At 51.0% G+C, this 71,206-nt stretch overlaps 2 protein-coding genes across 2 annotated transcripts; both read right to left on the bottom strand.

The window, feature by feature from the left end:
* Positions 1-25,777: 25,777 nt before the first annotated feature.
* Positions 25,778-27,739, bottom strand: LOC137467449 (serine/threonine-protein kinase pim-1-like; the record flags this gene model as incomplete). Its single annotated transcript, XM_068178948.1, has 5 exons — positions 25,778-25,839; positions 26,081-26,257; positions 26,872-27,238; positions 27,443-27,493; positions 27,668-27,739. Coding segments are annotated over 5 exons (729 nt in total), but the record flags the coding sequence as incomplete, so codon positions are not given.
* Positions 27,740-39,239: 11,500 nt separating this feature from the next.
* LOC137467452 (serine/threonine-protein kinase pim-1-like) lies at positions 39,240-53,838 on the bottom strand (the record flags this gene model as incomplete). The annotated part of the gene is made up of 7 exons (XM_068178951.1): positions 53,465-53,838; positions 52,601-52,815; positions 41,130-41,201; positions 40,905-40,955; positions 40,334-40,700; positions 39,543-39,719; positions 39,240-39,301 (listed from the first exon to the last, which is right to left on the bottom strand). Coding segments are annotated over exons 1-7 (1,200 nt in total), but the record flags the coding sequence as incomplete, so codon positions are not given.
* Positions 53,839-71,206: the final 17,368 nt, after the last annotated feature.

Here is a 71,206-nt window from a genome sequence, read left to right as displayed (position 1 = left end):
TGATATCAACAACAAAAATATGGTTTAATTATGATAAGCCATACTGGTATCATTTACAATACGTAAGTGTGAAAAAACTGCAATGAATTTTTTCTTGATCCATGTGGAAAAATACACACCTTCCACCCCCCCAAGAAAAGTAAGATAAGGCATAATAAATTCTCGTAATTCTCTTTCTTCTGGCTTTTCAGTTCCATCACAGCTCTCCAAATTAAGATTTATGTGCTATTTTGCATCTGTATCTGTTGTTGATTTGCCCCCCTACAGGGATATAGGTGGATAAGTTTGGACAGGAAACAGTATCCCTCAAGCCAAACTGAAAGGTTTATAAAGTTGCTAATAAAAGTTTGGGTCAGGGCCTAAATATCAATCATCTGCTCATTGTCTTTTTAAACGAGCTCAGGCATTTTCCCAACCACTCCCAGCAGGTCTCTGCCACTATTCTAAACTAAGATTTCAGACATTTCTTTTTTTCCTGTGTTGACCTCAACAATTTTTTTTCTCCCCCTCTCTACCTGCCAAATGCATCCATCAGGATTTTGCCAAAGGCTATCTGCTTTTGAAGTTGAGAGGAATTCACTAATCGTGAGTGTCAAATCCACAATAAATGCCATTGCCATATGGTATGTGCTGCTTTTGGGAATTATCTCAAAAGGCCTAGCTGTGAGAAGGCTGGCTGTATGTTAGGAGGGTTTTACTGCTAACTTTCATAACGCATGTCAGGTTTTCAGTTTCTGTATTCATTGGCTTCAGTGAGTGCAACTGTTTCCGGAATTTATAAAAATGTTGTCAAGATCCCTTGATCTTGCTTCCTCCGTCTCTCTCACACAAACACATCCAAACACATCTCTACACAGTGGAATAGCATGCACAGTGGCATGCAAATCTAGCAAAAGAGAAGCTTGTAAATAAATAGCATGTCATTCTGCTTACTCAATAAATTCCTCTGGGTGTTAAACTCATGATAAACGTATCATAAGCCCCGATGAAGGGTTTACAGCCTGTCCCATCACACCATCCTGAGTGCAATTCTGCCATGCATAGGAAGACATAAGTTTGAAAAACAGAGCAGAAATAGCTCCCGTAAGGGCAGGGTGCTGACATAGATGAAACATAACTAACTGGAGAGCGTTTGTTATAGCTAAAGAAGACAGCATAAGTGTCACATCTCTGTGCCTGTGGAGGTGTAATCTACATTCAAAGCAACAAGAAATCTATCTCATTTAAAAATTTGTCCATTAATACATAAATGTGTCTGGGTTGAAACTCCTCAGATACCATTCCCAACAAGAACTACACACAAGACTAAGAAATTGAACAGAGAAACACGGTTTTGTGATTCAAAGAGGCAAGGAGAAAGAAAACCACATATGTGGAGTTTAACATACCAACGTAGTGATAGAAAAAGAATTACAAAAATAAATGTCAGGCCCCTTGAAACACTTGAGGCAGCTCTCTCAACTTTCTCTGATGCTCTAGGAAGACGTGAATGTCCTCCATGTCTCACATCATCCCCACCAGCCACATGGAAATATCTCCAATGCAGCTCGGAGTGTTTCAAGTATAAATCCCCTCTAATTTATGTAGTCTGCTAACATCCTCTTGGAGCAAACAGAAATAATAGTTTAAAAAGACAGCTGTATTTCAGAAACATGTGCCTCTACATGACAAAAAAACCCCCAGAATTTAATACCGTCCCTAGGCAGAATTCATCCATCTTTAAGGCTTCTATTTTATATATCTGATTTGTTTTCCTGGTAAGTAATACAAATGAACTGCTGGCAACATCACATCAAAACAAAAGCAGCAGAATCAGAAAAAAACACTGAAAAGTTTACCTTTCTAGGAAAGCTTCAGTCTTGGGATATTTTGTTTTGACATTCCAGTGACTGGAAGGAACAGCATCACTAAAGACAGCAGGCTGCAGGCATGTGGCACTTGCAAAGTTCTCATTCTGCTCTCTTCTTCTGCATCTTCTTTTGCACTATCTCCCCACTTTTCAAACAACCCAAGTTTTATCTGGAAGAAAAAAAGGAAAACATCTGTAGACCTGCATTACTGCATAAATAATAATTCTGTAAGCAAGCCAGACCTACCTTTAAAGAGCAGCTCATTTAATTTCTTTGCTACAAAAGTATTTTTTTTCTCCAGTACAAGTAAAAATGTTTTGTTTCTTTAATACTAAATTTACATATTTTGACATTGGAAAAATATGTAAACTTTTCAACACCAGTGTCTAGCATAGCTAAAGTTCAAGCACAAATTAAATTAATACAGTATCCACACAAAGAATATTTGCCATTCAAAAGTGACTACGCAACTTGTTAGTTCATACCAGTCGACTGGATATCTTAATGTTTTATAACTTTTTATCTCAGTACAAAAGCTATTTTATGTTTATGCTATGACTAGAATGAACTGTAAGGTCTCAGATGCCATGGGGGTACAAGCAGCGTTAACAATGAGTACATACCCATCAAAACTTTCATAAATAAACTAAGAAAATTGGGTAGAACAAGCAGTTTTGTTTAGTTTTAATAGAAAAAAAGTCAGTGCAGATGATGGATTTAAAAGTGCTTTCAGTATGATATTTCCAGCAGAATAACTGCAACTCATCCACCAAAACGTCCTATAAACTTTAATGAGTATTTCAGGCTGGGGTCAATGGGCTGATATGAGATTTTGTTAGCACAGTGTGCAACTAAGCCAGCTTTGCAGCACTTTTCACTTAATAAGTGTCATTCATAGTCCATAAATCTTGAAGTGTTTTACAAATGAAAGCAATTATCACTGTCCTTATTTTCCCTATGCCAAAACAGAACCATAAAGCTGCAGTGAACCTATTTCCTCAAGGTCACACAGCACAGTAGTTGAAAAGAAAACAGCAACAGCAATCCTGGTGTCCTTTGTACCCAGCTATCAAGGATCTCTTTTGCCCAATAACTCCACTTTTGCACAAGAAATTATTTTAAATGGTGTCTTGAGTTCTGAAGGCAAAACTTGATGGTTAATAAATCACAGAGATCAGAGTATGAAAATACTTGTAAGACCAGATCCTTCCTCCTGCAAGTGCATGATGCTAGAGGTCAAGGGAGACAGCTGGTGAAATTAAAAATATCAGTGTTTGAGTAATGCTGTAAAACCAAGGAGTAAAGAAATGTTATGCTTAGTCAGGAGATTAATGGCTCATGACTTGCCATGAAAATTATTTTCTGAAAGGTACTGGAACTGCCTGATTAAAAGAGCAATCCTAGCGCCCACGTCAGCCAGCGCTTGCACAGACATCAAAGGAGAGGCTCCTTACAAGCCCATGAGGGATGCAGCACAGCTCGTGGCCCCTGGTCTAGCATTCGAGCTCCTGCAGCCCTGGGTCAGGCAACTCTGAGCTACAGCAGCACCCAGAACCATGGCGTGAAAGCATGGAAACAGTTTTCTCCAACAGAGGAAATCTCTCTCAGATGAAACTTGGGCTTTCTGAGCCTCCAGAACTTCTGTTAATAGTAAAAGACAAAGAAGTGTGCAAGAAGAGCACGATGGTGAAAGAGAAAGAGGGAAATAATTTGTAAAATGCCCAAAGCGTAGCTCCTATTGCGGAACACTGAGCTTCATTCTTCTCAGTCCCCTCTTCAACACTGACATTCAGTGTCTGAATGTACTACTCTTGGCCAAGGGGAGTGCATGTTCATGAGATGACATGGCGAGAAAACAGACAAACATGAAATGCCTGTTTCATCTTTCCCTTCCCTTTATTACAGAATGAGATCTCAAGAGAAGGCCCTTACTTCTTCTGTGCCAACACATCTATTTGAAGGTGCACAGCAAAAGACTGATGTGGATTGGACTCTCGTAGGGTTAAATTGTCTTTAAAAAATCTATTTAGGGGGAAGAAGGGGAACAGAGGGGGAGGGGAGGAGGGGGAAGAATATATGAAGGTGAGACACCAGCCCTGTCCATCTTCAGCAGGATGATAGTGACAAACCATACTTCAAAAAGAAGCAATTAAGTGGGAGCCAGTCTCACTGCAAGCATGTTGAGACGTCATGGCCTGAAGGTCTGGGCCTCAGACAACAGGGAATTCACCAAAGGATTTGGGGTTCATTTTCTTGAGGCAAATTACTGTGAAGAATCAAGACTAAATTTGACTAAAAAACCAGTTTTGTCAATGCACTGTCATTTGCTGAATTGATTGAGAATCAGCACCAAACTCAGGCCTTTGGCCATAGCTCACAACCTCACTTTTTCATTTAGGCATTTTTTTCTAATGGGAACCTTCAGGTTTTTTTGGTTGGTTTTTTTTTTTTTTTTTCCCTCTTTTTCCTTTTATTTGAATAATGTCTCTGAAAAACCATTTGCCTTCACAAGGCGGTTGGTTAGTTTACGCTGGAGGCAGCTGCTCTGTGGGCTCGAGCCAACCCTGTCTTTAGATTCATTGCAATCTGGCCAGATTGTCACATATATTTTTAGTTTATGATGATCCTCTAATACAATTCCAGCTTCCACACAGAGTCCTTCCAACAGTTTAGCTCAGGTTAATGAACTTCAGGCCAACTAACTTGCCATTAATCTTCAGGAAATATCCTTCCTCTCTGTAACATAAGCAATGTCAATCAGCGTCCTGTGCTGAAAAGACCCACAGTCACACTGATCAGAAGCAAACAGTCCCATGAGCAGAAATAAAACATAAATCCTAAAAGCAAATTCTACTACCCCGTTCCTTCCTCCCCTCAAAAGTAAGAAGAATTTGGTCAGAGAAGGAAAAATTACTGGTTTGTTCAGTTCTTTGATACTTGAGCTAAGGACCAACACCTTCTAAAACTTCCTCACCATGAACAGATCCAAAATAAATGAGGAAAAAGAGTCTGAAAAGAAAAATGCTGAGGCTAAAGCTGCTTCCCCACCTTGGCTTCAGCTAGGAAATAGCACTGCACTGTGTTAATTATCACCTGCAAGATCGACCAGGGAAGGAAGCCATGCACACACCTCGCTGAAAAGGGGGCATTTCCAGCGGAATAAAGGAGCTTTTATTTGCCCCATGTAGGGGCGGGAGGCACAAGGCTGAGAGGGGCTGAGCAGCCTGGCTCCATCCTGCTTGGACCTCCCAGCGGGGCCCAAAAATTCGGACCAGGCCTTGGGTAACGCTGCCAGAAGACAGAAAGTGGAGCTGCGGGGGGGTTGCCATCCTGACAGAGAGAGGGGCCAGACCTGACTGGCACATGTGCCATGGCACGTCCCGAAACGAGGTGTCACCTCCCCGCAATTGGTCACATCTAGTGGAGCCTATAAAAGAGATTGCTCCGAAGCTACTGTCTGAAACAAGAAAACCTGGGGCCAATTTACTAAACATAATTTATTCCAGGCCCTTTGTGGCAATAAACAGAGCTCTTCAGCCTTCTCAAACACACAGACAGTAAGGAGCTCTGTGCTTATGGGAGCTTTTTCAGATCGTTCAGCCCAAACCTATCTAAATGCAAAATCTTGCATTCACAAATACTGTGTAGTTTCCGACTTCTCCTGGCATCAAGACGTCCGGAGCTGAAACGACTGTGACCCATCTGCAAACACACACTTTTTAAACTGTATTCAGGAAACTCTCGGTTAATTCTGTGAAAAAAGCCTTTATGGAATTGGAGGATAATTTAAAACTGTTTCCAGCACTATTTTTCCAAGGTAATTTTAAAATTCAGAATTTTATTTTCCAATAAAGAGTTGTGGCTCAGTTTTAGTGAATCTAATAGCAATGCTGCAAAATGTGACAACTGAAAATCTAGAGCTACAAGCTCTAGATAAAATCTAGTCACTCCAAGCTTATAAATCTAGCCACTATAGCTTATAAAATCTAGTCACTATAAGCTTATAAGTTAATTATAAACCTAATAAGTAAGTTGCCTAAGCCACGTAGCTTCAATACGTAATTTTCTATCACTGATGCAAGAGTTTTTCTTTCTTCTCCTCATCTATCCTTGTTTGACATCTTGTGGTTTTATTTTATTTTGGTCAATGGAGTCAGAAGAGAGCAAAAAATGTCCCTTCCAGAGATCAACAAAATGGCATGAGTGGCCTTTCAGACAAATATATTGCTTTAAAAGGGTTAAAACTAACCAGCTACAATATAAACAAAAATTACCCCACCTACGATTCATATTTATTGAAAGGTACATTATCTCTTTATCATCTCTTTTTTAAGAGATCAATATCTGTTTATTTAGATAGAATATTTTCTACTATTGCAAGTAGAAAATCTATATGCACACAAATTTAAAGCACGTTATTTTAACTACAAGTATACAGATATGTGTGTCCAATGCATTATGCAGATATCTCACCTTGAAATTATCATACAAATTCCAAAAGAAAAATTACTGTGGTTGTCTACTGTGTGGTTCAAAACTGTACTATAATCATGAACTGGATATTGAATTGCCTTTGTTAGTAAGAGGGAAAACTGTAAGCATACATGGCTTAGATTAGTAACTTAGAAAGTCAAATAGACTAAAAATAAAATTACACCTTCAGACTTACTTAACAATCTTAACTTAGTTCTGCAATAACAAAGATGACATTGATCCAGAGCATAATGAAACTATGTTCTTGCAGCCCTTAGATAGATGGTCTGTTTATTATTTGGCAGAAGATGCTTTTCTCTTCATTGTGAAATCTCAGTTAAAGCTAACTCCATCCAAGAACTGGTAAGCAGTATTATTCATCACTATTCTCCTACTTATTAAGTAGGTTTTGTGCTGTTTATAGTCCAGAAAGTGTTCCCTTTCAGGATTCAGAAAAATACTGCTTTTTACACAAACCCCAGATCAGCATTACCTCACTTCCTAACACCAGGAGAAATTGATGAATAAAAATACAATGGTACAATCAAAAAGCATTATGTGAGCCTGCAGTAAGTGATTTTTTTTTTTTTTTTTTTCATTTTATGTTGCATAAATCACTGGGTTTAGTCTACCTGGTTTAGATGAGGTTTTGCCATGCAGCAGTCTTCGCTATTGTTAAATACCCAAACAATTAGCAGAGACTCCTAAGAAGCATAACTCAGCTTACACTGAGTTTTGCAAAACTATAAAGGCTTTAACTTTTACTTACCTCCTCACAGGATTTACACACCATCCATTCAACACCAATAACTTGGCAAGAAAAATCACCGCTGTGATTCTCACTTGAGAAAAACCAAATCGAGCAAAGAAAAATGAAGGGTCTGAGAGACAATGAGGACACAATTGAGGGAACAGAGTCAGCAAAAAAATCTTCTTGCAGAGAACCATCTGATAATAAATAAAGCTCTCCAATAGAGAGAGAAAATACATTTGAGGATTACACTGGATTTTTTGTTGAGATGAACTCAAGCTCAAGTAAAAAATGGTGACTAAGGAAGTGAAATGAGAGAAGAAGGAGGGAGGAACTCCCTTACTTTGTTTACTTTTTCATACTTTTCAGCATCTTTCTGAAGGGAATCTGCTGGTGGAAGCCTTTCTAACAGGCATGTCGTCTGTTTGGAGATAAACACTGGTTGAAATGGTAGAAACCTTACAGAATGGTCTGTGTCACATTGCTCTGAAGAGCTCATCTGACCATGAAATTTACTGTTGGGCACCTAAAATTACACACATAGGAAATGAGCACTACATCCTCAAAAGATATCAGGATCTTTTTCAGGTCAATGTCAGTGAGGTCAGGATTGCACTCAAAAATTTCACACAGACACAGAAGTAATCTTTTCAGAAAGTGACAGATAGACAGCCATGCACACAGACATGTTATGTATCATTACAAACGATGATTCTGAGAAATTTTTTCTGTGGCATTCTATATTTTGGACATGTAACACATAAATCCAAGACTGATGATAAAGCAAATGCTATTCTCTAACCCTAATTATTTGTATATTGTGTCTCCTAAAAAAAAAAAAAAAAAAAACAAAAAAAACCCACCCAAAAAAAAACCCCAAAAAACAACCAGACTCACTGCTTTCTACATTCTATAGGCTGTTTCTCAAACACAGTATCTATTGTTCAAGAAAAAGGATAGGATGGAAAGCAATTTGTCATCTGAAAATTGTATTTCCAAGAGGAGGTAGGGACATAAATAAAATGTCCCACCAGTCAGATGTGAAGCTGGGATCTTTGCACAGAAATATCAACATGCCTTTCACTCTATAGTTAGATGCATATGTATCTCTTATGGATTCTTTTTCCTCATTTCCTCTTGTTTCCTTTGGGGAAGGAACTATGACTTCAGGTATTACGTCCATCATAACAGCTTTCTATAGGCTCTTTATTTAGAAAGACATGAGAATGCCCTACGAGTCTGATCATTAAAAAAAAAAAAAAAAAAAACCACCAAAAAAAACCCAAACAACAAAACCCAAACACAAGCCAAAGAAGAAAGCAGTGTAAAGCACGATTTAGCAACACATAAGAATCAAAAGGAGCCCTAAGCCAAACCTCAGTGTTACATTTTTTTAAGTACAGCATGTTTCCCCAGCAGACCAAAAAAACCACTAATGCTATGAAAAGTGATTCTAAGATGAGTTTTGTAATTCTGGTATCCAAGAAAAGAAAAAAGCAGTAGCATGAAAATTCCTAGAGACATTAATGAAAAGGTAGACTAGATGGAAAACCACTTTCTGCCAAGTACTGTGACGTCTGAAGGGTTTCGAAGAGAGACAGAGAATTTTCCTCTGAAATGTCTGTCACCACCTGCAGCACTTGGGGTGGTTTGGCTCAGCTCTGAGTGAAGGAGACAACACTTGCAGGAAGCTCTGCCTGTGGAACAGCCTTGGCCTGCTCTTGAGAAAATACTGGAAAGCCAGAAAAATGTCACAATGGCCATCAGAGAAAACAAATGCTCATTTGGGGGAGATCTGCCTGAGCATTTAAACTCTAGCAGATGGCATTTGTCCTGCTGCAGCCTGAATTACCCTCAGGCAGCACTGTCAAGCCACCTAAACCACTGACCCTGCAACCACCATTCTTCTGCTGGAAGAAACATAAACCTACATTGGCCAACACAAAGGAAGGATTACAGTCTCATTTTCGCCTCCAGGAGTTCTTGCCAGTGCTTTGCTGTGGAAAAACTGTTCTCTGCTATTTCCTTTCATAGGAGACCTTCCAAAATATGCAGGAGTGAAGCATCAGTCCTCTAGCAGGGACCAGAAGTCTGAACTGGCTGATATTTTTGGGCATAACCAGTAACTAGTGGCAATGGGGTATTCTACAGATTAGTTACTTGAACTTGCCCTATCATGACTTTTGTACATTTGTGAAAAACCCAGCTTGAAGGGACAGTAGTGCAGCACTATGGTGAAATCTGTGATATATCAAATCCAGACTTACAGCTCTGCAGGATACAGCAGCAAGGTGGATAGCAGTGCATACTCTGAAAGAGAACAGCCTGTGAGTTTCTGCATGGATACATCTACAGATGCAAGTAGGTGGGGCTCTCCTGTCCTTGATCCAAGCAATCCAGACCTCAGCCAGATCCTAGTGCTGTATGGCTCCATTAATTGCACACTACACAGCAATAGTTTACACATTTCAGCCATACACACATCTGAGGCACCACCAGACAGCCAACTCTGTGTGCAGGCACAACCTGCAGATCATGCACACAGTCACAACTCAGCAGACTCTACTGAATCAAAAACTCAACCAAAACAACCCTAAAACAAACCCTCCCCAAAGCAGAAGGAAATAAAGGAACAAAGATTTACATTTATATAAATATTTAAAAGGTAAATTTCATTTCACAGCTAATGCTTTATTGTACTAAAATTTGTAGCTATATTATCTCATGTAAGCATTAATGTATTGCCCAACATTTTATAATTTTGTGTAAATGCTTGCAGGCACTCACAGCTGTATCTAAAGTCTGTGAGACTCTCCGATAAAAACAAAATGTTACAAATGTTAAGTAGAGGCAACTGCATGTTGTAGTTGGCATCTTAATATAATAAAATATTTTTTTTATTTTTTCTATTTTACAAATCCTGAAAGCATGTTTCCTTAACTGCCAGTACTATTTAGTTTATTGTCAGCTGTGTAGAAGTCAAATCATAACTTTCAAAATAATTCAGGCTAATGCAGTTTAGTAATGGTTAAAAAAAAGTGTACTTCATACGGCAGCTGGGCTTTGATCAAATCTGTTTGCTGTATATCCAATGGCATATTTTACTAAAATTCCTTTCATCAACGTATGGCCTCATTATTTGATGCACTGTCAGTGAACTCTGTGCAGCACAGTCTGCAGGGTTTCCTATAAAAACTACACTATAGGGAAAGACATGCCGGAAGGATTTTAATTTCCACTTTCAACAAATTGATTTAAAAATTCATTACTATATTCTTGAAGTCTACTGGAGAAGGGTTTTTTTTAATGCATTGTCCCCCTAATTTTGGATCAACATTTTGTGCAGCTAAAATGTAAACTGATACACATATGAACGTGTACACTGCACAGCAGTGATCATCTGTTGGCCCAATAACCCAGTTATTTTATTGTTAGACTGAACACATTTGCTTTCTTCCTGTTTTTTTTAAACACTTGATTTCATTTAAATTTGGAGTATATGTGACAGAGAATCAGCAGAGTCTCTATAAAAAATCCCACTTGTGAGCTTACACAAGTCATTGACTCAATGGGGACCTGCTCCTCTTGATGGGTTTCCCTCAGGTACTCATCATCACAGCATCTGAGCACTTTAAAAGCTTTAATGTCTCCATTCTCTACCCTCTATCCTTGTTAGAGGTAGCTGGATTTCTTTTAATGCTGCCATAGGAGATGACATCCCTTGGATAACATCACACTAGCCGTCAGGACCAGTACCCACATCCCCCTAGTCACACAGCCAACCTTCTCCACAGGGACAACAGACTTGGAACTCCTGCAGGGAGATCCATGACTCACATACCACTTTTTACAGTGTTTTATTTGTGATTTAAGTGCTTGTGCAAACTGCAGAAAATTACAAGCAATCACAGTTTCATTTTCTATAAAGAACTTCACAGAGCTGTGTAAGGAAAAACACACTGCCAGTATGGGTTCAGACAGCAGGTCATCAAAGCTTTAACAGCCCTGTGTCCTCTGATCATCAATTTTACCATTTTCAAGGGTTACAACATGCTGCTATCTATTCAGAGCTTCAAAAACCTTTCTGTTTGTGACACAGCAGGAATCACTTTATATTTGGTGCAACAGTTGTTTTGCTATTTTTAAGCTGCTTTATGAGGGGTGCTATCATGACAGTTCCTGGAATCTGAAACAGCCATACTGAAAAAGAAACCAAGAATTCATGCATCACCTCCTCCATTCAACACAGAAATACTTCCACTTTAGTTTAAAATCACAATAACTTTCCTGTGTCTTGTGAGGACACAGTGTGCAAGGATGAATCAGTATTTCACTGAAAAAAAGGAAAAATTTAGATGGTTAACCAGTTAGTTTCCATAACCAGAAGACCAATATTAAAAAGGCAGGATGTAAAACACTTCTCATTTCCTTTTCCCCTAAGTCATTTGTCCCCTAAGATGATGAGGCAATCTCAATCTTGAGGGACTTCTGAGGTTTCATTCCTCAAGGAATGAAAGGATTGTCAACACTGGAACAGGAGCTCAGAGAAATTGTGGATTCTCCATCTTTGCAGACATTTGAAGCTTGACTGGACATAGCTCTAAGCAATCTAATCCAAAGCTGAAGTTATCCATCCTTTGAAATACAAATAAAATCATATGACTTCCTCATGTCTCCTTCAATCCTAATTTTTCTGCTATTTCCTTTAGCAGTTAATGGACAAAATAATAACTGAACTGAATCACACACTGAAGGTCTTGCTCAACATCCAACACCCTTCCACTTAAACTTGGATGTCTGACAGCCATCAAATGACTTTTTCTACTCTCTAGTGACCTTATCTTCCCAAGGACTCTTCTGATAAGGGCAATGTCTACCTGAGCTGCTTACGAATTAACTACTTCACTATTAAAATCTGACTGAAAACAGGATCACTTTTCTTTTATAGAACTGTCCAAAAGCTGAAGCAATTCAAGAACTGATCCATAGGCAGATAATCAACCCCTGTACCAAGAATAGCAATGTGTGCATAGGACAAGTGGAGTACACACAGCATAGGTACAGGCACTGCATTAGCTGTATCACTTAATTCAGTATCTCACAGCTTCCACGTACAGTTCACCCACATGGTCCTGGTTTGCCCATCCCGTGAAAACTAAGCCCACAGCTGAGTGTCAAAGTTATTAACATGGTATGTGAAATAAGGCTTTTGCCTGCACGGAGACAAGAGGGGGATTTATTCCAAGATTTCCCCACTGGAGTCTGAAGAAGTTGGGTGAAAAATGCCACTGGATGAATTATTGACACCCAAACCACGCCAATGACTTCTGCTCGCCCAGCACACAAGACCATCTGTGTGTTCCCTCCTGACCTCTCTTTTCTATCCAGATCAGCAGCTCTTTCCTGCCAGTCTGTTATGTCCCAGTGACACCAGGAAGTGGAAGCCATTGTAGTTACCACATTAAATATTTCTCAACATTGCAGGGGAAAAAAAACTACTAGAAAGGAATTGGGCTGCATGCTGGCTTAGCTAGAAAAAGAAATGTGGTGGAGAAGATTAAGCTGTGTTTCTATAGCCACAGCTGAGCAGGTGGCAAAGACCCATCACTGGTGCTTGTTCCATAGAGGATTCCACTCCCTGGCAAAACAGCTACTCCTCAAAGAAACCAGGGCTTGAAGATATCCAGGACTCTGCCTGTCAGATGAGCCTTGTGTAAGTTTATGAAGACTTGGGGTCACTATGATTAACTACCTTCCTTAAGCTGTTCCCCACCAGGCTTTAGTGCTTTTAAACCACTGACCCCTTGAATTAAAGAGGGAGATTTCTCTTTTCACAGTTGTGACTCAACACAGGAAGGAATTCAGAGACATCTGAAAACAAAGCCAGGCAGAATTTGAAACAAAATCCTTTAATGACAGATCTAGCAAGTGATGGGCACAGCTGGAGCTTACAAATACAACTAAGCAAATGAGCATGCATTATACAACAACCTTACATAGACAGATCCTATGAAGGGCAATTTCCTCACAAGGAATTGCAAAAACCTAACTGCTATGAATAAATCATCAGAAAAACTAGATATTGGCTGTTCAAAAGGAATCTGAGTCTTCGGATCCTTTACCAAACTAAATGGTAACCACCCATAAATGAGATATGTGACAACCAATTAAGAAACTAAAGCCTTCATTTTTAGTTATTGTCTATTTAAATGACAATACAAAATCAAAATTCCTGTGCCTAGAGAAGAATAAAACACTATTAAGGTAGTTTTCAAAACTTATATAATACCTTTCGTACATTCAACTTAAAATATAACAGTAACTAGTACATACATCATGGAGTCATTGTAAAGAAAATGTGTGCCTACTATTTCTGCTGGGGAAACTGATGCTAAATGTACTCACTAGATATTCTAGGAGGAATTGAAGTGAAAAAAAGAAGTGGAATTAGATAGTAACAGCTAATTATCAGTGTCACTATCTTAAACATGACATGCTTCTTTCTACCCAGTCAAATGGGCTACATGACACAGCAGACTACTTTTAAGAAGCAAGCACAAGTTTGCCGATGAACTTTATAAAGTGCAACAAATATCTTGAAGATAATCACGCATGAGGAGTTGACCACCTCCACACAGTACTGCAAAGCAAAACAACAATGACTACTGAAAATTCTATTTCCCTTATCTGCCTAGCTGGGGTATGTGACTTGCATTAATGGCACGGGGAATAATGTACTTGCACTCAGACCCTGGACTGACTGATGTCAAATGAAGTTCAACCATTCATATTAATGGGGATCAGCATTTGTCCGAGGGAATGGAAGCCTCTCGGACCTCAGGGTCATGAATTTACAAGCTATTGAACATTTTCTCTGTAGTGCTGACCATCCTCCATCCCCACTGAGCTCAGCTGTCTGGACTCTTAGTCCCGCTCCAGCTGCTTTGTGCTCCTCCTGAGGCACAGAAAGAGCTCATTACAGATTCTTTCTGTGTAATGTGCAATGAGGGCTGAGGTCTCACAACTCCCTTTCTAGGAAATGCAGAATAGTCACATTTCTCCGGACCCCAAGAAAAACAGAGACATACATGCAAACTGTGAGTTTTGTTATTCTGGAGATCTGTAATTGACTAAGCCAGATGGTGACAGAAGTGCCATTAATGCCAAAAAAAAAAAAAAAAAAAAAAAAAACCAAACCCAAACCACTGAAAATATCTCCTCAAAAGAACAAAGATGACTAATAACTTGTACCAAGAAAATGACTGTATAATTGCTATTGTCTCACACCACTAATACACTGGCAGGATGCAAAAAGCAATTTTTCTTACAGATAGATTTTCTGGAAAAATACTTTCTCGCAGAACTTATTCTTGAATGGTTTCAGGATATCTATAAACTCATGGGTTGTAGTCATGATAATGATCAGCAAGCAGTAACTTCAGATAGCTGATAAAAGTCTGTAGCTGGTATTACCCATTAAAACATTAAAACAGGCAAAAGAAACCACTGCAGCAGAGTTTTGGCCTTCTTAATATCAAGTAGAGAAATTCTGGGAGTAAGGACAGTTATAATTTTCACCATCATCATTAATCCTAACAAAATTAAGAAGGGCAATAGTAACAATGATAACCGTAACTTTTTTCCTAAACTTTTTTGGCAACAAAAAGTCTGCCAGATGCAAATTTAAATTTTATGGATGATAAGAAAGTCAGCTGTTTCTAGTGACTTTTACAAGTTATAACCCAGCTCTGGTAGTCAGGACATGCAGAGTGAGTGAATTCAAAAAGCCCACTCAAGCCCTGGCATCTCTGTTTCTTTAGAGGCACCTCAACCACACTCTTGTTTTTCAGAGGAGTTTGTGCAGACATTAAAAACCATAAAGCAATAAAAAGAAAAGAATTCAGCATGCAAGGCCAACCCCAATGAAGGATGAGACAAATGAAAAAAAACAAGATTAAAGTAAGTGCATAAAAAATTTCAGTATCATGAGACACTAAACTGACCCATGAACTATAACTTGACCATGTCTCCTTTAATTGTTCCACATAAGGATCTGCTTTCTGAAAAAGAAGAATATCTTTAGCAGACATAGTGCTACAGCCGTTTTTTCCTTTATCAATAGTATATGTGTACTGTAGTGCAAGTTACGGAACTTAAGTTCTACCACAGAAAGAAGCATGTAGGATGTAGGAGACAGACAGCTAGACCAGAAAATGCCTTCTATATGTACCTGGTGAACTACCAGTAGAAGTCACCACAAAACAATGAAGATCTATTCCTGACGGTAATATAAGGTGAAATATAAAAGCTAAAAAGGCAAGACTGCAAACTTAGGCAGTCAGTAACTGAGAAAGTATTCACATTTGATATTCTTTCAGCATTAAAGTGGTCTCTCATTTTTCTTTCCTTAGCAATATGGATCACAAAACATATTACTAATTTTCTACATTTAAGCAGTTCTGGGTTTTCTCCACCTTCAACATTAATTTCCTGTTCCAGAAAAATCCTCTCACACAACAACTTGTTACTTAAATAAGAATACAAAAATGTTTGTAATGGCAAAACTGAAGGCTCATCCAGTCTAGTGGTCTCTTTTCAACAGCAAGAAGAAAAAATATAGAACATTTATATACGATATTTCCCTACCCTTAGTGCCCCCCCTCCTCTCCATCTATTTTCAGCTCAGGAGATTTCCTGAGCCTATTGTGGCCTGTCTATTTTGCAACCCCCAAGTAGATATCACTTTCAAGTACTTGTCCAGCATCCCTCTGAGCCCTTGTAAAATTCTTGCATCTCAACACCATCTGGCAAACAAGTTTATATGTCTGCTACCCAGTGTGTGAAGAACCACTTCCAATACCAATAGTGCAATGTGATAATGTATTAATTTCCCCTCATACACCACCACCTTCATAACATTAGCCAGAAAGTAGCTCCCATTGGGCAATAAAAAAAGGAAAATTCGGATTTAGTTTGATGCTCATCCAACTGTTTCAACATTAGCTGCATGACACATGCTACCTCATTATTTATTTTGTATAATTGTCTCACGGAGTGAGTGGGAAATTAAGTGAAAATTGGTCAAGAGAAAGTTAAGAAGGTGATAGTAGTCATCAGTTCTAATGAGTGTTTGCTGCCAAAGAGAAATATCTTGCTATGGTCACTGTACAAGACGAGATATTTCACAACTAAATCTTTGGTGAGAATCCAGGATCAGCTTTGAACAAACTAAGTTCAATTCAACAGAGTAAGCATTTGCCAAGGCTGGCAAACATGGGGCAAAATCAGAGCTGAGATCAGTGAAAGACAAACCCTTCAGTTTCACAGCCATCAGTGGCTCAGGATTGGTAGCAGAAGGGTTCCCACACATGAACTGGTGAGTACCTGCAGGCAGGTAGGATGGAAAAGGCATCCCAGCACCCAGCAGCTGGGGAGATCTGTCACATCTCTCCTTGACAAGGCCCTTTGCCTCTCTCACGCTGCAGTAAAATTCACTTTTAGTTTACTGAAATGACCAGGATTTCTCATATTCACAACTTTTACTCTAATAAAGGCAGCATGGAGGTGAAGCGTTTTACTTTTGCACCAGTTGATAATGTATCTTCAAAATCTGCTTTCAAAATTACTGAATAATTTAAGAAATGTGCTTTAAGATTTATGTTATAAACTGACTATGAGGAAGTAAGAGTTATAAGCTCTCTTAATCTTCAGGTTTCAAGGTGTGAGTGATGTAAGAAACATCATCTTGCAATACAGAACAGTAAAATTGTGAAGATTTATGCCTTCCGTTGAAACATCTGGTCTTACCCGCCCTTGGTGCCAGAATGGCAGACTGGATGAGCTGCTTGTTTATTCCAGCCAGGCATTTCCCTGACTCCTGGACTTTATGTTAAGGCATGATGAACATCTTACTCCCACTGGAGAATTTTTACTCTCATGAAGTCAATAGGTCAGAACTTTTGAAATGTACAGCTCGTGAAAGGGATTCCTCCTTTGAGTTTGTTAGATTCTAGTGCATCAGTAGACAAATATAAATACTTAAAACAATTGTACTTTATGTACTCCATACTTGTGCTTCATACAGGCATAGGCATTAATTTAAAGGCCTGTCAGAATACAGCTTCATTAGCAACAGAGTGAATCATGAGGGGTAGGAAATATCCAAAAGGATTACATCTCACAGAACTACAACAGTAAGCCCTATCAAAAAGTTCCTTTTGTTTTACAACCACAATAAACTTTTCAATTCAGTATTATAAACTGTAATTATCCTGGAGGATCAAACTAGTTGTATTTACTTACTTAGAATTCAGAATAATTTCATTCTTTTTACTACATCTATCAAAAGTCAAATTTTGAGTTAGCAGTGGATCACGATAATGTAATGGCATTTCTGTTACTGCCTAATGAGTTTCAGAATTGTTTCAAAAAATACACACATTCAAAAGTTCCATAACTTCATCAAAAACTCACATTGAAGCAATGATGAAATACTTTCCATTTTCCAAAAAAAAGTCTCCACTAGGTTTTAAAACAGAAAAGTTATACTGCCTTTTTCAATTACAGCTACTTGTAAGATTTTCCAGAGGTAGCTACAGTTTGGCTTTGACCCTACTATTGCAAAGTGCCAGAAATACCAAATTATAGCAGGGAAAATGTTGTGTCTGCACACATGTATGTGTTTGTCTACAGTCTGCATGAGCAACTGAAAAACATCCAACACACACACACAGCAAATCGCATAATTAAAACTTACTGTTATGCAGAAGAAAATGATCATTTAAGTAGAAAATAATGGAAGGACAGCAGAGATTTCTCAGTACTAAACCATAATGCTTCATTTAATGAGTAATCCCTGGAGCATATCGATGTTTACCTCGCTCTGGGCAAGCTCAAGTGCACAGACAGACAATTACAATGCTTCAGCTGATGTATGATACCTTGTTAGGCTGCTGTAATGCAGTGACATTCTTTCATGGCCTTACAGAGTGCATTTCTGTATTTGCTTCCATGCCAATACAACCTTTGTCTTTGCAAGATTAAATGGCTGCATGTTCGAAGTTAGAATGCCTGAATCTGAATACACAAAGCCCTGGAAACTTAAAAGCTGGAAACCCTGTCTGCAATCTCTCTGACTTTGGCAGGTACATTGTCTGCATCCACTCTGCCTTCAGAAAAATAAAATATTAGTAAATTTTTTAAAAAGGACAAGATTTTGCAATAGGAAAATCACAATACAATTTGGTTGAATTGCATCTTACATGAATAATTGCTGGACAGCAGACTTATTTACATGATCCATTGAATACAATTTTTAAAAAATTAATATGTAGATACAGGCTGGAGATAAAGAGTAAATGCTGGCCAATGGCTTCAGAAAGACTCCAGGTTTTGCCTTGGGAGAATGGCAAAAGGAGAAAATATATTGCTAAAGCCTCTCTTCCCACCTCTTTTATACTGCTGCCTCTTGTCAGAATGTAGGGTGCAAAGTTCTGAGACTGGTATTTGGCAAAAGCACAGCTTAAATTATTAAAAAAAAAAAAAAAAAGAGGGAAAAGAAAATCTAATGAAACTGCTTTGGTCAATCACACAGAGCTATTGAACACCTCCTTAATGTTGTTAGTCTTCACTTCTCCATGAATTTTGTGAAAGCTGAAGGCAGTACTTCAAACTATTAATCTTCTATGCTTTTAGACTCTATATACAAATCTTATTTTTCTAGTCCATATTACCGGACAAGGAAAGTTAAAATACAGAGATTATAAACTCTACTGCTTGGTCATATGGGGAACTCTAGAACCTCAGAAATGCCCACACTTCTGTATTTCTTTCTATGTATTTGATCCAAAATTCTGGCTATCAATGTGAAAGGAATTTTAAAGTTCTTCTATTAATAACAATCTAAAGATAGAAAAGATTCACGATTCACAAAAAAGTAACCCACGCACACTCAGATACACACACAGTATAGATGGCTGTGCTTTGTTCCACAAGAAACTCTTGTGATTCACAGCACCTGAGTATGAGTTTCCAGGTTTCCATGAACTTACTTCTTAAATATTAAAAACATAATGCATTTAAGAAGATTTCTTCCTTTTTTTTTTTTTTTTTAATGAAGCCAAATGTAGCAATCAATGGTCATCTATGTTCTGGTTGGCATATTTCACACAAGAGACCCTTGATAATAAACCATGGCTGAAATATCAAAATTCCTTCAAATACTTACCTCTGTTAATGGTAAAAACAGCTGCACTCAAAATCTGCTGCCCTTGATATCACTTACATTCCCACAGGAATATAAATCTCCATGTTTCAAAAAAGGTATTCATCTCAGGGCTCTGGAGAAACACACAGCTTTTTTGTTTGATGCTGCCTGATAGTATTATTGTGTTAACATGATGAAATAGACTCTTTTTTTTTCCATGAAGCTTATCTAGTCTCACATTATTAATCTGAAAACAGGCCAAAAGAAAAAACAGGAAGAGAGATACAACAAATTCAGAGCTCAAATATGGTCATTTGGGCCACTGCAGATCTTCAATAGAAGCAATTTAGGATGAGACATGGGAATACAGAAAAAGAAACACAATGAAGAGAGACTACTGAAGGCTGTTTCCTATCTGTTAGAAATCAAAGAGGATCAGAGCAAAAATGAAATTGTCTTGTAGCTGAGGTAATAATGTACCTAATGATCTTGAAATGAAATGTTTAAAAAGCTATATTTCTACCTTTCATTTTAAAAGATGTGCATTTTAATCCCATGAGTAATCCAACAATGATAATTGCAAAACTGTAACATATAATTAAATTCAAACCCAAGATCTATTCCACCCTTGAATCGAAATTATTCCTTTCATCATAGTAAAGCCCTGTAGTTTTTAAAACCTAGTGTCTATATTTATTTCATTTAATTCATAAGCCCCTAGTTATTACTGTAATTTTACTCATACGCCGGTTATCTAATGTGTAATGCTATAGCTGTTTGAAGTGTATTTTCCAAAACCAGAACAGAACTAAGACCCAGAGACACATCACTACCTCTTGCAGAAATGTCACTCATGCTATGAATAAAGCATAAGCTGAGAAAAACATCATTACCCACCAAACAAATAGCATTTACTCAACCAAACCCATGTGTCTGGAGCTGCGCTCCCGAGCTAATTGGAGGCAGATTCTTGTGCCATGCCACAGGACGCCACAGCTGAGAAACCTCTCGAGCTGGTCATGGAGAGCTCAGCACGCTGTGCAAGGGGAATTGCCAAACTCTGGGACAGGAGGCAGGGCCAGAAATCCCAGAAAGCAGGGTGTGGATATTCTCAGTTCAGTCAGAGAGAAAAAGAGAAGGTTTTCTAACCAGGCGAGAGCCTGGGAGACAGTTGGGAAAGAATGTAAATAATTCTCTAATCTATCTTGTTGTTCACATTGTTTATAGATAGGTTCTGCCACTGTGCGTCATTCACTGCACACCAGTGGTGTGAGATGTTTTTACTCTAAGACCAATGAAATCAGTCTGCACTATGTTCTCTATAAATGGAGCGGTGCATTTGAAATAGATCGGAGTTCATTCTCTTTGCCTTTGATTTGGAGTCATTTTCGTTCCCGTCCTGCTCTACAGTGACAAGTGAGCAGATACAAAGATAACCTTTGGTTGGAAGGTTCATCCAGAGGCCACCTTTGGCTCAGGGCCTCACTCAGGGCTGTTGTCCAGGCCTTGGCACTTCAGGGACGTGGTTTAGTGCTGGGCTCGACACTGCTGGGTGACCGGCTGGACTGGATGAGCTCAGAGGTCTTTTCCAACAGAAAGGATTCTGTGATTCCATGATTCCATCTGCTGCATTCAGCCAGGTCCATGTTAGCAGCATTCATTTGCTCACAAAGTCTCCTCAGGCCCAGCTCTTGAGGCCTGAGGCTTCAGCTCCTTCAGCTCCTGGCGCTCAGCCGCTCGTGCTGAACGAGACACTCGCAGAGAAGAGCACAGTCCATCCAATTCCTTCTGGGACACGGAGAGGGGAGGCTGTGGAAACAGGAGCAGTGTTTGGTGTGGCCTCCTCTCTGCCCTGCACGCCTTTCAGCGCTTTGAAGCAGCCAAGAGCTTTCTCCAAGAGTGCAATGGAGCAGCTGTTCCTGCTGCCGGGTCTGGCTCTCTCCAGTCTCTGACCTTGCCTGCTTTTGTCCCTCTTGCTGTGCCCTCTGCTCCCCCAGGGCTCGGTGGCTGCTGCCCAGGACTGTGGGACTGGCACAGATCCCGTGGTGGAGACCCTCCTTTCTGTGCCCTTGGAGCTGCCTGGGCACAGCAGCCTTTTCCATCTGGAAGCTCCCCATGGACAAGGAGTCCCCAGCTCCGCTCCTTGCACAAGCTCCAGGAGCCCAGGGCTGCCATCTCAAGTCCCTGCTGGCCCTGGGGGCTCCCAGGTGGGCACAAGTGGGGCAGCACAGCCAGCAGGGAGCCTGTGAGTCTCTTCCAGTCCTGTCTGCTCTGAGTTTGGGCCTTGGAGCCTCAGGTGGCCAAAGGCAGCTGCTGCTGGTCCCTGTGTGTGCCCGTGTTCAGCGGTGCTGCTCCATCAGTCTGTGCCCAGCAACGGGGAAAAGCCTCAGCCCTGCAGGGCCAGGAGCTGCCGGGCTCTGCCTGAGCAGCTCAGCCAGAGGGAAGGGAGCTGCTCCCCACGGGAACCAGGAGCAAAGGGCTGGAGCACCTCACTCTGGGGCAGAGCCCAACTTCTGTGAGGGAGTAACAGAGTTATTCACGTGCACTGGTGTGTCAGCACTGCAGGTGCTGTGCCTGCAAACACATTCGGGATGTGCAAAAGAATTCTGCAACTCTTGGCTGGATCAGGATGTCAGCAGTGCTGAACTCCAGCTTAGTCCAAAGCAAACACTTGACACCTCTTCTCATATCTGCTAGATTTTTTACCGCGGGGTATCCAGAGAAAATTAAACAGAGGAGTAAATATTTTCATTGTTTATCAGAAATGTATCTTATTTTGCTGTAAATCTTATTTTTGCTGAAAAATCTGATTTTTGCTGAAAAATCTTACCTATTTTACATGATGTGTTATCTACTTAAAAAGAAATAGAAAAAAATTTTAAAAATGAGAAAAATATGAAAGAGAAAACAAAAAGAAACAAATGTGTAATGAAATCTTCTGTAACTTTGTATTTAAGAGGTAACTGATCTTTTTAAAAGGAGAACTCATTTACTTTGTGCCTGTTCTGATGGCCTGGATCCATCTTACTGACTGACCCCAGTATTCTCTTTTTAAAGACACTGGGTTTTGTTTCCAATATTAAGATTTATTTTTTTAAATTGGTGTTGAAGCAATAGGAGGATGAGAGATGGATTGTGCACGACTGTGTCTTGAGAACAAAAACATTGCAGTTTGAAACTTGGACCTAAAGTAATTAAAATGAAACTTAGAAATCCCAGTGCATTGTGTGACAGCAGCTTTTCCTATAGGATGTGCAGCATCACAAAGACTTCATCAGTGGGGTTGGGAGTGCTTGGAGCTTTGTCCTGTGCCACTCTGGGATGCCATGAACCAGGACTTCACCTGCCACCAGCCCAGGTCACCCTCTGCCACCGCAGCTCCTTGGACCTTGTGTCCCCAAAGCAGACACAAAGTGTTTCTGCTGCTCCCCCTTTGCACAAACCCACAGAGAGCTGGGATTTTTCCAAGTCTCGTCTCTCCATTGGGCCATATTCCCAAAGAACCAGCAGCACATCCTGATGAATACGGCAAGTTACGTGGATGGTTGTCAGCTCCACTTCCTGCCTAGAAATCCTGAAACTGCTTCTAAATGCTGCTCCTTCAGCTCCTGGACACCTTCTCACACAGAGCTGGGAAAAAAAAATCCCCTGGCCACCAGGTAAAAGGTGAGTTATGCCAAAGTTGGAGTACTGTGGGAAATCTCTGTCCCTCCCTGTCCTTTTAATGTATCTGTACATGGGGGTGTGCCTGGATGTGTCTTGTGCACAAAGGAAGGAGCGTGCAAGCAACGGGACTGACACTTTCAGTGTCCATGCTATTCCATACCCATGGGTACAGAGACATTATGGAAACCCTGGCACAGACAGGGCCTTCTGTCCATGGATACAGAGACATCCAAGAGCCCCTGGCACACACAGAGCCTTCTGTCCATGGGTACAGAGACATCCAAGAGCCCCTGGCACACACAGAGCCTTCTGTCCATGGGTACAGAGACATCCAAGAGCCCCTGGCACACACAGGCCTGGCACACACAAGCCTGGCAGCACAGGCTGCTTTCCCCACAGGCTGCAGGAGATGAGAACACAACATTTGCCAACACTGACTGAAAGCCACAGCTCCGGGTGCTCCCCGTGAACCCCAGCTCTGGGACCACTGTCTGCCCCAAGCTTCAGGGGCTGCAGTGGGAGCCCGGCTGGGCTCTGCCCTGGGGCCATCCTGCAGGGACAGCTGCAAACAGGGAGCATTCCCTTGCCACAAAGAGCCAAGCCATGGCTGCAGGGCAGCTGCTCCAGCCTGGAGTGCACTGCTGAGTGCTGTGCTCTGGGGCTGGGGCTCCCCGCACAGGGGACTGGACTGGTGTGCCACAGGAGACAGAGACGCTGCAGCTTCAGCCTTACTGAGGTGGGTGCGTGGGCTGGGCAGAGTGGGGAGGCTCAAGGGGATTCACAGAGCTCATCCTGCTGCAAGGACGAGGAAAAGGGAGTGGGAACTCAGCAGTGAGGACAGCTGAGGGCAGAAGAGAAGCTCTGAATGACACTAAAATCCCACTGGAGCTCTGAGACATTGCTGCTCCTCAGCCAGTGACAGGATGAGTCCCTAAGCCTGGGGCTCGGCCTTCCTCATGGTGAGGGGCACCAAGGAAGGCAACAGTGTGATGGAGACTGCCATGGGCTGGGAACTCACTGGGGGACAAGAGGGAGCAGTTGGGAAGTAAAAGGCAGGTGGGGGAGAGAACAGTTCAGAGAAGGGCTGAGCTACAGCTTGAGCAAGCTGTAAAATGTCATTTGGGGTCATCCCAGATTGATTTCATTTCAGAAGCTATTGAACAAGTTTAATTTTTGGGTGGTGTCATGTTTGCCCTTGGAGGTGTACACTCTGCAAACTTGAGCTGTGTTGCTGAAATGCTCCAGCAGGTCTGTGCTGCAGGTCACCCCATTTCTTCTTTGGCTGATTGCGGCCCGGTGCTGAGCTCCAGCAGAGCCCTGGCACAGCCCAGAGCAGCCTCAGCACCTGCAGAGCCCGGCTGCAAGGAGAGAAACCAGAAAGCGCCCGTCAGCTGAAGGCTCCTGTCCCCTTGTCCCAGCCGCCCGCAGTGCCCAGGCTATGCTGGCCGTGCCCAGAGCTGTGCCCAGAGCTGCCCATCCCTGCTGCCTTTGGGAGCAGAGCAGGAGGGCAGGACATGTGCCCAGCCTGCAGCCAGCCACGGCACATCCAGCCCTCAGCAGCTGCCCAGAGCAGGATGCTCCTGTGCTCGCTGCCATCTCCCCAAAGCTCTGATCCCACCATGCCAAGCAGACAGGACCCACCTCACGCCATCCCTCGCTGGAAGAAAAGCTGGTCCCAAACGATGTCCTCATCCTTCTCCAAGGGCACGGCCCATCCACGCCACAGCTGCTCCCAAGCACTTCCCCATCCAGACTGGACCCCACCTGGAACGCTTCCTCTAGAAAAACACACAACAAATTATTGAAAATAGATTACAGACAAAAAGGGGAACAAGAAAAAAGGTCAAAAATCTTATCTCTGTCAGGGGCTAAGGAAGGCCCAACCCCTGCAGGCCAGGGAAAAACCCACCCACAGGTGAGGGAAGCCCAGGCTGTCTCCCTTCCCCCCTGCACTGCCCTCCAAAATAACGGTGATCCCAAAGCAAACAGGGGCAGTGGAGCAGCCCAAGCCCTTCCTTGCCTGCAAAGCAAAGCAGCCCCTGCACAGGTTCTGGAGTCCCACCTCTGCTCCCACCATGGGGGTTTCTTTGTGTCGGGCTGGCTGCCCCAGCCCCAGCCCCAGCCCGGGGCACGGTGGGTGCTGGGGCTGTTGGCAGGGCCAGGAGCCCACTCCCATTTCATCAGCACCCCAGCCCATCCCCCCAGCCCTGCCAAAAGCAGCCTGGCAGCCGACTGAAGGATCAGCTGCATCTGCCCCAGCAATGGGGGAACCTTTGGTTCCCGGCCAGGCTGTGCAATGCCCAAATCTGGGAGCATCCCCCTGCGTGTGGACTCACCTTCAAATTCCCTGTGGAGCCTGGCTTTGGAGAAGGTGTCAGAATCAAGGTCCATCATCCTCAGCTGCCGGTGACCAGGTGGAGGAAGAGGTTGTCATCCTTGATGTCATCCTCCGTGTCCCCAGCAGCAGCAGCCCCACCTGGTACAGCTTCTCCAGGGGCTCCTTCTCCTTCCCTGGGGTGAGCCCAGGCTGTCTGGGTTCTGCCCAGGGCCCCAGCTGTCAGGGAACCAGGACAAGCAAAACCAGCTCAGATGGTGGCCACCAGTGCTGGGCAGAGCAGCTCAGCTCCAGCACAAGGGCTGCGTGTTCCCATCTGATGACCCCTGGGCAGTGACACAGGCAGGACAAAACCAGTCTGGTTGGCTTTGCCACTGATTGCCAGGACATGTGTGGAGCTGTTACCTGCCAGGCCCCTGGATCCAACTGTGCACGTGGAGCTCTCCCATCTTCTAGGGCAGAAGACCACCCTGCACCCATGCATCACGGAAAAGCTCTTCTAAGGATGGCCTGTCCAAGGGCTGCATGGACAAACACCTCTTAATGAGATCCTGGCACTCTGGGGAAACAAACCAGAAATCACCAGTCAGTTGGAGAAGTTGCCCCCCTGTTCCCATGCCCAGGCCATGCTGGGTGTGCCCAGAGCTGGGCCTAAACTTCCCCATGGATTCTGTGTTTGGAGGAGAGCAGGAGAGCAGGACATGTGCCACCTCCTCAGCAGCTGCCAGAGCAGGATGCTCATGAGCTGCTGCTGTCTCCCAGCACTGGTATTGCCCCCGTGGCCAGAGATGAGGACCCACCTTGAGAGAGCTGTCGTGGGAACAAGATCCGCCCCCAGATGATCTCCTGGCCCCTCCTGAACGGGTGCTTCCCCATGACCAGGTGGTACAGCAGGAGGCCCAGGGACCAGATCGTCGCTGCCTCACCGTGGTAGCGTTGGTGGTGGATCCACTCTGGTGGGCTGTAGGACAGGGTTCCTGTGGAACACAGACAGAGTTCATCAGGGGGACGCTGAGGCTCCCAGAGCCTGGCCCCAGCACCCCATGGCATGTGGGGGCTGCCCCAGTGGCACACAGGGTGACTGCTGCCCTCTCACCAGCACCTGGGAATTGTGTACAGACTTGGGGCTGGAAAAGAAGCCACTGGTGTTGGAAGAGGGCAGCAGAAATCCTGGGAAGGCCCAACCGTGACACACAAAAGCAAAACTCATCCAGTGGTGGAGAAAGCCCGCTCTACTCCCCGCCTGCACGGCCCCCCAAAAATGTTAACCAGTCAAGGCAAACAGTGGGAGCAGAGCAGTCCAAGCCCTTCTCGCCTGCACACCAAACCATCCAGGGCACAGGGTCAGACGCCCCTCTCTGCTACCCCCACTGGGGTTTTTGTCAGGCTGGCTGCCTCAGCTCCAGCCTTAGCCCAGGCCACAGTGGGTGCTGAAGGCTGTCGGCAGGGCTGGAGCTGGCCCCCCTCGCACCCCCACCCAAATCAGCTTGGCTCCAGCATTAATCCCATCCTGGCTGCAATAGGGGGAGCCCTGGGGCTGCACCCCAGCTGGGCCATGAGATGCCCAGGAGCATCCCCAGGCAGAGCTCACCTGCAAACTGGGTGTAGGCTGTGTCTTGGAGGAAGGCGCCACAGCCAAAGTCAATCAGTTTCAGCTGCCCGGTGGCCAGGTCGAGCAGGATGTTCTCAGGCTTGATGTCCCTGTGCAGGACCCCGCAGCTGGTGCAGTGCCGCACGGCCTCCAGCACCTGGCGGAACAGCCCCCGCGCCTCCTCCTCCGGCAGGAACCTCCGCTCCGCCAGGAAACCCGACAGCTCCTGGCACCGCTCCGGACGCTCCAGCACCAGCACGACGCTGTCAGGGAGCTCAAGCCACTCCAGGAGCTGAATGACACCAGTGCAGCCAGAGGACACCTTGTCCAGCAGCACGACCTCCAGGGGTGCGCTGGTGCCGTCGGCCTGCGGGAGGAGCGCGATGCCGTCAGTGGGGCTGAGGCCGTGCCAGGGCTGGGGAACCCCTCAGCCAGCCCGGGATGCTCTGCATGCCCCGCTCAGCCCATGCCCGCTCTCCCTGCAGGGCTCCCGGCGGCTCCCACCCTGCCGGGCCCCGGCTCCTCGCCACCCGGCACGGCCCGGCTTCTGCCGCTGGCCCCGCTCACTCACCAGCTCGCCCCAGTGCCGGACGCGGTTCCGTGGCACCCTTTTGATGGCCACCTGCGAGCAAGGGAGAGCAGTGGGTTGAGCGCACCGCCCGCCCCGCCGGGCCCCATCCTCCTCCTCCTCCGCCCCCTCCACCTCCTCCTCCTCCTCCTTCCCCCTCCTCCTCCTGCTAATCCTCCTCCTCCTCCGCCCCCTTCTCCTGCGCCCGCCGCCGGCCCCGCCGCTCACCGGGGCGCCGTCCGAGAGCCGCGTGGCTGCGAAGACGCTGCCGAAGCCGCCGCTGCCCAGCAGCGAACCCAGCCGGTACCGCTCCTGCAGGGCCTCCTCCTGCGCCTTCCCTGCGGGCGGGACGGGGCTGTCAGCGCTCGGCCCGGGGCCAGGAGCGGCCCCCGAGCGCCCCCCGAGCGCCCCGGGCTGGCCCTCCCCAGGCGTTCTGTCCCTGGAACGGGACAGCGGCGGCTCGGGGCCGACGGCCGCGCTGCCGAGCGGCGGAGCTCGGGCCGGGGAAGCCGCAGCGGGGGCGGCGGGAGCGGCCGCGCCGCGTGTGTCCTCCGCGGGGCCCGGGAGGAGCCGGGGCCGGGGCCGGGACTGGAGCCCACGTCGGGGCCGGGGCCAGGCTCGGGCCAGGCGGAGCCAGAGGGCGGCGGTGCCGCCCCAGCCCCAGGCACTGATGCCCGCCCAGCAGCGCCACCGCCAGCACGGCCAGAGTCGGGCGGAGGCGAAACCCCGGCGGGACGGCCGGGGACGGGGACGGGGCCGGGGCCGGGAACCGGGACGGGGCCGGGGCAGACCCGCCTGGGGCTGGGGGCGGGCTGGGGACATGGCCCGGCCGGGAATGGGGAGAGAGAGATTGGGAGAGGAGGGGACAGCGGGAAAGGGAGAGGAGAATCAAGAGGAATGCGACAAAATCACTGCTTTGTCTGCTTTCGCTGCTGCAGCCGCTGCCGCTGCCGCTGCTGCTGCTGCTGCCGCTGCAACTGAAGCTCCGGGGCCGTTTGTCCCCGTGTCCGTTTTTTCCGTTGCCCGCTCGCCCCCGCGCCCAGCCCCCCGCTCCCCAGGGGCAGCCCCTGAGCCTGTCCAAACACGGGAACTTTGCCCTGTTCAGCCCAGACTCAGAGTCTGGACTCCTGCACAGGGGAACAGGAATCCCCTTGAGCGCTGCTGTGCATTGTCCCCGCTGAGGATCAAACCCTAGGGGAGCACATTCCCCGAATGCTGAATTTGTACCTGACCCAAGGGCTGCACTTAGTCTCCATCACTGCTTTCCAAGTAAAGCAGGGGAAGGCAAAAACTGTGTGTAGCTCATGGTATTTTACAGTGTCTAAAACTTGCCATGTCATGGATCTTAGAGCTGAGATCTATTTGGATTAAGGGGATGGAGAAGCAGTGCAACATGGAAAAGGGGAGCATAAAAATAAACAGAGAAAAACATCTTGGATTGTTTCTTTCCATTTTCATTTCATTTCCTAAAAGCTGTTTCAGTTTTCCCAGAATCTTCTCCACACTCCTGTTTGCTATTTCCAAGAACCTTTCCTGGAGAACGAGGTGCAGCTTCTGTCACAAGATGTGCCACCAGCTGCAGCTTCTCTAGGCTTTCCACACCTTGTGTGCAGCTCAACTCTTGCAGCACAGCAGGAGAAATGTTTGAAGAACTTGACAGCTTGTTCTTTCTTTTCCTTGTGGGCTGGGCAGTTGTGCCATTGGTAAGGTTTTCATTGTTACTGTTCTGCCCTAAGAAACCATGACGGGCTACCAGGAATTGTCAGGGAATCCAAGCCTGACTGAATGCAGAGAAAGAATCTGCAGAGCCTGCATCCAGAAATGGAGAGCTGTGTGATAATCATTGCAACATCCCCATGGGCATCTTGAAAGTGATCTAGAAGATGAAAATGCTCTGACAGAGGGAGTTTGTTTCTGAGTTCAGTGTAGAGGATTCCACATCTAGTGCATTGGTTCATAAATCAAGAGTTCAATCAGTTCATGGAAAGCACCAGAACAAGCTGGACCTCTCAGCCTTAAACACTTCAGTTGTTCAGGGACCCAAAAATGTTCCATAGAAAGAGCATTAGAAGGAGAGGAAAGAGACAGAGAGACAGAGAGACAGAAGCTCCACAGAAAGACACACATGTGGCTCCCAGCTCCTGGGGTTCCAGTGTGGGTGAGACACAAACCCTAGAAGAAGGCAGAGTCCATAGCAGGGGCTGACCTTGTGCTCCTTGGTTTTAAGCCCCTGGGCCTTTGTGGGCCTCCCCCCAGCTGGGACTTGTGATTGCTCGGGCGTTCAGAGCCGGGTTAGCGCTGTCCCAGCTGTGGGACTGATTGACAGCTCAACCCAAGGTGTCTCGGGACACTGATCTCATCCAGCCTCTGACAGTGACCATGGTGACACTGGGGAACCTCATGGAACCGTGGGTCAGTGTGACAATGCAGGTCCAAGGACACCATGGTGATATCCAGGTTTGCTCAGCACCAGAGACACCTTTGCCTTGTTTGCCCCCAGCTGTCATCACTGCCTCCAGTGTTCTGCTCTAACTGGAACCCGGGGACACTTTCACATGAGTTGTGTCCCTCAGTGGGACCCATTAAAAGTTAAAGAAAGTCTGGACTTTGAATCTGACTTTGAGTTCTTGAGAAGTTCTTTGAGCACACTCTGAGGTCTGGGTCCGATGCAAAGAGCACCAAAGCCCCAGAGGGTCATTAACGTCCTGGTGCTGTGTCTGTGCTGCTGAGCTGGGCCGGGCTCCTGGCCCAGAGGCAGCTCCTGGCAAGGGCAGCGCTGCAGAGAGACAGCTGTGGCCAGGAGCAGCTCCTGTGCACAGCCCAGCAGGGCTGGGGCACTGCCAGGGCATCGCAGGGACACGAGCAGGGCGCAGACAGAGCTCACAGGGGCTCAGCACTGGCAGGGGCTGTGGGGTGTCCCAGAGGGGGCTGTGTCACAGCAGCACCTCTGTGGCTGTGTCACGGAGGCACAGAGCAGCTGTGATGTCAGAGAGGGGCTGTGTGACAGCACAGCGTGGGTTGTGTGAGGTCACAGACTGGGCTATGACATCACAGAGCGTGTTGTGTGAGGTCATCAAGCAGCTCTGGCATGATAGAGGGGACAGTGTGACATCAGAGAGCAGGCTGTGACATCATGGCATGGCTGTATGACATCATAGAGCGGGCAGTGAGGTCAAAGTGTGTGCTGTGACATTACAGAGTGGCAGTATGACATCACAGGGAGGGTTTTGTGACATCACTGAGGGGCTTGTGACATAGCACAGCAGGGTGTGACATCATAGTGTGAGGCCATAGGGCAGACTCTGCCATCATGTAGAGAGTGGCTCTGGGACATCAGAGTGTGGGTTGTGACATCACCGAGTTGGCTGTGTGACATCATAGAGCAGGCTATGACATCATGGAACAGACTGTGATGTCACAGGATGACTTTGTGTCGTCATAGTACAGGGTGAATTTCTGACATCACAGAATCTTCTGTAACAGCACAGCTTTGTGACATCACAGAGTGACATCGCAGAGTTGGACCTATGACATCACAAGGGAGCTATGCGGCATCCAGGAGTGGGTTGTGACACCGCAGGGGCTGTGTGACATCACAGGGGCTGTGTGAGGTCACTGGGGAGGTGACTCTGCCCCAGCCCCCCCTCCCAGTTCCCCCAGAGAAGTCCAACGCTGCTCGTGCACAGCGGGGTCCCCTGTCCCCCCGGGTCCCCCCCGCCCCCGGCGCCGCAGCCTCCCCCAGAGGATGTTCCACGAGATCGAGCCCAGAGCCTGACACAGGGCCATGGGGGGCGGGACAGGGGACAGGGACCCCCCGGCAGCGTCCCCGTGTCCCCCAGGGCCAGAGCCTGGCCCAGGGCTCCTTCACCCTGTTGCCAATGAGGGTGCTTGAGAGCGCTGAAAAAATCCCCAGCAAGGGAGCAGCAAAAACCAGATTTAATATTGAGCAACAGCACCACAAAGTTCCTTGGCAAGAGTCACTCTGCTCCTGACTGGACACTTCAGGCACAAAAAAGGAAACAAAGCAACAACAAAACCAAATAAATTCCAGGCAATTAAATCAGAAATAAACCGAGAACTGGGGCTTTCATTCCTCTGGAAAAGAGCTGTCCTTCTTCCTGCAGGTGCCCATGGCCACAGCTGGGATTTCACCTCCCACACTGCCTGTTGTGACAGACTGGAGGAGATTGTGGGCTGGAAACATTTTGTGTGTGGGGGAGGAAGGGGCAGGTCCAGCCTTGCCCTGCCCTGGAACCCCATGCCACACAGCCCCTGTGGTGTCATACAACCTCCTGTGATGTCACACAGCCCCTCTGATGTCACACAGCCCCTGTGATGTCACACAGCTGCCCTGTAATGTCACACAGCCCACTCGGAGATGTAACAGGCCACCTGTGATTTCATACAGGTGCCCTGTGATGTCACAGCCTGCTCTTTGAGGTCCCAGTGTGCTCTGTGATGTCACAACATCTGCCCTGTGATGTCACAGCCCAGGCTGTGATGTCACAGCCACCCTGTGATGTCACAGCCAGCTCTATGATGTCACAGCTACCTTTGTGATGTTATGCAGCCTCGCTGTGATGTCACAGCCTGCTCTGTGATTTCACAGTCAGCTCTGTGATGTCACAACCCACTCTCTATTGTCTCAGCCTTCTCTGTGGCATCACACCGCTGCTCTGTGATGTCACAGAGCCCTTTTCTATGATGGCAGAGTCTTCTCTGTGGCCTCACAGCCCATTCTGTGATGTCACACAGCCAGCCTGTAATGTCACAGCCAACTTTTTGACATCACAACCTCCTCTGTGATGTCACAGCCTGCTCTGTGATGTCACAGCCTTCTCTGTGATGGCAGAACTCACTTAACATGTCACACAGCACCTCTGTGGTCACACAGACCCACTGTGTGATGTCACAACACCTTCAGTGATGGAACACAGCCACTCTATAATGTCACAGCACACTCTTTGACCTCACAGCTTGCTCTGCTCTGTGATGTCATACAGGCATGCTCTGATGTCACAGCCTGCTCTGTGATGTCGCATAATAAACCAGAGATGTCACAGCCAACTATATGATGCCACAACCTGGTCTGAGATGTCACACAATGACAGAGTCACAGAATTGCTGGGTTGGAAGAGACCTTTAAGGTCATCAAGTCCAACCCATACCCTAACACCACCTCAGCTAAATCATGGCACCGAGTGCCACATCCAGTCTTTTTTTAAACACATCCCATGATGGTGACTCCACCACCTCCCTGGACAGACAAGTCCAGTAATTTATCACCCTTTCCATAAAAAACTTTTTTCCTAATATCTGACCTAAATTTCCCTTGGTGCAGCTTAAGACTGTGTCCTCTTGTTCAGTCAGTTGCTGTGAGGAGAAAGAGACCGACCCCCACCCGACTGCAACCACCTTTCAGAGAGTGTAGAGAGTGATAAGGTCACCTCTGAGTCTTCTCCAAGCTAAACAACCCCAGCTCCCTCAGTCATTCCTCACAGGACTTGTGTTCCAGACCCCTCACCAGCCTTGTTGTCCTTCTTTGGACACGCTCCAGCCCCTCCATGTCCTTCCCAAACTGGGGAGCCCAGAACTGGACACGGCACTCGAGGTAGGGTGCCAGTACAGGGGAGGAATGCCAAGCACAGCAGTGCCAAGTACAGGGGAAGAATGACCTCTCTGCTCCTGCTGGCCACACCATTCCTGATCCAGGCCAGGAGCCATTGGCCTTCTTGGCCACCAGGGCACACTGCTGGCTCATGTTCAGCCTGCTGTCGACCAGTGGCCCCAGGTCCCTTTCTGCCTGGGCACTGTCCAGCCACGCCGACCCCAGCCTAGAGCAGTGCAGGGGGTTATTGTGGCTAAAATGCACGACTGGGCACTTGGATTTATTAAACTTCATCCTATTGGATTCTACCCATCCATCCAACTGTTCCAGGTGTCCCTGCAGAGCCCTCCTGCCTTCCAACAGATGGACACGTGCTCCCAGCTTAGTGTCATCTGCAGATTTACCAATGAAAGCCTCAATGCCCTCATCCATGTGGTCAATAAAAATATTGAACAGAGCTGGCCCAGCACAGAGCCCTGAGGGACAGCACTGGTGACTGTCCCCAGCTGGATGCAGCACCGCTCACCACCACTCTCTGGGCCGGCCATCCAGCCAGTTCTGAACCCAGCACAGAGTGCTCCTGGCCCAGCCGTGGGCTGCAGCTTTTCCAGGAGTGTGCTGTGGGGGACAGTGCCAAAGGCCTTGCTGGAGTCCAAACAGACACATCCACAGCCTGTCCTGCATCCACCAGGACGGTCACCTGGTCATGAAAGGAGACCAGGTTGGTCAAACACGTCCTAGCCCTCCTAAACCCCTGCTGGCTGGGTCTGACACTCGGGCCATCTGTCACGATCTGCTTGTGCGGGGTGTCGTGATGGTTCTTTTCACCAATCCCAAAAGTGCAAAATGGCAAACAGCAAGAGACTATCAGTTAATCACAACAAATGCACCTTTATTAAGGGCCAAAACAGTAAATGCAATAGTGGGGATCAGAAAGGAGATAAAAGGATAGAGAGAGAGAGAGAGAAAAGAGGGGGATGGGAATAGCTACCAACACAGGCGAGATCCTCACAGTTATAGTCCACAGAGGAAAGAGGGGGGAACATGCAGGACAATGAGAGTCTATTGTGATTGCTGTGGGGGAACAGGTGAGTCCACTGAAACCACCAAGGCAGGACGGACACAATGAAGAATAAGTCCATTGGAATTACTGAAGAAGAACAGGTCGTGTCATTAGTGGTTTCCCCTCTCCCTATGGGAGGGGTCTCAGTCTCAGTCCTTGGGAGGAGGGTTTTCCATCTCCGTCCGTCTGTCACAGTGGTCACGGGGCAGATGAGAGGTCTTCAGTGAGAGATGATTAGGGTCACCCTAAAAGTTCATTCAGATTCAGGAGGAGAGTGGGCAAATATGCAGTAGGCCGTTCCTTGGTGGCTTCATGCCAAGTCCTTGCCAATTCCTTGCCAACTCCTTGCCAGGCCTTGTTCGGAACAGCTAACGTAACGGTACAGCAACTGCACCTGCACTGCCGCTCTCTCCAAGCCCTTACTGTAATGGGGGAAGGGGTTTCTGCTTGTGGCAATCGGTAGGCAAATGTGGGGGCTTCAGACGGCCTCTTACACCTTCCCCGAGCTGTCTGCAGAGCAATCCACATCAGCCCAGGCCGGGCTGGTCAGTGGCCGGTCAGTTCCATTGACTGGACGCGGCTCTGGACGCTTCCCTTGGAGCGACTCCAGGGAGGGAACGCTGGGGCTGTCACCACTGGGGTGCCACAGACAGGGGAACGCTGGGGCTGTCACCGCTGGGGTGCCACAGACAGGGGAAAGCTGGGGCTGTCACCGCTGGGGTGTCACAGACAGGGGAACGCTGGGGTTGTCACCACTGGAATGTCACAGACAGGGGAACGCTGGGGTTGTCACCACTGGAATGTCACAGACAGGGGAACGCTGGGGCTGTCACCACTGGAATGTCACAGACAGGGGAACGCTGGGGTTGTCACCGCTGGGGTGTCACAGGCAGGGGAACGCTGGGGCTGTCACCCTGGGGTGTCACAGACAGGGGAGCGCTGGGGCTCTCACTTCTGGGTGTCACAGACAGGGGAACTCTGGGGCTGTCCCCGCTGGGGTGTCACAGACAGGGGAGCGCTGGGGCTCTCACTTCTGGGTGTCACAGACAGGGGAACACTGGGGCTGTCCCCGCTGGGGTGTCACAGACAGGGGAGCGCTGGGGCTCTCACTTCTGGGTGTCACAGACAGGGGAACTCTGGGGCTGCCCCGCTCCTGCCCTGTCCCCAGCAGCTCTGCCAGCGCCTCGAGGGGACACAAAGGCTGATCCAAAGGGTGAGAATTGCAGAAGGGGCTGAGCTGGGAGGGACCCATTGGGATCATCAAGTCCAGCCCCCAGCCCTGCACAGACACCCCAACAATCGCAGCCCGTGCAGCCCCGGCAGCGGGGTCCAAAGGCTTCTGGAGCTCCAACAGCCTCTGGGCTATGCCCATTCCTTGGGGAGCCTGGGCAGTGCCTGAGCCCCCTCTGGGGGAAGAAGCTTTTGCTGATCTCCAGCCCAGCCCTGCCCTGGCCCAGCTCCAGCCGTTCCCTTGGGTCTTGTCCCTGCTCACCTGGGCAGAGATCAGAACTTGCCCACAGAAGCTGTGGCTGCCCCTGGATCCCTGGCAGTGTCCAAGGCCAGGTTGGACAGGGCTTTGACCAGCCTGGGATAGTGGAAGGGGGCATGGAAGGAGATGAACTTGAAGGTCTTTTCCAAGCCAAGCCCTTCTGTGATTCTGTGATTTTGGGGGAGATGCTGAAGCTCTGTCTCGGCTTTATCTCACCCAGAGTCTGGACCCAGCAGCAGCCATGGGTGGGATCATCTCCTCCTCCCTCTCCCTGTGGCTGGAACTCACCCAATGGCAGCAACTGAATAATGTCCCTCACGGGGCAGTGAGTGCCAGAAAGGAGCATTGCTCCTCGGGGAAACACAATGTCCTTGGACTTCAGCAGAGCGTTGAAATGGGCCCCCTCGAGCACCTCAGCCCCACTGACATCTCCTCTTAGTGGACTCAGCCCCAGAGATCTCCCAGTGCAGCTGCAGAGGAGTCGCTGTCAGGAGGAGGGACAATTATCAAAAGCTGATGTAGATCAAAACAAGCTCTGGCACCATTCCACATTTTTGTTTGCCACTGGGAAATAAATACAGATGTCCCCATGCCACAATCTCAGTCCCCCCAGGGTTCCTGGGTTTGGTTTTATCCCCTGGTATGGAGACACGGGAGCTCTCCCAGCTGGACAGGGTGTCAGGAATCCCTTCCTGAGCTTGACACCCTTGGAGAGGGTGGACAAGGAGGTTCCTTGCTGAGGGAGACTGTGCGGGTTTTGGAAACAGGCCAGACCTAGAGAAGGCTCCTTCTACAGCTCCTCAGCACCTGGTAATCCCATGTCTTTATTTGTGTGACTGTCTTGTCAGGGCAGGGAGAGGAAGAGAGGAGCCTCCTTGGGGCAGGGAGAGGAGGCAGAGACACCAAAAGCAGGAGTCCCAAAGGGATCTGGGCAGCTCATGATCCAATGGCTGCAGTAGGTGTGCCATTCCTAAATCCAGTTTGGGAGAGTCACGGCCGTGTTACTGTGTAAGCTCTGAGGTATCTGCTGGTGGGAGATGCTCAGGTTCATCCTGTTTGCATCCCCAGTTCCTGCTGAGCCGGTTTTAAACAGCGCCAGGGGATGCTCCTGGCGCTGACCCTGGCATGGCTCAGGGTGCTCCCAGGTGCCTCAGGCTGCTGTGACACCGCTGCACACGGGAGGCAAGAGTGGCAGGGGCTGTGCTGAAAGTCAGCTCCATGTGCTGCTGCTGCTGCTGGGTGTCATTTGTCCAGCCCTGCCCCAGAGTCAGGGATCAGACCCAGGCCCTGCTGCTGCTCCCTCGGGATCAGCCCCACTTTGGGTGCTGCTGTCAGGACCAGCAGAAGCGGTGGCTGGAGCAGCGGGTGCTGACGGTGCCCCAAGCCCCGGGGCCGGAGGAGTCCCTGGGCTGGGGCTGGGAGGGAGCTGCTCCAGCCCGGAGTGCACTGCTGAGTGCTGTGCTCTGGGGCTGGGGCTCCCCGCACAGGGGACTGGACTGGTGTGCCACAGGAGACAGAGAAGCTGCAGCTTCAGCCTTACTGAGGTGGGTGCGTGGGCTGGGAAGAGTGGAGAGGCTCAAGGGGATTCACAGAGCTCATCCTGCTGCAAGGACAAGGAAAAGGGAGTGGGAACTCAGCAGTGAGGACAGCTGAGGGCTGGAAAGCAGCTCTGAATGACACTAAAATCCCACTGGACCTCTAAGACATTGCTGCTCCTCAGCCAGTGACAGGATGAGTCCCCAAGCCTGGGGCTCGGCCTTCCTCATGGTGAGGGGCACCAAGGAAGGCAACAGTGTGATGGAGACTGCCATGGGCTGGGAACTCACTGGGGGACAAGAGGGAGCAGTTGGGAAGTAAAAGGCAGGTGGGGGAGAGAACAGTTCAGAGAAGGGCTGAGCTACAGCTTGAGCAAGTTGCAAAATATCATTTGGGGTCATCCCAGATTGATTTCATTTCAGAAGCTATTGAACAAGTTTAATTTTTGGGTGGTTTCATGTTTGCCCTTGGAGGTGTACACTCTGCAAACTTTAGTTGTGATGCTGAAATGCTCAAGCAGGTCTGTGCTGCAGGTCACCCCATTTCTTCTTTGGCTGATTGCAGCCCGGTGCTGAGCTCCAGCAGAGCCCTGGCACAGCCCAGAGCAGCCTCAGCACCCGCAGAGCCCGGCTGCAAGGAGAGAAACCAGAAAGCGCCCGTCAGCTGAAGGCTCCTGGCCCCTTGTCCCAGCCGCCCGCAGTGCCCAGGCCATGCTGGCCGTGCCCAGAGCTGTGCCCAGAGCTGCCCATCCCTGCTGCCTGTGGGAGCAGAGCAGGAGGGCAGGACATGTGCCCAGCCTGCAGCCGGCCACGGCACATCCAGCCCTCAGCAGCTGCCCAGAGCAGGATGCTCCTGTGCTCGCTGCCACCTCCCCAAAGCTCTGATCCCACCATGCCAAGCAGACAGGACCCACCTCACGCCATCCCTCGCTGGAAGAAAAGCTGGTCCCAAACGATGTCCTCATCCTTCTCCCAGGGCACGGCCCATCCACACCACAGCTGCTCCCAAGCACTTCCCCATCCAGACTGGACCCCACCTGGAACGCTTCCTCTAGAAAAACACACAACAAATTATTGAAAATAGATTACAGACAAAAAGGGGAACAAGAAAAAAGGTCAAAAATCTTATCTCTGTCAGGGGCTAAGGAAGGCCCAACCCCTGCAGGCCAGGGAAAAACCCACCCACAGGTGAGGGAAGCCCAGGCTGTCTCCCTTCCCCCCTGCACTGCCCTCCAAAATAACGGTGATCCCAAAGCAAACAGGGGCAGTGGAGCAGCCCAAGCCCTTCCTTGCCTGCAAAGCAAAGCAGCCCCTGCACAGGTTCTGGAGTCCCACCTCTGCTCCCACCATGGGGGTTTCTTTGTGTCGGGCTGGCTGCCCCAGCCCCAGCCCCAGCCCGGGGCACGGTGGGTGCTGGGGCTGTTTGCAGGGCCAGGAGCCCACTCCCATTTCATCAGCACCCCAGCCCATCCCCCCAGCCCTGCCAAAAGCAGCCTGGCAGCCGACTGAAGGATCAGCTGCATCCGCCCCAGCAAAGGGGGAACCTTTGGTTCCCGGCCAGGCTGTGCAATGCCCAAATCTGGGAGCATCCCCGTGTGTGTAGACTCACCTTCAAATTCCCTGTGGAGCCTGGCTTTGGAGAAGGTGTCAGAATCAAAGTCCATCATCCTCAGCTGCTGGTGACCAGGTGGAGGAAGAGGTTGTCATCCTTGATGTCGTCCTCACTGTCCCCAGCAGCAACAGCCCCACCTGGTACAGCTTCTCCAGGGGCTTCTTCTCCTTCCCTGGGGTGAGCCCAGGCTGTCTGGGTTCTGCCCAGGGCCCCAGCTGTCAGGGAACCAGGACAAGCAAAACCAGCTCAGATGGTGGCCACCAGTGCTGGGCAGAGCAGCTCAGCTCCAGCACAAGGGCTGCGTGTTCCCATCTGATGACCCCTGGGCAGTGACACAGGCAGGACAAAACCAGTCTGGTTGGCTTTGCCACTGATTGCCAGGACAAGTGTGGAGCTGTTACCTGCCAGGCCCCTGGATCCAACTGTGCACGTGGAGCTCTCCCATCTTCTAGGGCAGAAGACCACCCTGCACCCATGCATCACGGAAAAGCTCTTCTAAGGATGGCCTGTCCAAGGGCTGCATGGACAAACACCTCTTAATGAGATCCTGGCACTCTGGGGAAACAAACCAGAAATCACCAGTCAGTTGGAGAAGTTGCCCCCCTGTTCCCATGCCCAGGCCATGCTGGGTGTGCCCAGAGCTGGGCCTAAACTTCCCCATGGATTCTGTGTTTGGAGGAGAGCAGGAGAGCAGGACATGTGCCACCTCCTCAGCAGCTGCCAGAGCAGGATGCTCATGAGCTGCTGCTGTCTCCCAGCACTGGTATTGCCCCCGTGGCCAGAGATGAGGACCCACCTTGAGAGAGCCGTCGTGGGAACAAGATCCGCCCCCAGATGATCTCCTGGCCCCTCCTGAATGGGTGCTTCCCCATGACCAGGTGGTACAGCAGGAGGCCCAGGGACCAGATCGTCGCTGCCTCACCGTGGTAGCGTTGGTGCTGGATCCACTCTGGTGGGCTGTAGGACAGGGTTCCTGTGGAACACAGACAGAGTTCATCAGGGGGACGCTGCTGCTCCCAGAGCCTGACCCCAGCACCCCATGGCATGTGGGGGCTGCCCCAGTGGCACACAGGGTGACTGCTGCCCTCTCACCAGCACCTGGGACTTGTGTACAGACTTGGGGCTGGAAAAGAAGCCACTGGTGTTGGAAGAGGGCAGCAGAAATCCTGGGAAGGCCCAACCGTGACACACAAAAGCAAAACTCATCCAGTGGTGGAGAAAGCCCGCTCTACTCCCCGCCTGCACGCCCCGCCAAAAATGTTAACCAGTCAAGGCAAACAATGGGAGCAGAGCAGTCCAAGCCCTTCTCGCCTGCACACCAAACCATCCAGGGCACAGGGTCAGACGCCCCTCTCTGCTACCCCCACTGGGGTTTTTGTCAGGCTGGCTGCCTCAGCTCCAGCCTTAGCCCAGGCCACAGTGGGTGCTGAAGGCTGTCGGCAGGGCTGGAGCTGGTCCCCCTCACACCCCCACCCAAATCAGCTTGGCTCCAGCATTAATCCCATCCTGGCTGCAATAGGGGGAGCCCTGGGGCTGCACCCCAGCTGGGCCATGAGATGCCCAGGAGCATCCCCAGGCAGAGCTCACCTGCAAACTGGGTGTAGGCTGTGTCTTGGAGGAAGGCGCCACAGCCAAAGTCAATCAGTTTCAGCTGCCCGGTGGCCAGGTCGAGCAGGATGTTCTCAGGCTTGATGTCCCTGTGCAGGACCCCGCAGCTGGTGCAGTGCCTCACAGCCTCCAGCACCTGGCGGAATAGCCCCCGCGCCTCCTCCTCCGGCAGGAACCTCCGCTCCGCCAGGAAACCTGACAGCTCCTGGCACCGCTCCGGACGCTCCAGCACCAGCACGACGCTGTCAGGGAGCTCAAGCCACTCCAGGAGCTGAATGACACCAGTGCAGCCAGAGGACACCTTGTCCAGCAGCACGACCTCCAGGGGTGCGCTGGTGCCGTCGAGCTGCGGGAGGAGCGCGATGCCGTCAGTGGGGCTGAGGCCGTGCCAGGGCTGGGGAACCCCTCAGCCAGCCCGGGATGCTCTGCATGCCCCGCTCAGCCCATGCCCGCTCTCCCTGCAGGGCTCCCGGCGGCTCCCACCCTGCCGGGCCCCGGCTCCTCGCCACCCGGCACGGCCCGGCTTCTGCTGCTGGCCCCGCTCACTCACCAGCTCGCCCCAGTGCCGGACGCGGTTCCGTGGCACCCTTTTGATGGCCACCTGCGAGCAAGGGAGAGCAGTGGGATGAGCGCACCACCCGCCCCGCCGGGCCCCATCCTCCTCCTCCTCCGCCCCCTCCACCTCCTCCTCCTCCTCCTTCCCCCTCCTCCTCCTGCTAATCCTCCTCCTCCTCCGCCCCCTTCTCCTGCGCCCGCCGCCGGCCCCGCCGCTCACCGGGGCGCCGTCCGAGAGCCGCGTGGCTGCGAAGACGCTGCCGAAGCCGCCGCTGCCCAGCAGCGAACCCAGCCGGTACCGCTCCTGCAGGGCCTCCTCCTGCGCCTTCCCTGCGGGCGGGACGGGGCTGTCAGCGCTCGGCCCGGGGCCAGGAGCGGCCCCCGAGCGCCCCCCGAGCGCCCCGGGCTGGCCCTCCCCAGGCGTTCTGTCCCTGGAACGGGACAGCGGCGGCTCGGGGCCGACGGCCGCGCTGCCGAGCGGCGGAGCTCGGGCCGGGGAAGCCGCAGCGGGGGCGGCGGGAGCGGCCGCGCCGCGTGTGTCCTCCGCGGGGCCCGGGAGGAGCCGGGGCCGGGGCCGGGACTGGAGCCCACGTCGGGGCCGGGGCCGGGCTCGGGCCAGGCGGAGCCAGAGGGCGGCGGTGCCGCCCCAGCCCCCGGCACTGATGCCCGCCCAGCAGCGCCACCGCCAGCACGACCAGAGCCGGGCGGAGGCGAGACCCCGGCGGGACGGCCGGGGACGGGGACGGGAACGGGGCAGACCCGCCCGGGGCTGGGGGCGGGCTGGGGACATGGCCCGGCCGGGAATGGGGAGAGAGAGATTGGGAGAGGAGGGGACAGCGGGAAAGGGAGAGGAGAATCAAGAGGAATGCGACAAAATCACTGCTTTGTCTGCTTTCGCTGCTGCAGCCGCTGCCCGCTGCCGCTGCTGCTGCTGCTGCCGCTGCAACTGAAGCTCCGGGGCCGTTTGTCCCCGTGTCCGTTTTTCCATTGCCAGCTCGCCCCCGCGCCCAGCCCCCCGCTCCCCAGGGGCAGCCCTGAGCCTGTCCAAACACGGGAACTTTGCCCTGTTCAGCCCAGACTCAGAGTCTGGACTCCTGCACAGGGGAACAGGAATCCCCTTGAGCGCTGCTGTGCATTGTCCCCGCTGAGGATCAAACCCTATGGGAGCACATTCCCTGAATGCTGAATTTGTACCTGACCCAAGGGCTGCACTTAGTCTCCATCACTGCTTTCTAAGTAAACCAGGGGAAGGCAAAAACTGTGTGTAGCTCATGGTATTTTACAGTGTCTAAAACTTGCCATGTCATGGATCTTAGAGCTGAGATCTATTTGGATTAAGGGGATGGAGAAGCAGTGCAACATGGAAAAGGGGAGCATAAAAATAAACAGAGAAAAAACATCTTGGATTGTTTCTTTCCATTTTCATTTCATTTCCTAAAAGCTGTTTCAGTTTTCCCAGAATCTTCTCCACACTCCTGTTTGCTCTTTCCAAGAACCTTTCCTGGAGAACGAGGTGCAGCTTCTGTCACAAGATGTGGCACCAACTGCAGCTTCTCTAGGCTTTCCACACCTTGTGTGCAGCTCAACTCTTGCAGCACAGCAGGACAAATGTTTGAAGAGCTTGACAGCTTGTTCTTTCTTTTCCTTGTGGGCTGGGCAGTTGTGCCATTGGTAAGGTTTCCATTGTTACTGTTCTGCCCTAAGAAACCATGACGGGCTACCAGGAATTGTCAGGGAATCCAAGCCTGACTGAATGCAGAGAAAGAATCTGCAGAGCCTGCATCCAGAAATGGAGAGCTGTGTGATAATCATTGCAACATCCCCATGGGCATCTTGAAAGTGATCTAGAAGATGAAAATGCTCTGACAGAGGGCGTTTGTTTCTGAGTTCAGTGTAGAGGATTCCACATCTAGTGCATTGGTTCATAAATCAAGAGTTCAATCAGTTCATGGAAAGCACCAGAACAAGCTGGACCTCTCAGCCTTAAACACTTCAGTTGTTCAGGGACCCAAAAATGTTCCATAGAAAGAGCATTAGAAGGAGAGGAAAGAGACAGAGAGACAGAGAGACAGAAGCTCCACAGAAAGACACACATGTGGCTCCCAGCTCCTGGGGTTCCAGTGTGGGTGAGACACAAGCCCCAGGAGAAGGCAGAGTCCATAGCAGGGGCTGACCTTGTGCTCCTTGGTTTTAAGCCCCTGGGCCTTTGTGGGCCTCCCCCCAGCTGGGACTTGTGATAGCTCGGGCGTTCAGAGCCGGGTTAGCGCTGTCCCAGCTGTGGGACTGATTGACAGCTCAACCCAAGGTGTCTCGGGACACTGATCTCATCCAGCCTCTGACAGTGACCATGGTGACACTGGGGAACCTCATGGAACCGTGGGTCAGTGTGACAATGCAGGTCCAAGGACACCATGGTGATATCCAGGTTTGCTCAGCACCAGAGACACCTTTGCCTTGTTTGTCCCCAGCTGTCATCACTGCCTCCAGTGTTCTGCTCTAACTGGAACCCGGGGACACTTTCACATGAGTTGTGTCCCTCAGTGGGACCCCTTAAAAGTTAAAGAAAGTCTGGACTTTGAATCTGACTTTGAGTTCTTGAGAAGTTCTTTGAGCACACTCTGAGGTCTGGGTCCGATGCAAAGAGCACCAAAGCCCCAGAGGGTCATTAACGTCCTGGTGCTGTGTCTGTGCTGCTGAGCTGGGCCAGGCTCCTGGCCCAGAGGCAGCTCCTGGCAAGGGCAGCGCTGCAGAGAGACAGCTGTGGCCAGGAGCAGCTCCTGTGCACAGCCCAGCAGGGCTGGGGCACTGCCAGGGCATCGCAGGGACACGAGCAGGGCGCAGACAGAGCTCACAGGGGCTCAGCACTGGCAGGGGCTGTGGGGTGTCCCAGAGGGGGCTGTGTCACAGCAGCACCTCTGTGGCTGTGTCACGGAGGCACAGAGCAGCTGTGATGTCAGAGGGGGGCTGTGTGACAGCACAGCGTGGGTTGTGTGAGGTCACAGACTGGGCTATGACATCACAGAGCGTGTTGTGTGAGGTCATCAAGCAGCTATGGCATGATAGAGGGGACAGTGTGACATCAGAGAGCAGGCTGTGACATCATGGCATGGCTGTATGACATCATAGAGCGGGCAGTGAGGTCAAAGTGTGTGCTGTGACATCACTGAGTGGCAGTATGACATCACAGGGAGGGTTTTGTGACATCACTGAGGGGCTTGTGACATAGCACAGCAGGGTGTGACATCATAGTGTGAGGCCATAGGGCAGACTCTGCCGTCATGTAGAGAGTGGCTCTGTCACATCAGAGTGTGGGTTGTGACATCACCGAGTTGGCTGTGTGACATCATAGAGCAGGCTATGACATCATGGAACAGACTGTGATGTCACAGGATGACTTTGTGACGTCATAGTACAGGGTGAATTTCTGACATCACAGAATCTTCTGTAACAGCACAGCTTTGTGACATCACAGGGTGACATCGCAGAGTTGGGCCTATGACATCACGAGGGAGCTATGTGGCATCCAAGGGTGGGTTGTGACACCCCAGGGGCTGTGTGACATCACAGGGGCTGTGTGAGGTCACTGGGGAGGTGACTCTGCCCCAGCCCCCCCTCCCAGTTCCCCCAGAGAAGTCCAACGCTGCTCGTGCACAGCGGGGTCCCCTGTCCCCCCAGGTCCCCCCGTCCCCAGCGCCGCAGCCTCCCCCAGAGGATGTTCCACGAGATCGAGCCCAGAGCCTGACACAGGGCCATGGGGGGCGGGACAGGGGACAGGGACCCCCCGGCAGCGTCCCCGTGTCCCCCAGGGCCAGAGCCTGGCCCAGGGCTCCTTCACCCTGTTGCCAATGAGGGTGCTTGAGAGCGCTGAAAAAATCCCCAGCAAGGGAGCAGCAAAAACCAGATTTAATATTGAGCAACAGCACCACAAAGTTCCTTGGCAAGAGTCACTCTGCTCCTGACTGGACACTTCAGGCACAAAAAAGGAAACAAAGCAACAACAAAACCAAATAAATTCCAGGCAATTAAATCAGAAATAAACCGAGAACTGGGGCTTTCATTCCTATGGAAAAGAGCTGTCCTTCTTCCTGCAGGTGCCCATGGCCACAGCTGGGATTTCACCTCCAACACTGCCTGTTGTGACAGACTGGAGGAGATTGTGGGCTGGAAACATTTTGTGTGTGGGGAGGAAGGGGCAGGTCCAGCCTTGCCCTGCCCTGGAACCCCATGCCACACAGCCCCTGTGATGTCATACAACCGCCTGTGATGTCACACAGCCCCTCTGATGTCACACAGCCCCTGTGATGTCACACAGCTGCCCTGTAATGTCACACAGCCCACTCGGAGATGTAACAGGCCACCTGTGATTTCATGCAGGTGCCCTGTGATGTCACAGCCTGCTCTTTGAGGTCCCAGTGTGCTCTGTGATGTCACAACATCTGCCCTGTGATGTCACAGCCCAGGCTGTGATGTCACAGACACCCTGTGATGTCACAGCCAGCTCTATGATGGCACAGCTACCTTTGTGATGTTATGCAGCCTCGCTCTGATGTCACAGCCTGCCCTGTGATTTCACAGTCAGCTCTGTGATGTCACAACCCACTCTCTATGGTCTCAGCCTTCTCTGTGGCATCACACCGCTGCTCTGTGATGTCACAGAGCCCTTTTCTATGATGGCAGAGTCTTCTCTGTGGCCTCACAGCCCATTCTGTGATGTCACACAGCCAGCCTGTAATGTCACAGCCAACTTTGTGACATCACAACCTCCTCTGTGATGTCACAACCTCCTCTGTGATGTCACAACCTCCTCTGTGATGGCAGAACTCACTTAACATGTCACACAGCACCTCTGTGGTCACACAGACCCACTGTGTGATGTCACAACACCTTCAGTGATGGAACACAGCCACTCTATAATGTCACAGCACACTCTTTGACCTCACAGCTTGCTCTGCTCTGTGATGTCATACAGGCATGCTCTGATGTCACAGCCTGCTCTGTGATGTCGCATAATAAACCAGAGATGTCACAGCCAACTATATGATGCCACAACCTGGTCTGTGATGTCACACAATGACAGAATCACAGAATTGCTGGGTTGGAAGAGACCTTTAAGGTCATCAAGTCCAACCCATGCCCTAACACCACCTCAGCTAAACCATGGCACCGAGTGCCACATCCAGTCTTTTTTTAAACACATCCCATGATGGTGACTCCACCACCTCCCTGGACAGACAAGTCCTGTAATTTATCACCCTTTCCATAAAAAACTTTTTTCCTAATCTCTGACCTAAATTTCCCTTGGTGCAGCTTAAGACTGTGTCCTCTTGTTCAGTCAGTTGCTGTGAGGAGAAAGAGACCGACCCCCACCCGACTGCAACCACCTTTCAGAGAGTGTAGAGAGTGATAATGTCACCTCTGAGTCTTCTCCAAGCTAAACAACCCCAGCTCCCTCAGTCATTCCTCACAGGACTTGTGTTCCAGACCCCTCACCAGCCTTGTTGTCCTTCTTTGGACACGCTCCAGCCCCTCCATGTCCTTCCCAAATTGGGGAGCCCAGAACTGGACACGGCACTCGAGGTAGGGTGCCAGTACAGGGGAGGAATGCCAAGCACACCAGTGCCAAGTACAGGGGAAGAATGACCTCTCTGCTCCTGCTGGCCACACCATTCCTGATCCAGGCCAGGAGCCATTGGCCTTCTTGGCCACCAGGGCACACTGCTGGCTCATGTTCAGCCTGCTGTCGACCAGTGGCCCCAGGTCCCTTTCTGGCTGGGCACTGTCCAGCCACGCTGACCCCAGCCTAGAGCAGTGCAGGGGGTTATTGTGGCCAAAATGCAGGACTGGGCACTTGGATTTATTAAACTTCATCCTATTGGATTCTACCCATCCATCCAACTGTTCCAGGTGTCCCTGCAGAGCCCTCCTGCCTTCCAACAGATGGACACGTGCTCCCAGCTTAGTGTCATCTGCAGATTTACCAATGAAAGCCTCAATGCCCTCATCCATGTGGTCAATAAAAATATTGAACAGAGCTGGCCCAGCACAGAGCCCTGAGGGACAGCACTGGTGACTGTCCCCAGCTGGATGCAGCACCGCTCACCACCACTCTCTGGGCTGACCATCCAGCCAGTTCTGAACCCAGCACAGAGTGCTCCTGGCCCAGCCGTGGGCTGCAGCTTTTCCAGGAGTGTGCTGTGGGGGACAGTGCCAAAGGCCTTGCTGGAGTCCAAACAGACACATCCACAGCCTGTCCTGCATCCACCAGGACGGTCACCTGGTCATGAAAGGAGACCAGGTTGGTCAAACACGACCTAGCCCTCCTAAACTCCTGCTGGCTGGGTCTGACACCCTGGCCATCTCTCACGATCTGCTTGTGCGGGGTGTCGTGATGGTTCTTTTCACCAATCCCAAAAGTGCAAAACGGCAAACAGCAAGAGACTATCAGTTAATCACAACAAATGCACCTTTATTAAGGGCCAAAACAGTAAATGCGATAGTGGGGATCAGAAAGGAGGTAAAAGGATAGAGAGAGAGAGAGAGAGAAAAGAGGGGGATAGGAATAGCTACCAACACAGGCGAGATCCTCACAGTTATAGTCCACAGAGGAAAGAGGGGGGAACATGCTGGACAATGAGAGTCTATTGTGATTGCTGTGGGGGAACAGGTGAGTCCACTGAAACCACCAAGGCAGGACGGACACAATGAAGAATAAGTCCGTTGGAATTACTGAAGAAGAACAGGTCGTGTCATTAGTGGTTTCCCCTCTCCCTGTGGGAGGGGTCTCAGTCTCAGACCGTGGGAGGAGGGTTTTCCATCTCCGTCCGTCTGTCACAGTGGTCACGGGGCAGATGAGAGGTCTTCAGTGAGAGATCATTAGGGTCACCCTAAAAGTTCATTCAGATTCAGGAGGAGAGTGGGCAAATATGCAGTAGGCCGTTCCTTGGTGGCTTCATGCCAAGTCCTTGCCAATTCCTTGCCAACTCCTTGCCAGGCCTTGTTCGGAACAGCTAACGTAATGGTACAGCAACTGCACCTGCACTGCCGCTCTCTCCAAGCCGGTACTGTAATGGGGGAAGGGGTTTTTGCTTGTGGCAACCGGTAGGCAAATGTGGGGGCTTCAGACGGCCTCTTACACCTTCCCCGAGCTGTCTGCAGAGCAATCCACATCAGCCCAGGCCGGGCTGGTCAGTGGCCGGTCAGTTCCATTGACTGGACGCGGCTCTGGACGCTTCCCTTGGAGCGACTCCAGGGAGGGAACGCTGGGGCTGTCACCACTGGGGTGTCACAGACAGGGGAACGCTGGGGCTGTCACCGCTGGGGTGTCACAGACAGGGGAAAGCTGGGGCTGTCACCGCTGGGGTGTCACAGGCAGGGGAGCGCTGGGGCTGTCACTTCTGGGTGTCACAGACAGGGAAACACTGGGGCTGCCCCGCTCCTGCCCTGTCCCCAGCAGCTCTGCCAGCGCCTCGAAGGGACACAAAGGCTGATCCAAAGGGTGAGAATTTAAGAAGGGGCTGAGCTGGGAGGGACCCATTGGGATCATCAAGTCCAGCCCCCAGCCCTGCACAGACACCCCAACAATCGCAGCCCGTGCAGCCCCGGCAGCGGGGTCCAACGGCTCCTGGAACTCCAACAGCCTCTGGGCTATGCCCATTCCTTGTGGAGCCTGGGCAGTGCCTGAGCCCCCTCTGGGGGAAGAAGCTTTTGCTGATCTCCAGCCCAGCCTTGCCCTGGCCCAGCTCCAGCCGTTCCCTTGGGTCTTGTCCCTGCTCACCTGGGCAGAGATCAGAACTTGCCCACAGAAGCTGTGGCTGCCCCTGGATCCCTGGCAGTGTCCAAGGCCAGGTTGGACAGGGCTTTGACCAGCCTGGGATAGTGGAAGGGGGCATGGAAGGAGATGAACTTGAAGGTCTTTTCCAAGCCAAGCCCTTCTGTGATTCTGTGATTTTGGGGGAGATGCTGAAGCTCTGTCTCGGCTTTATCTCACCCAGAGTCTGGACCCAGCAGCAGCCATGGGTGGGATCATCTCCTCCTCCCTCTCCCTGTGGCTGGAACTCACCCAATGGCAGCAACTGAATAATGTCCCTCACGGGGCAGTGAGTGCCAGAAAGGAGCATTGCTCCTCGGGGAAACACAATGTCCTTGGACTTCAGCAGAGCATTGAAATGGGCCCCCTCGAGCACCTCAGCCCCACTGACATCTCCTCTTAGTGGACTCAGCCCCAGAGATCTCCCAGTGCAGCTGCAGAGGAGTCGCTGTCAGGAGGAGGGACAATTATCAAAAGCTGATGTAGATCAAAACAAGCTCTGGCACCATTCCACATTTTTGTTTGCCACTGGGAAATAAATACAGATGTCCCCATGCCACAATCTCAGTCCCCCCAGGGTTCCTGGGTTTGGTTTTATCCCCTGGTATGGAGACACGGGAGCTCTCCCAGCTGGACAGGGTGTCAGGAATCCCTTCCTGAGCTTGACACCCTTGGAGAGGGTGGACAAGGAGGTTCCTTGCTGAGGGAGACTGTGCGGGTTTTGGAAACAGGCCAGACCTAGAGAAGGCTCCTTCTACAGCTCCTCAGCACCTTGTAATCCCATGTCTTTATTTGTGTGACTGTCTTGTCAGGGCAGGGAGAGGAAGAGAGGAGCCTCCTTGGGGCAGGGAGAGGAGGCAGAGACACCAAAAGCAGGAGTCCCAAAGGGATCTGGGCAGCTCATGATCCAATGGCTGCAGTAGGTGTGCCATTCCTAAATCCAGTTTGGGAGAGTCACGGCCGTGTTACTGTGTAAGCTCTGATGTATCTGCTGGTGGGAGATGCTCAGGTTCATCCTGTTTGCATCCCCAGTTCCTGCTGAGCCGGTTTTAAACAGCGCCAGGGGATGCTCCTGGCACTGACCCTGGCATGGCTCAGGGTGCTCCCAGGTGCCTCAGGCTGCTGTGACACCGCTGCACACGGGAGGCAAGAGTGGCAGGGGCTGTGCTGAAAGTCAGCTCCATGTGCTGCTGCTGCTGCTGGGTGTCATTTGTCCAGCCCTGCCCCAGAGTCAGGGATCAGATCCAGGCCCTGCTGCTGCTCCCTCGGGATCAGCCCCACTTTGGGTGCTGCTGTCAGGACCAGCAGAAGCGGTGGCTGGAGCAGCGGGTGCTGACGGTGCCCCAAGCCCCGGGGCCGGAGGAGTCCCTGGGCTGGGGCTGGGAGGGAGCTGCTCCAGCCCGGAGTGCACTGCTGAGTGCTGTGCTCTGGGGCTGGGGCTCCCCGCACAGGGGACTGGACTGGTGTGCCACAGGAGACAGAGAAGCTGCAGCTTCAGCCTTACTGAGGTGGGTGCGTGGGCTGGGAAGAGTGGAGAGGCTCAAGGGGATTCACAGAGCTCATCCTGCTGCAAGGACGAGGAAAAGGGAGTGGGAACTCAGCAGTGAGGACAGCTGAGGGCTGGAAAGCAGCTCTGAATGACACTAAAATCCCACTGGACCTCTGAGACATTGCTGCTCCTCAGCCAGTGACAGGATGAGTCCCCAAGCCTGGGGCTCGGCCTTCCTCATGGTGAGGGGCACCAAGGAAGGCAACAGTGTGATGGAGACTGCCATGGGCTGGGAACTCACTGGGGGACAAGAGGGAGCAGTTGGGAAGTAAAAGGCAGGTGGGGGAGAGAACAGTTCAGAGAAGGGCTGAGCTACAGCTTGAGCAAGTTGCAAAATATCATTTGGGGTCATCCCAGATTGATTTCATTTCAGAAGCTATTGAACAAGTTTAATTTTTGGGTGGTGGCATGTTTGCCCTTGGAGGTGTACACTCTGCAAACTTGAGCTGTGATGCTGAAATGCTCAAGCAGGTCTGTGCTGCAGGTCACCCCATTTCTTCTTTGGCTGATTGCAGCCCGGTGCTGAGCTCCAGCAGAGCCCTGGCAGAGCCCAGAGCAGCCTCAGCACCTGCAGAGCCCGGCTGCAAGGAGAGAAACCAGAAAGCGCCCGTCAGCTGAAGGCTCCTGTCCCCTTGTCCCAGCCGCCCGCAGTGCCCAGGCCATGCTGGCCGTGCCCAGAGCTGTGCCCAGAGCTGCCCATCCCTGCTGCCTGTGGGAGCAGAGCAGGAGGGCAGGACATGTGCCCAGCCTGCAGCCGGCCACAGCACATCCAGCCCTCAGCAGCTGCCCAGAGCAGGATGCTCCTGTGCTCGCTGCCATCTCCCCAAAGCTCTGATCCCACCATGCCAAGCAGACAGGACCCACCTCACGCCATCCCTCGCTGGAAGAAAAGCTGGTCCCAAACGATGTCCTCATCCTTCTCCCAGGGCACGGCCCATCCACGCCACAGCTGCTCCCAAGCACTTCCCCATCCAGACTGGGCCCCACCTGGAACGCTTCCTCTAGAAAAACACACAACAAATTATTGAAAATAGATTACAGACAAAAAGGGGAACAAGAAAAAAGGTCAAAAATCTTATCTCTGTCAGGGGCTAAGGAAGGCCCAACCCCTGCAGGCCAGGGAAAAACCCACTCACAGGTGAGGGAAGCCCAGGTTTTCTCCCTTCCCCGCTTCACTGCCCTCCAAAATAACGGTGATCCCAAAGCAAACAGGGGCAGTGGAGCAGCCCAAGCCCTTCCTTGCCTGCAAAGCAAAGCAGCCCCTGCACAGGTTCTGGAGTCCCACCTCTGCTCCCACCATGGGGGTTTCTTTGTGTCGGGCTGGCTGCCCCAGCCCCAGCCCCAGCCCGGGGCACGGTGGGTGCTGGGGCTGTTGGCAGGGCCAGGAGCCCACTCCCATTTCATCAGCACCCCAGCCCATCCCCCCAGCCCTGCCAAAAGCAGCCTGGCAGCTGACTGAAGGATCAGCTGCATCCGCCCCAGCAATGGGGGAACCTTTGGTTCCCGGCCAGGCTGTGCAATGCCCAAATCTGGGAGCATCCCCCTGCGTGTGGACTCACCTGCAAATTCCCTGTGGAGCCTGGCTTTGGAGAAGGTGTCAGAATCAAAGTCCATCATCCTCAGCTGCTGGTGACCAGGTGGAGGAAGAGGTTGTCATCCTTGATGTCGTCCTCACTGTCCCCAGCAGCAACAGCCCCACCTGGTACAGCTTCTCCAGGGGCTTCTTCTCCTTCCCTGGGGTGAGCCCAGGCTGTCAGGGTTCTGCCCAGGGCCCCAGCTGTCAGGGAACCAGGACAAGCAAAACCAGTTCGGATGGTGGCCAGCAGTGCTGGGCAGAGCAGCTCAGCTCCAGCACAAGGGCTGCGTGTTCCCATCTGATGACCCCTGGGCAGTGACACAGGCAGGACAAAATGTCTGCGTTCCTTTGCTTCTGATTGCCAAGGCATGTGTGGAGCTGTAACTTACCAGGGCCTTGCATCAAAGTGTGCCTGTGGCTCTCTCCCTTCTTCTAGGGCAGATCAATATCCTGCAGCCAGGGATCACGGAACAGCTCTTCTAATGAGGGCCTGTCCGAGTGCAGCATGGATAAACACCTCCTGATCAGATCTTGGCACTCTGGACAGAGAAACCAGAAACCACCGGTCAGTTGGAGAAGGCTCCTGTTGGCTTTGCCCCACTATTCCCGTGCCCAGGCCATGCTGGATGTGCTCAGACCTGGGCCTAAACTTCCCCATCAATTCCCTGTTTTGGAGGAGAGCAGGAGAGCAGGACATGTGCCACCTCCTCAGCAGCTGCCAGAGAGGGATGCTCACGAGCTGCTGCTGTCTCCCAGCACTGGTATTGCCCCCGTGGCCAGAGATGAGGATCCACCTTGAGAGAGCCGTCCTGGCAGCGAGAGCTCATGGTCACAGCTGATGTTCCAGCCCCTCCTGAAAGGGTGCTCCCCGCAGACCATCTGGTGCAGCAGGATGCCCAGGGACCAGATGGTAGCTGGCTTGCCGTAGTACCAGCCAAACTGGGTCCATTCCGGGGGGCTGTATGACCGTGTTCCTATGGAATACAGATGGGGTTCATCAGGGGGACGCTGCTGCTCCCTGAGCCTGGCTCCAGCATCCCTGGGTGTGTGAGGGCCGCCCCAGTGGCACACGGGGTGACCGCTGCCCTCTCGCCAGCACCTGGGACTTGTGTACAGGTGTACAGACTCGGGGATGGAAAAGAAGCCACTGGGGTTGGAAGAGAGCAGTGGAAGCCCTGGCAAGGCCCGACCATGAGGAGGAAAATCCCACTCAGTGCTTGGGAAAACCATGCCCTCATCCTCCCTGCCTGCACTGCCCCAAAAACCATTATGAAGCCAAAAGAAACCAGGTGAGTGGAGCAGTCCAAGCCCTTTCTCACCTGCACCCCAAACCGGCTGGGACACAGGTTCTGGCCACCCCTCTCTGCTACCCCACCCAGGGGTGTTTTTGTTGGGCTGGCTGCCCAGCCCTAGCCTCAGTCCTGCCCAGAGTGGTGGGCAAAGGCTGCCAGCAGGGCTGGAAGCTGGCTCCCCACCCAGCCCTGCTCAAAAGCAGCTCAGCTGAAATCTCAGTGCCATGAAGGGCAGCAAAAGGGAGAATCCCCGCTGCCACACCCAGCTTGGGCTGTGAGGTGTTGGGCCATGAGATGACGGGATTGAGAGCACACCCCTGTGTGGGCTCACCTGCAAAGCGAGTGTAGGCTGTGTCCTGCAGGTAGGTGCCACAGCCAAAGTCAATCAATTTGGCCTGCCCGGTGGCCAGGTCAACCAGGATGTTCTTGGGCTTGATGTCCCTGTGCAGGACCCCGCAGCTGGTGCAGTGCCGCACGGCCTCCAGCACCTGGCGGAACAGATCCCGCGCCAACTCCTCGGACAGGACCACCCGTTCCCGAATGAAATGGTGCAGGTCCTGAGAGTGCTCTGGGCGTTCCAGCACCATCACGATGTCGTTGGGGAGCTCAAGCCATTCCAGCAGCTGGACGACACCGGGAAAGCCAGTGGAGACCTTGTCCAGCAGCACGACCTCCAGGGGTGCGCTGGTGCCGTCGGGCTGCGGGAGGAGCGCGATGCCATCAGTGGGGCTGATGCCGTGCCGGGGGTCGGGAACCCCTCACCCAGCCCGGGATGCTCTGCGCCCTGCGCTGGCCCTACGCCCGCTCTCCCTCGAGGTGTCCTGGTGGCTTCCACCCTGCCGGGCCTCGGCTCATCCCTGCCCAGCTTCTGCCGCTGGCCCCGCTCACTCACCAGCTCGCCCCAGTGCCGGACGCGGTTCCGTGGCACCCTTTTGATGGCCACCTGCGAGCAAGGGAGAGCAGCGAGTTGAGCTCGCCCGCCTGCCCTGCGCAGCCCCATCCCCCTCCTCCTCCTCCACCTCCTCCTCCTCCTCCTCCTCCTCCGCCCCCTTCTCCTGCGCCCGCCGCCTGCCCCGCCGCTCACCGGGGCGCCGTCCGAGAGCCGCGTGGCTGCGAAGACGCTGCCGAAGCCGCCGCTGCCCAGCAGCGAACCCAGCCGGTACCGCTCCTGCAGGGCCTCCTCCTGCGCCTTCCCTGCGGGCGGGACGGGGCTGTCAGCGCTCGGCCCGGGGCCAGGAGCGGCCCCCGAGCGCTCCCCGAGCGCCCCGGGCCGGCCCTTCCCAGGCGTTCTGTCCCTGGAACGGGACAGCGGCGGCTCGGGGCCGACGGCCGCGCTGCCGAGCGGCGGAGCTCGGGCCGGGGAAGCCGCAGCGGGGGCGGCGGGAGCGGCCGCGCCGCGTGTGTCCTCCGCGGGGCCCGGGAGGAGCCGGGGCCGGGGCCGGGACTGGAGCCCACGTCGGGACCGGGGCCGGGCTCGGGCCAGGCGGAGCCAGAGGGCGGCGGTGCCGCCCGAGCTCCAGGCACTGATGCCCGCCCAGCAGCGCCACCGCCAGCACGACCAGAGTCGGGCGGAGGCGAGACCCCGGCGGGACGGCCGGGGACGGGGACGGGGCCGGGGCCGGGAACCGGAGCGGGGACGGGGACGGGGCCGGGGCCGGGAACCGGGGCGGGGACGGGGCCGCCCCGCCCGGGGCCGGGGGCGGGCTGGGGACATGGCCCGGCAAGGGGAGAGGGGGACTGGGAGAGGAGGGGACACCGGGAAAGGGAGAGCGGGAGAGGGTGCGGGACAGCGGGCGAGGGAGTCCTCAAAGTGACTGGTTTTGCTGCTTTCGCTGCTGCTTTTGCTGCTGCTGCTGCTGCTGCGACTGCCGCCGCCGCTTCTGCCGCTGCAACTGAAGCTCCGGGGCCGTTTGTCCCCGTGTCCGTTTTTCCGTTGCCCGCTCGCCCCCGCGCCCAGCCCCCCGCTCCCCGGGGGCAGCCCCTGAGCCTTTCCAAACACGGGAACTTTGCCCTGGTCAGCCCAGACCCAGAGTCTGGACTCCTACACAGGGGAACAGGAATCCCCTCGGTCGCTGCCATGCATTGTCCCCGCTGAGGATCAAACCCTATTGGGGCACATTCCCTGAATGCAGAATTTGTACCTGACCCAGGCACTGCATTTACATCTCCAGTAATGGTTAAAAAAAAAAAAAAAAAACACAAAAAAACCCAAAAAAACAAACGGGGAAGGCAAACTGTGTGTAGCTCATGGTATTTTAGAGTGTCTAAAATTCGCCAAGTCATGGATCTTAGAGATGAGATCTATTTGGATTAAGGGGATGGAGCAGTAGTGCAAGATGGAAAAGAGGAGCATAAAAATAAACAGAGAAAAACATCTTCAGTTGTTTCTTTCCATTTTCATTTCATTTCTTAAAAGCTGTTTCAGTTTTCCCAGAATCTTCTCCACACTCCTGTTTGCTATTTCCAGGAACCTTTCCTGGAGAACGAGGTGCAGCTTCTTTCACAAGATGTGGCACCAACTGCAGCTTCTCTAGGCTTTCCACACCTTGTGTGCAGCTCAACTCTTGCAGCACAGCAGGACAAATGTTTGAAGAGCTTGACAGCTTGTTCTTTCTTTTCCTTGTGGGCTGGGCAGTTGTGCCATTGGTAAGGTTTTCATTGTTACTGTTCTGCCCTAAGAAACCATGATGGGCTACCAGGAATTGTCAGGAAATGCAAGCCTGACTGAATGCAGAGAAAGAATCTGCAGAGCCTGCATCCAGAAATGGAGAGCTGTGTGATAATCATTGCAACATCGCCATGGGCATCTTGAAAGTGATCTAGAAGATGAAAATGCTCTGACAGAGGGCGTTTGTTTCTGAGTTCAGTGTAGAGGATTCCACATCTAGTGCATTGGTTCATAAATCAAGAGTTCAATCAGTTCATGGAAAGCACCAGAACAAGCTGGACCTCTCAGCCTTAAACACTTCAGTTGTTCAGGGACCCAAAAATGTTCCATAGAAAGAGCATTAGAAGGAGAGGAAAGAGACAGAGAGACAGAGAGACAGAAGCTCCACAGAAAGACACACATGTGGCTCCCAGCTCCTGGGGTTCCAGTGTGGGTGAGACACAAGCCCCAGGAGAAGGCAGAGTCCATAGCAGGGGCTGACCTTGTGCTCCTTGGTTTTAAGCCCCTGGGCCTTCGTGGGCCTCCCCCCAGCTGGGACTTGTGATTGCTGGGTCGTTCAGAGCCGGGTTAGCGCTGTCCCAGCTGTGGGACTGATTGACAGCTCAACCCAAGGTGTCTCGGGACACTGATCTCATCCAGCCTCTGACAGTGACCATGGTGACACTGGGGAACCTCATGGAACCGTGGGTCAGTGTGACAATGCAGGTCCAAGGACACCATGGTGATATCCAGGTTTGCTCAGCACCAGAGACACCTTTGCCTTGTTTGTCCCCAGCTGTCATCACTGCCTCCAGTGTTCTGCTCTAACTGGAACCCGGGGACACTTTCACATGAGTTGTGTCCCTCAGTGGGACCCCTTAAAAGTTAAAGAAAGTCTGGACTTTGAATCTGACTTTGAGTTCTTGAGAAGTTCTTTGAGCACACTCTGAGGTCTGGGTCCGATGCAAAGAGCACCAAAGCCCCAGAGGGTCATTAACGTCCTGGTGCTGTGTCTGTGCTGCTGAGCTGGGCCAGGCTCCTGGCCCAGAGGCAGCTCCTGGCAAGGGCAGCGCTGCAGAGAGACAGCTGTGGCCAGGAGCAGCTCCTGTGCACAGCCCAGCAGGGCTGGGGCACTGCCAGGGCATCGCAGGGACACGAGCAGGGCGCAGACAGAGCTCACAGGGGCTCAGCACTGGCAGGGGCTGTGGGGTGTCCCAGAGGGGGCTGTGTCACAGCAGTGCCTCTGTGGCTGTGTCACGGAGGCACAGAGCAGCTGTGATGTCAGAGAGGGGCTGTGTGACAGCACAGCGTGGGTTGTGTGAGGTCACAGACTGGGCTATGACATCACAGAGCGTGTTGTGTGAGGTCATCAAGCAGCTATGGCATGATAGAGGGGACAGTGTGACATCAGAGAGCAGGCTGTGACATCATGGCATGGCTGTATGACATCATAGAGCGGGCAGTGAGGTCAAAGTGTGTGCTGTGACATCACTGAGTGGCAGTATGACATCACAGGGAGGGTTTTGTGACATCACTGAGGGGCTTGTGACATAGCACAGCAGGGTGTGACATCATAGTGTGAGGCCATAGGGCAGACTCTGCCGTCATGTAGAGAGTGGCTCTGTCACATCAGAGTGTGGGTTGTGACATCACCGAGTTGGCTGTGTGACATCATAGAGCAGGCTATGACATCATGGAACAGACTGTGATGTCACAGGATGACTTTGTGTCGTCATAGTACAGGGTGAATTTCTGACATCACAGAATCTTCTGTAACAGCACAGCTTTGTGACATCACAGAGTGACATCGCAGAGTTGGGCCTATGACATCACAAGGGAGCTATGTGGCATCCAAGAGTGGGTTGTGACACCCCAGGGGCTGTGTGACATCACAGGGGCCGTGTGAGGTCACTGGGGAGGTGACTCTGCCCCAGCCCCCCCTCCCATTTCCCCCAGAGAAGTCCAACGCTGCTCGTGCACAGCGGGGTCCCCTGTCCCCCCGGGTCCCCCCGCCTCCGGTGCCGCAGCCTCCCCCAGAGGATGTTCCACGAGATCGAGCCCAGAGCCTGACACAGGGCCATGGGGGGCGGGACAGGGGACAGGGACCCCCCGGTAGTGTCCCCGTGTCTCCCAGGGCCAGAGCCTGGCCCAGGGCTCCTTCACCCTGTTACCAACGAGGGCTTGAGAGCGCTGAAAAAATCCCCAGCAAGGGAGCAGCAAAAACCAGATTTAATATTGAGCAACAGCACCACAAAGTTCCTTGGCAAGAGTCACTCTGCTCCTGACTGGACACTTCAGGCACAAAAAAGGAAACAAAGCAACAACAAAACCAAATAAATTCCAGGCAATTAAATCAGAAATAAACCGAGAACTGGGGCTTTCATTCCTATGGAAAAGAACTGTCCTTCTTCCTGCAGGTGCCCGTGGCCACAACTGGGATTTCACCTCCAACACTGCCTGTTGTGACAGACTGGAGGAGATTGTGGGCTGGAAACATTTTGTGTGTGGGGGAGGAAGGGGCAGGTCCAGCCTTGCCCTGCCCTGGAACCCCAGCCCTGCCCTGCCCTGGAACCCCAATCCCCCCAGGGCCTCTATCCCAGCCCAGCAGTGTCTGCCAGTCCCTGGCACAGCACAGGCAATGCTCCACAGCCACCTCTGGAGCCCCCAGCCCAGCTCCTGAGTGACCAAATGACCCCAAGTCCCACCTGGGGGAAGGGCCCAGGAAGACCAAGGGGTATTTAAGGCTGAGCACAAGGCGAGCACACATCTTGACCCTACCTCCTCTTGGAATTCCGATCTGAACAGTGCTGGAATCCAGGAGTTGGTAGCTCTGTGTGTGCTTCTCCAAATCTTTTTCATCATTCTCTATTTCTGTCTCTCGTTCTTTTATTTCTGACTTCTTGAAAATGTTGAGCAACTTAAAACTCAGATGGCTTAGAGTTTGTGAAGTTGACTGGACCAATATACAGCTTTGAGAAGTGTTTTGTGTTCATTGAATGTCTTATTAAACCTTTTGCCAAAGTTTCAGCTCCTTGGCTCCAACTCCCACCTGCTTTCCTTGGAGAAGGAGCTGCCCCAGACCTAGAGGGATGTTCATTTCTTGTCAGTCAGCAAAGCCAAGGGAAGGCACAGCTCCATCAAATGCAAAACTCATTCCTCTGCTGGATATTAAATCCACTTTGCACAGCAGACAGTCTCAGAGCAATGGAAAACACCTTCTGTGCCCAGCACAGGTCCCAAGGTCCCCCCAAACCCTCCCTGCCCCAATTCTGCCCAGATTTGCTCTTTGCACACACGAGTCACACACTGAAGGCACGAGCTCCTTCCATGCCCAGAGGGAGGAAAAGCGGGAAAGTGGATGAAGAGCTCTCCTGTGCAGAGCCAAGGTCCAAGGGCCCCTGCAGGGAACCACAACTCATCAGGTTTGTGTCCTTTGGGCTCAGGGACTGGTGACACTCAGAAGCACAGAAAGGTTTCTTGCCAACAAACACAAGTTGAACATTTGAACAGTTTAATAACCATCACAGCTCTTCCCTCAGCTCTCTGTGATGTCCCAGCAGCATCTGACATGTCCCCCATCCCCAAGGGATTTCCATACAGGAACAGTTTTAGACAGAGACATAAGAAAAGGCAATACTGTGACAGATATTAATATAAGTAAGGTGTTGATTAATGTGATATTTATTTTTGAACTTCTTAAAGACTGGGCAACTCCCTGAAGCTCAAAGCACGTAACCAGTCAGTTGAGAGGCCCTTGTGTGACCAGAGAGCATCTGGAGGAGGAAATCTGGGAGTAACAGGAAGGACATAGATCCAGCTGGTCTAGTGAAGAGATGTCCTTAGACATGGCCATTTCAACAGAAGAGGTGGAAATACCTGAAGGAAGAGAGAGATGATGTAGTAAACAATATTGGTGACTCAAGTAAAGGGGAAGATCAGTATTTCTTCTCCTTCTCCCATCAATACACTTCCAGGAAATTCCTGTTCCTGGAGGGAAGACTTTGGTATTTCTTAAAAGTACTCAAGTGACCCAGATAATAAAAATGTCCTTGTATATTATGAAATGTACAAGAATTTAAACCTGTGCCCCTTTCCAGGCAGATATCAGCTGTGTGCCCATGGACAGGCAGTGCCACTTGTGCCCTGAGGTGCCAAACTGGGATTGGATCTCTCAGAGTGGAGCTGAGGGAGAGCAGAGCACCTTGCAAGCTGCAGGTCCCTGCCAGCCCCGCAGGGCTCCTGTGCCATCAACATCTGCTCTGCTCCAGTCTGAAACAGCGCCCAGCATGGTGCCGGGATCATCAGAGAGCTGAGGTGTGTGCTGGAATTCAATGCCCTCCCCATGGCGCAGCAGCCCTGCATTTCCCTGCTCCAGCCTTGGTCTCCAGCACAGCCATGGAGGCTCTTTGGGCTCCTGAGTGTTCCTGCAGCCACCAAGGGCAGCTGAGCTCTGCCTTTGGCACAGTCAGCCCTGGCCAGCACAGGCCATGCTCAGCAATTCCTTGTCTGTGCCCGGCCTTGCTGCCAGCCCCGGCAGCGGCTGCGTGGCCCCTTTGTGACCCTGTGCTGGCCCGGCCATGGTGCCACAGCCCCTGTGCAGGCCCAGCCCAGGACAGGAGCATTGCGGCTGGGAACGGCCCCTGTGCCGTGGTGCCCACAGCAGCCTTGGGGCTCTGTGCCCCATGGCCTCCCTGCTGGGCAGCCTCTGCCAGCTCCTGCAGAGCCCGTGGCACCTGTGGGGCTGCACAGACAGCCCTGCCCCGGGCTCTGCCGGCCTCTGGGCCAGCAGAGAGGCCGGCCAGGGCTGGCCATGGCCGGGAACAGGCCCTGAGCCCCGCAGGAGGATGGAGCTGGGCCACAGCCAAACTCAGCCCAGGGCAAAGCTGGGCTCAGCAGCCAGGGCTGCCAAGGGCTGGGGACAGAGGCGGGTGGAGACAAATGTCCTGGGCCCCCTCCCTGCTGTGTCCATGCCCCCAAGGGCACACAGCAGCCTCCTCTCTCAGACACTTGCCTGTTTTCCATGCCTTGCACAGGCGCTGGCCCTGCCCCACAAGGCCTGGGCTGAGTCCTGCCCTGCACGCTCAGCCAGGCTGGGATGGACACTGATGGTTTCTGTGCCAGGCTCTCTGAGCCCAGCCCAGCTCCCTGCAAGCTCTGCCAGCTGCCCTGAGCTCTGTGCAGCACCAAGGGCCTCTCCCCAGCACAGCCCAGCCGGCTCTGGCCCCACAGCTCTGCTCAGCCCAGGCTGCTCTGGCCACTGGCCCCACGGCCTCAGCCCCTGGCCAGGGCACAGCAGCAGCTGCAGCTCAGCCAGGACTCAGCCCCAGCCATGGGGGAAGGGGCTTGGCCAAGGCCAAAGGAGGCTCCCTGGGTGCCCTGCTCCCCTCGGGCTGAGGTGCTGAGAGCTCTGCAGCCCCTGCTGCCATCCCATCTGCCCAGGCCAGCACAAGAGCCCCGGCCTTGGGGCCCTCCAGAGCTGCTCCTGCTCCAGGCCCAGGGCCCATCCCAAAGCCGGGGCAGCCACAAAGCTGTCTTAGGGTGAAGAGCCTGGCTCTGTGTTCTCCATCCCCTCCTTGCTGGCGCTGCCAGGCTGGGATGAGGAGCCCCTCAGCCTTCCCTGCTCTGGGCTGGACAAGCCCAGCTCCCTCAGCCTCTGCTCACAGCCCAAGGGCTCCAGCCCTACCTTGGAGGCCCTTCCCTAACCCTGCTCCAGCTGCCAGACATCTTTCCTGCCCTGGGGAACCCAACCCAGGCCACAGGGACCTGGATAATCCACGTCCTTGATGTCCTGGTCACACAGCCCTGGCCCCTTTTCCCCATGTCAGGCTCTGGGGGGGATCCTGTGGAATGTCCTTTGGTGGGGGCTGTGGCTCCAGGTGGACCGGGGGGATACCAGGGGATAAGGGACCCCGCTGGGCATGAACAGCATTGGACTTGTTGGGAGAAACTGTGAGGGGGAGCTGGGGTGGAGTGACCACCCCAGTGACGTCACAGAGCCCTCCTGGGATGTCACACAGCCCCTCTGTGATGTCACAGCCTGCTCTGGGATATCAGACCTCTGCCCTATGATGTCACAGCAGGCTCTGGGATGTCACAGAGGCAGTCTATGATGCTGTAGCTGCTCGATGACCTCACATAACTCTGTGACCTCATGTTACCAGATGATAAATTATCTACACCAGGTGAGTTAACACCGGAGCTTGTTCTCCAAAACCCCAGGCCTATGGAAACCACACAATGCCCATTGTGTCAGAAGGGGAACTGGAAGTTCACCAGCCTCAGTGTCCTGCCAGCTCAGCCAGGCCCACTGGAACACTGGGGTCCACGACCACCAGGCACCACCAGAGAGACCCCCAGAACAGAAGAGAGCATCCAAAAGGGGAGGGGAAATACGTTAATGATTCTGGGGGAATGATTATCAGATGTGTGTTTAGTCCAGGACAATCAATGAATATGTGTGCAAAATACAGAATATGAACAGAAACTTTCCTGTACTCAGCACGCTCGGCTTTGGGAGGAGCTATCCCCCGTGCATCCGGCTGAATAAAGAATGCTGCTTCTTAATGCTGCATTGGGGTTAAGGAGTTTTCTGTTTTACTGAATTTTTGGAAACACTCCACTCCCAAGGAAAGCTCTGTCTCCTGCTGCTCACAAACAGAGAAGCGCTGGTGGCAGATGTGGGGGTCGGAGGCTGCCTGGGGCACAGTGACCATGAAATAATCAAGATTTCAATGTTTTGTGAAAGAAGGAGGGGTAGCAACAAAACTTCCACATTGAAATTAGGAAGGGCAGACTTTGGCCTATTTAGGATGCAGATTTGGGGAGTACCGAATAAGGTACTGATTTTTTTAAGGGAAACAGCCCTTTAAAACAAAGGCGTCCTGGGAGGATGGACACATTTCAAGGAAGTAATCTTACAGGGGAAGGAGCAGCCTGTGCCAGTGTAGCAAAAGATGAGCTGGTGAGGAAAATGACTGCCCTGACTGCCCATGGATCTTCTGTGGGAACTCAAAGGAAAAATAGAGGGTGCATTAACTTTGGACAGAATGTCAGGCAACTTTGGAAGTGTTAAAGGATGTTATTAGGTCATGGAGAAAGAAAAGTTGAGAGGTGAAACTCAACTACTGCTTAAGTTGGCCACTTCTGTGAAAAAAAATTGAAAAGGTTTCTGTAAATAAATTAATAGCAAAATCTGGGATAAGGAGAACATCTTTATTGGATGCAGTGGAGAATATAGTAAGTAAAGACAAAGAAAAGACTGAGTAACTTAACACCTTGTTTGTATCAATTTTCAATATTAGGATAGGTTGTCCTCAGGACAAGAAATCTCCTGAGCTGGTAGATAGGCACAGGGAGCAGAACAGCCCCCTGTAGTCCAGGAGGGAGCAGTTGGGGACCTGCTGAGACACTCAGATGCTCACAGGTGTATGGGATCAGATGGGATCCATCCTAGGGGGATGAGGGAGCTGGTGGATGAACTCGCCAAGCTGCTCTCCATCATTTACCATCAGTCCTGGCTCAGCAGGGAGGTCCCAGAGTACTGGAGGAGCCAGTGTGAGCCCATCCCCAAGAAAAACTGGAAGGAGGATCTGGGGAACTCCAGGCCTGTCAGCCTGACCTTGGTGCCTGGCAAGGTTATGGAACAGATCACCCTGAGTGCCATCACAGGGCACCCACAGGATGGCCGAGGGGTCAGAGCCAGCCAGCTTGGATTTAAATGTCTGCATTCATGATGTGGATGAGGGGACTGAGTCCACCATCAGGAAATTTGCAGATGACAAGCTGGCTGTGAGTGTTGATCTGCTGGAGGGGAGGAGGGCTCTGCACAGGGACCTGGACAGGCTGGATCCAGGGCCCAAATCCAGCAAGGTGAGGTTTAACAAGTCCAAGTGCCAGGACACGGCACTCGAGGTGCTGCCCAACGAGTGCCGAGCACAGGGGAAGAATCACTGCCCTGGTCCTGCTGGCCACACCATTCCTGATCCAGGCCAGGAGCCAATGGCCTTCTTGGCCACCTGGGCACGCTGCTGGCTCATGTCCAGCCTGCTGTCCATCAGTCCCTGCAGGTCCCTTTCTGCCTGGCTGCTGTCCAGCCACTCTGTCCCCCGCTCTGCACACAGACATTGCTGCTGCAGCTCCAGAGAAGGCAACAAAAGGGCATCTCTGCTGAAAATTCTGCTGGCAGACCCTTTAGTTCCTTTAAATCCACCAAGAGCACAGCCCCTCATTGACACAGTCTGTGGCCACAGGGAAGGTGGAGAGAAACAAAATGAGAAATGGCACAAACAAGGACATTTCTTTGTGGACAACATTAAAATGTAAAACAAAGAAAAAGAACCTCCAAAATGAAACCAACAAGAAGCATCAAAGATAACTTTTATTACAAGTGATTTGCAGAAATTGGCCAGCAGTTTAATGTTCCTGAAAGCATCCAGTCATCAGTCTCCTCACTGCAAACTTGAGCTCCTGGTTCCTCAGGCTGTAGATGAGGGGGTTCAGGGCTGGAGGCACCACCGAGTACAGAACTGACAAGGCCAGATCTAGGGATGGTGAGGAGATGGAGGGGGGCTTCAGGTGAGCAAATGTGGCAGTCGTGAGGAACAGGGAGACCACAGCCAGGTGAGGGAGGCAGGTGGAAAAAGCTTTGTGCCGTCCCTGCTCAGAGGGGATCCTCAGCACGGCCCTTAAGATCTGCACATAGGAGAAAACAAAGAACACAAAACAGCCAAAAGCTAAACAGCCACTAACCACAATGAGCCAAAGTTCCCTGAAGTAGGATTTGGAGCAGGAGAGCTTGAGGATCTGGGGGATTTCACAGAAGACCTGGCCCAGGGCAGTGCCATGGCACAGGGGCAGGGAAAATGTATTGGCCGTGTGCAGCAGCGAATTGAGAAAGGCACTGGCCCAGGCAGCTGCTGCCATGTGGGCACAAGCTCTGCTGCCCAGGAGGGTCCCGTAGTGCAGGAGTTTGCAGATGGACACATAGTGGTCATAGCACATGATGGTCAGGAGGGAAAACTCTGTCCCAAGGAAGAAGATAATCAGAAAAAGCTGTGCAGCACATGCCATGTAGGAGATGGTGCTGGTGTCCCAGAGGGAATTGTGCATGGCTTTGGGGACAGTGGTGCAGATGGAGCCCAGGTCGCTGAGGGCCAGGTTGAGCAGGAAGAAGAACATGGGCGAGTGCAGGTGGTGGCCGCAGGCTACGGCGCTGATGATGAGGCCGTTGCCCAGGAGGGCAGTCAGGGAGAGGCCCAGGAAGAGGCAGAAATGCAGGAGCTGCAGCTGCCGCGCGTCTGCCAGTGCCAGCAGGAGGAAGTGGCTGTTGGAGCTGCTGTTGGACATTGGCTGTGGCTGCACATGGGGTTCTGTAATAAAAGTAATCATGGAATAGTTGGGTTTGGAGAGGACTTTAAATATCCCAGCACAGCTTGGGGGCACTTCTCCCCCCTGCCTGCCCAGGGCTCTGCTGCCTGGAGCTGTCCCTGCCAGCAGCTGCTCCCCTGTGCCCAGGGCTGGGCCCTGCCAGTGCTGCCAGAGCCCAGCCCAGCCCTGGGGGCTCAGCTCTGCCCTGCAGACCCCTCCCAGCTCAGGCACTGCCCAGGGGCAGCTCTGGCTCTGCAGGCTCTGATGGCAATGTCAGAGCAACCCTGAGGAGGCTGGAAAAGCAACACTGATGCTGCCTCTAAGGGGCCCTGTGCTCATTTCTGTCACTGCCTGGTTTATTCAGATCTGAGACAATTTTTTTATATTTCTCATGGTGAACTGAGAAATGAATATCTATGTGCAATTTCCCATACAGGCAACACAGATCAGTACACTAAAAATGCAGGATTTTCCCATTTTGTAGCCCATGACTGGCTGTGCTCCCTGTTTAATATGCTTGGAAATGTTCTGGAGGTAAATGTCATGCTGGGAGCAATCCTGAGCAATACAGAATCCTCACCACACAAGAAGAACACTTTCCAGCCTTTCCAGCTGTCTCCTTCCACCCACATTTTGTCCCCCAGCGCTGGGAGCAGCTCCCCGGGCCGGCTGAGAGCTGTCCCTGGCAGGCAGCAGAGTCCCTGGCCCAGCACAGCGCCCTGAGCTGCAGGACCCTGCTCTGCAGGACAGCCCTGGGCACCCCTGGCTGCTCTGCACAAGAGATGATCAGAGAATGTACTCACAGGGTCTGTGGGCATTGGGATGTTCCAGCTGTAGGAGATCACTCCAGGAGCTGCAGCTGCATTGTCCTGCAGCCAGAGGTTCCTGTGCCAAGGGCTGGCACTGATTCTGCCCCAGGCACTTCTCAGCACCTTCCCAGCCCTGACTGATGGAAGCTCTCTGTGCCTCTGTGCTGTGCCCGGGCTGGCTGCAGGCAGTGCCCCAGCCCTGCTGGGCTGGGAGCAGAGCTGCTCATCCAGAGAAATGTGCTTTTGAAGCTCTCCTTGGTTACCAGGATCACCCTCTGTGCCAGGAGCCCGGCCCAGCTCAGCAGCACAGACACAGCACAAGGACTTTAATGACCCTCTGGGGCTTTGTGCTCAGGCCCTGAACATCAGGCCCTGAGAGGGAGCTGCAGAAACCTCTCCAGAACTCCAAGACAGAATCCAACTCCAAAGTTTCTTTGACTTTTAATGGGTTCCACTGAGGGACACGACTGAGAAAGTGTCCCCAAGCCCCAGGCAGAGCAGAGAACTGGAGGCACTGATGACAGGTGGGGACAAAGAGAAGCCAAGTGTTGGTGCCCTGGGGCACAGCAGCATCTGTGCCACCAAGGGCCGTGCCACCAAGGGCCGTGAGGAGACACCTTGTCCTGAGGCTGGGGCCTCCTGGCACAGCCCCAGCCAGGCTGGGCACTGTCACCCCCTTTTCCTGCCCTCAGCATCCCCCGCTAGCCCACATCCCAGTGGCCTCAAGGATCTGCTGGAAGGAGTCCCTGGGGAGCCTTGCTCAGGAATGGCCCTGGGGGCTCCTTCATGCTCCCAGGGACTGCAGGTTTTTCAAAGCACTTTGGCTTTGGCTTTTGCCTTGGAGTCTCTGAGAGCTTTGTGCAATCATGGCCTCCAATTATCTGCTGTAATTAGTCCCTGGAGAGGCTTTGTCAGGAACAACACTCAGTGGGGCTCATTAATGCTTCAAGGTACTTCAGTTCTTTTAAGGTACTTGGTGTTTCCCTTTTGATCCAGACTCTGTGAGAGGTTTGTGCAATCATGGCCCCAATTATCTGCTTTAACGTGTCCCTTGAGAGCTTTGTACTGACACTCAGTGGGGCTCATTGATGTTTTGAGATACTCAAGGAGTTTAAGGTACTTTGGATTTTCCTTTCCACACTGAGTTTCTGAGATTTTTTTTTTTACCATCCTGGCCTCCAGTTCTCTCCTCCAAGGAGTCCATGAGGAGCCTGTGTTTGGGATGGACCTCAGTGGCACCCATTAATGCTTTGAGACATTTTGGGTTTTTCCTCTGACTTTGACTCCTGGAAAGGTTTGTGCAATCTCCTCTCAGGCCTTGAGGTTCCAGGGCTCAGCTCCAAATGCACCACAGGGCTCATTAGGATCAAGCAACTTCTGACAAACCATGGCTCTGCCTTGATTTCCCTCTGCTCTAATGTAGTTCATTAAGAAGGTTTCCTTATACAGTTATGGAGAAATATTTCAAAGAGCTTCTAAGAAATATGTATTCCTATTTTAAAGAGTGTCTTTTATTACTGTTCTCATTAGAGAAGAGGTGATTGCAGCATTCTGTGATTGATATTGATGTAGGGCCGCTCCTAAAGAGGTCTGGCCAGGTCAGAGAAGTTTAACTTGAGGTCTGACCCAGTGTGGACACCTTGCCCCACATTCCCTAACCCCATGTGAGAAACTATTTTCACTTTCACAAATGTAAATGGTTTATTACGACCTTATCAAAATACAACAGAAGAGTGAATAAAGAATAAATACAGTGCCAGAAGCAAAGCATTCAGTCACCCTGTGCTCATCTACAAAATGGATGCTCTGTCTTTTATACCTCTAGCCCCTCCCAAAGTCTTGTCAATCCACTTCTTCTTCACTGTCCAGTGGTGGAGATCACTTTCTTACAGCTTGATTGGAGGTCAGGCGCTGCCATAGCAACAAGCCGACCCTCCCAAATGCCTTGACTACTGAGGGCATCCCGTGATAACAATGCAAGAGGGAGGGGAAAGATAACTATACACCTACACAACTTCTCTTAACATATACTTAATATTCACCCCTTAATTGTGAGAGTCAACAATAGGATTACCCATCTATAACAAACCCCCTTTTCTTTTTCTATAAGTCATTTTGCTTGAACAATTACATTAAAAAAATTCTCTCTCTCTTGAATGAGTCATACTAGCAGCTGTTGATGTGGGCAAGGACAGTGGGAACAGGAGAAAAATCTCAGGTTTTCCTTAGACACACTTATTTGGAATGGACAAAAGGGCCTTACAGAGGTCCAGTATGGCTCTGACTCCCATCTACCGTGCCTATGTGGTTGCGATCCATAGTCATTGTATCTTAGGGGTCCAGAGGCCAGCTCGGTCTCGCCCTCCAGTCCCTTTTGTATTCAAAGACAGTTGGGGAATTACAGAGGTCCAATATGGCCTTTTGTCCCTACCTTACCATGCCTACGGGGTTGCTACCCACAGCAGGGCTATGGGGTCTTCTTGGTAGTGAACAAAGGGGTCTTGCCCTGCTTCCTTTGTCTTATTTTCTTAAAGAAGCTGTCCCATCACCTTTTACGGACCCTTGTGTACTTCCCATCAACAGATGCTGATAATTCTCACCCATTAACACAGGAAGACAGTCCTCAAACTGGTTGGTGGAAGCTTGACTTTGGGCATCTTGGTGTCTTTCTGGTTGTCTTTCAGTCTCTGCTTAAGAGTCAATCTCGTTTCACCCAGTCTGGATGTTGTAGTTCACTCTTTGGGTTCTTCTACCGGGCCTTTAACTGTTGGCATGAGTCCATCTGTTGGCATGAGTCCATCCCCACTCTGCAGTTCACACGGCTGATTCGGTGATGAACAGTGCCTGAAAGGGACCTTCCCACTGAGGAGTTAGAGGTTGATCTCTCCATGACTTGATCATTACTTGATCCAATCCCCAGAATTAACATTATGGATTCTGAAATCCAGGGTGTTAGTTTGAGGAATTGCCCCTTTATGTCTTAGCCCTTGTAAGGTTTCTCCTATAGACATAACATATTTCTTGGTATTGGCTTCCCCTTCCTCATAGATGGCAATGCTCTGGGGTGAGGTCAAAAAGGGTAACCAAATGTCATTTCATAGGGTGACACCCCCAGATCTGACCGGGGTTGGTTTCTAATTTTTAATAAGGACAAAGGGAGACATTTTATCTATGACGTGGGTTTCAGTCATCAGCTCAACTAGAGCTCTTTTAAGAGTTTGATTCATCCTCTCAGTGTGACCAGAACTCTGTGGATGCCATGGAGTATGTAATTCCCATTTACTCCCAGGGTTTGAACAACTTTTTGCAATATTTTAGAGGTGAAATGAGTTCCTTGGTCTGAATCAATCCTGTTCACCATCCCATATTGGGGAATGATTGATTCTAGAAGTGTTTTACTCACAACATTGGCATTGGCTTTAACCGTGGGTACCGCCTCTACCCAGTGAGTCAAGTTGCCTACTATCACTAGTAAAAACTTCCACCGTTGTACATGGGGAAGCTCGGTAAAGTCTACTTGGATGTTTTGACAGGGTCTTAAGGCTAGTTCTTGCCCTCCTCTGGGTGTTTTCCTCATGATTTTCTGACTCACTTGTTGGCATATCACACACCTTTCAGTTACTTGCTTAGCTATCCCAAAAAAATTCCAATGCAGCCCCAGTCCCTTAGAAATTGATCACTTAGCGCTTGTGTACCCCAATGTGTTGTTCCATGTATGCCTTCTAACATTTTCCTGGCAAGGAGTTTATTCAACATTTGTCTCCCATCTGCTAATCTCCACTTCCCTTTGTTATCATTCTTAGCTCCTATTCTAAGGAATTCTTTCTCTTCTGTCTCACTGAATACGGGAACTTCTTCTATTTCTCCCATAGGGGTTAATGCTATCATTAGTTTTTCTGACCCTGATTTGGCTGAATTCTTAGCGTCTAAATCTGCTAAATGGTTCCACTGTTCTTCTTGAGTCACCCCTTTTTTATGTCCTTTAACATATACTACTGCCACTTCTTCTGGTATTTGTAAGGTTTCTATCACTTCTAAAATAAGTTTTTAGTTCCTTTCCCCATTGAATTTAATAGCCCACACTCTTCCCAGATTTTCCCATAGGTATGCACTACTCCAAAAGCATATTTTGAGTCTGTATATATTGTTCCTCTTTTCTGTGCTAATATTTCCAGAGTTTGCTTTAGGGCATACAACTCACATGCTTGGGCTGACCAGTTGGAAGGTAACTTTCCTTTTTCTAGGGCCACTAACTCTTCATCTACTATAATGTATCCTGATACCCATTGTCCCCGGATTACCTGTGGAAATCCATCAATGTACAATCATTTCCCTCCTTGGAATGGTTGATGTGTTAGGTCCTCTCTTACTTTAGTTTGATAATTTATAACCTCTAGGCAATTATATATTAATTCCTCACCTGGATTTCCATCTAAAAACTGGGCAGGGTTCAGTTGGTTACTCACAATTAACTCTAATTATCCATTGTCTATTAGGATGGCTTCATATTTTAGCACTTGGGAATCAGTGAGCCATTTCTCAGCCTTTTAGCTGAGGATACTCCTTACTGAGTGAGTGGTATATATTTTCAATTTTCCCCCAGAGGTTAATTTTTTGCTTTCTTCTACGAGTAGGGCGCTCGCTGCCACCGCCTGAATGCAGGTTGGCCACCCCCAGCTGGCAGGGTCTTGCAGTTTTGATAAACAGGCCACTGGTTTCCTGGATCCTCCCCGGTCCTGGGCTAACACTCCATGTGCTGCCCCTTTTTCTATATCCACAAACAGATAGAAGGGTTTGTCTAAGGCAGGAAGACTCAGTGCTGCTGCACTGACTAATTTTTTCTTTAAAGCTTCAAAATTTGCTTGTCGTCTTCTTCCCACCTTATCTCTTCTTCTATTAACTTTTCAAACAAGAACCTGATGGCCTGCATGTATCCTTCAATCCATAGCCTACACTATCCCAACAGGCCTAAAAGCCCTCTGACTTCTCTCTTAGATTTTGGCCGTGGGAGTGAGGCAATCCCTGCAATTCTCTGAGGGTTCAGCCACTGGCTCCCTTGACAAATCACACGTCCTAGGCATTTTACTTCCCTCTCTACAAATTGGAGTTTCCCTTTTGATACTCAAAGTCCTTGGCTCCCCAGAAAACTTAACAATGCTATGGTGGATTCTCGAACTTTGTTTTCTTCCCGTCCTGAGAGAAGCAAATCGTCTCCATACTGGATGATCTTTATCTCAGGTTTGATGGAGAA

Source organism: Anomalospiza imberbis, unplaced genomic scaffold, assembly GCF_031753505.1.
Source record: "Anomalospiza imberbis isolate Cuckoo-Finch-1a 21T00152 unplaced genomic scaffold, ASM3175350v1 scaffold_64, whole genome shotgun sequence".
NCBI classification, from domain to species: Eukaryota; Metazoa; Chordata; class Aves; order Passeriformes; family Viduidae; genus Anomalospiza; species Anomalospiza imberbis.
This window is presented reverse-complemented; position numbering and strand designations above follow the sequence as displayed.